The sequence below is a fragment of the Euphorbia lathyris genome, chromosome 1, assembly GCF_963576675.1.
Source record: "Euphorbia lathyris chromosome 1, ddEupLath1.1, whole genome shotgun sequence".
Classification (NCBI taxonomy): domain Eukaryota; kingdom Viridiplantae; phylum Streptophyta; class Magnoliopsida; order Malpighiales; family Euphorbiaceae; genus Euphorbia; species Euphorbia lathyris.
Window position 1 is genome coordinate 120,230,557 of NC_088910.1, and position 72,089 is coordinate 120,302,645.

The 72,089-nt window shown below is 35.0% G+C and overlaps 3 protein-coding genes and 1 pseudogene across 4 annotated transcripts; 2 read left to right on the top strand and 2 right to left on the bottom strand.

Annotated features, from left to right (window-relative positions):
* Window positions 1-13,875: 13,875 nt before the first annotated feature.
* On the bottom strand, window positions 13,876-22,879 carry LOC136214432 (short-chain dehydrogenase TIC 32, chloroplastic-like). Of its 2 annotated transcripts, none has more exons than XM_066002878.1 (8): window positions 22,723-22,879; window positions 22,413-22,644; window positions 21,140-21,219; window positions 16,378-16,483; window positions 15,700-15,778; window positions 15,158-15,242; window positions 14,931-14,977; window positions 13,876-14,131 (listed from the first exon to the last, which is right to left on the bottom strand). In XM_066002878.1, exons 1-8 carry the CDS (start codon window positions 22,814-22,816, stop codon window positions 13,967-13,969), a joined length of 888 nt encoding a protein of 295 aa, XP_065858950.1. In that variant the 5' UTR covers window positions 22,817-22,879; the 3' UTR covers window positions 13,876-13,966. The 2 variants fall into 2 exon arrangements, with proteins under 2 accessions (XP_065858950.1, XP_065858949.1); XM_066002877.1 differs by having other exon boundaries at window positions 16,378-16,513.
* LOC136214458 (carboxylesterase 1-like) lies at window positions 17,019-18,005 on the top strand (annotated as a pseudogene).
* A 25,518-nt stretch (window positions 22,880-48,397) lies between the features above and the next one.
* Window positions 48,398-50,156, top strand: LOC136210803 (transcription termination factor MTERF5, chloroplastic-like). The gene has a single exon (XM_066002216.1). The coding sequence runs from the start codon at window positions 48,658-48,660 to the stop codon at window positions 49,849-49,851; it is 1,194 nt and encodes a 397-aa protein (XP_065858288.1). The 5' UTR covers window positions 48,398-48,657; the 3' UTR covers window positions 49,852-50,156.
* A 1,203-nt stretch (window positions 50,157-51,359) lies between these two features.
* Window positions 51,360-56,297, bottom strand: LOC136210804 (short-chain dehydrogenase TIC 32, chloroplastic-like). The gene is made up of 8 exons (XM_066002217.1): window positions 56,060-56,297; window positions 55,114-55,345; window positions 54,387-54,466; window positions 53,088-53,241; window positions 52,895-52,973; window positions 52,183-52,267; window positions 51,864-51,910; window positions 51,360-51,741 (listed from the first exon to the last, which is right to left on the bottom strand). The coding sequence occupies exons 1-8, from the start codon at window positions 56,163-56,165 to the stop codon at window positions 51,577-51,579; spliced, it is 948 nt and encodes a 315-aa protein (XP_065858289.1). The 5' UTR covers window positions 56,166-56,297; the 3' UTR covers window positions 51,360-51,576.
* Between the last annotated feature and the right edge of the window lie 15,792 nt (window positions 56,298-72,089).

Below are 72,089 nucleotides of genomic sequence, written 5' to 3' on the forward strand. Positions count from 1 at the left end.
AATATAATTAGATACTTAATTAGAATAATAAGTAAATAGGTAATGTTTTTTGTATACCGAACGAATGAGTTAGTTATAATGATCTTACAACTGCTTTGGACTTGCAGCTAGTTACTTTCTTGAAACACAAAGGTTGGGTTTTCCACATTTCTTCACCTTGACCATCCAGAGTTCCACCACCAGTTACAGTGAGTTTATCAACATATTGAATACTAATCCAACCAGGTGTTTCAATTTTAGGTGGTGCTTGTAAGGTTCCTTGAAGGTTGAAAGTCATTGGTCCTTTGCAAGGACCTGCCAATGTAACTGTACCTGCCAGAAATGTTCCTTTCGGAATTATCACTCCACCCGGACCTGCTGCTGCACACGACTCTTTCCAAGCAGTCGTTATAGCCTATAACAAACAAATAAAATTAATTAATTTATCACATATATATGTTTGATTGCAACCTTCTAAATCTTCTTAATTAGATTATAATCATGCATAATCCTATATCCTTACCTGAGTACAATCTGCATTAGGTTTTGCTCCAAATTTTGTTATATCAAGTAATGCTGCTTCAACATTAGATAACAAAACCATAAATGTAAATACGACTGAGAACATCATTAAAGATTTCATATCTTTTTTACCAATACCTTCCTATGATTTTTTTTCTTATTTTATTGCATAATTTAATGTTTCTTTTATATATCTTTATTATCTAATTTTAGGAATTACTTGTTCAAATTTCCATTTTTTTTCACTATTGACTTTCTTATTTTTGTCTAAAGTTTGTTTTGGTGATATAAACATGACCACCAATCCTATCATTACGTTTCAAGTTATTGCATTTCTTCTTTTTTTTTTTTTTTTTTGGAAAATTGAATTTGGCATTGTTTTATGATCCCATATGTACTTTCTGAAGAAGAAAAAAATCCCATATGCTTCTTTTTTTTTATAGGAATTAAGCATATGAAAGAGATCTCAATTTTTTTTAATGCCATCTACAGAATTAAGCTCGTGATTTTAGATAATATATCATGGATATATTAATGGTACGTGTAAATTTAGTTTTAACGTATAAAATGATATAAATTTAATCCTTACATTTTCGAGTAAAGTCAATTTGAGCTATACGTTACTAAATTTTGAAAATGCTAGGTTAACTGTTATTTAAGTTTCAACCGGTCTTTCGAAAAATCAATTATGCCTAAAATATATAATGCCACTACAAAAAAATAGAGTTTTTAGCGATGAAATATTTCTGTTCTAGCGACGATTGTAACCGCCCCTACAGTATCTACAGACGGTTTTCGGAACCAACATGCATTGCTACGTCTAGTGATGGTTTTTGCAAGACGTCGGGTAAGTTTCTATAGGGACGCTAAAGTAGGAGCGGTTTTGGACGATTTTGCGATGGTTTGCGACAGTTTATAATAATTTCCAGCATTAATATATATTACCCCAACTTACTTCTCTAGCTAGGTTGCTGGAAACTTGTGAAGTAATGAGGCATCTATCTCTTCCTCAATCCTCACCTATTGAAGGATCTATAAACAAATTCAATTCTATTTTCAATACCACTAACATAAAATATTGACCATACAACTCAGATGAAGTAATAACATTGAAAAATATAACAAGGACTACATGGTATCAACGGGTTCTACATACGTGATATACAACCTTTGTCATTTTTCATATTTTGGTGTACAACCTTCAATTTTGTACATAAAACTGTACAACATTTTGGTAACCTCTCAATAAAGTGTATAATGGGTAATTATGACAAATCAACATGTCACGTCAGCAATTTGACATCCATAAAAGTGAAAATTGTAAACGTGACATGTTGACCGGTCAACTTTTAATTTTTAAGAAAGTTTATTTGCTTATTTGGCGCGTTGACCGGTCATAAGTACCGGTTGTACACTTAGTGTGAAATCACTTAAAAGTTGTACACTTTTATATGGAAAATTAAAAATTGTACACCAAAATGTGAAATAGGATAAAAGTTATACACCATCAAACAAAACAAGGTTTTGGACTAATCAGTAGTGCTCACATTGACCCTGAATGACCAAATGAATTTAGTCATTCACCGTTAGATCCAAGCTTATTAGGATTCTGTGGTGGAGATGCAAATCATCCTAAGACTTAAATTTAATAAGCTTGGATGTAACGGTGAATGACCAAATTCATTTGATCATTCAGGGTCCAGATGAGCACTATTGTTGGACTCATTCCCATAATTTAAATAAAAGTCATTCATTTGTAGCAAATAATAACTATCTAGATGGCAGAAATTTTCACATGCATCTTAATGAGCAAGTGAATTTGCTCATTCACCGTTAGATATAGGCTTATTAAATCTAAGCCTCGTGATGCTTTGAATCTCCACCTTAGAATTCTAATAAGCCTAGATCTAACGGTGAATGAGCAAATTCTACATACTCATTAAGGTGCATGCGATCAATATTGGACGGATGATATAATCCTTTTACAGAAAAAAAGAAAGAAAGAATATATATAATAAATTAAACTTCACGCTAAACAAATAAATCACATTTTATTTTATTTAGTATAAAACGAAGCCTAACAAATGGAAGTGACACATCATTCTACATATTGCTTCTTACCATGTATTTATATCCATGATTGGTTTATAATGGTGAGATTTGCTGGACATAATTGTTGGTTTTATGTAAACAATTATTTTAAAATATAATGTAGGCTTAATATATCATTAGGCTCCTGAACTTGTCTAAAAAAAATAATTGGCTCCCTGAACTTTCAAAATATTCCGATAGCCTTTTGAACTTGCATAAAATGTTCAATTGGCGTCGTGAACTTGCGTAAAATTTAGTCAATTAATCGCTCGGTTATAAAAAAAATAAGTTAAAATGCAGAAAATATATTGCACGTATGTTAAAAAAGTAAAACGACCAAGATCAAGGTATATGATTTTAATATTAGAGAAGAATTTTTTTTAGTTGGACAATTAATAACCTAAAAGTTTCTATAATAGAAAATGTATAAATGTATTTTGTAAATTATGTAATAATATTCTAAAGCACATGCAACATATTTTTCACATTTAGTTTTTTTTTTTACAACCGAGAGTATCAATTGATTATGTTTTATGCAAATTCAGAAGACTAATTGAACACTTTATATAAATTCAGGGACTATCAGAATACTTTGAAAGTTCAGAGGCCAATCAAATTTTTTGAACAAGTTCATGGGAGCCTATAATACAATGGTAAACCGAATCATTTGATTTATATGATATAGTATGTTTAATTATGTAAAGATATTAATCTTTTATCACAATTGTTGATTAAATAAAAAGAAATCCACAAATTTATAGAAGTAATCATAAAAAAAAACTTGTAAAACCCTGTTAAGTTTGTATTTATATTAATTTAATTTTTAAATTAAGAACTACAATATTAAATTAAAAAATAATAATAGAAACTTGAATATGAATGAAATTAAATATTAGACATCAAATTTCCTTTAAAATGATCTTGTATCGTTAATTAAATATTCTTTTTTATATATTAACCCAACCATAAGGATAGGCTACTAATTTTGCCTATAATCTCATAATTTGTAAGGTTGTCACTAATAATTCCAATATATATATATATATATATATATATATATATAGGAGAGGGCTCTTGTGAGAACCCTTTCTTAAATGAGAACACTTTCTTAGGTGAGAACCACTAAAACTACGTAGTTTTGAGTCTAAAAATTAAAAAAAAACACTGCTGCCATGGGGGTTCAAACCTATAATCTCATAATTTGTAAGGTTGTCACTAATAATTCCAATATATATATATATATATATATATATATATATATATAGGAGAGGGCTCTTGTGAGAACCCTTTCTTAAATGAGAACACTTTCTTAGGTGAGAACCACTAAAACTACGTAGTTTTGAGTCTAAAAATTAAAAAAAAACACTGCTGCCATGGGGGTTCAAACCTTGGACCCTTTGTTTACACTCCATATTACTTACCACTGAGCTAATTACTTTTCTTGTGTGTTATGTCGCGTGCTGATTAATATATCACTGCACTTCTAGCTTCTATTGTTTAATATTTGACGCGTGCACTTATTAATATCGATTAAATGTGCATTATAATGAATTATTAATAGAAAAAAAAGAAACGTGCATAATAATGAATTATTAATAGAAAAAAAATCCAAGAACATGCTCTAATTTCTTATTTATTTAATTCCTCCATATTTTTGTAATTTATGTTTTAAAATGTTAAGGACGATGTTCTAAATATTGTTACATGTGTTCTTAACTTTATAATTTGTGTTCTAAAAATTAAGTATAATGTTTAAAAAAACAGTAAATATATGAACCATTTTTGCATTTGTTCTATAATATAATTTATAACTCATATTCTTAATAACATAACGTATGTTCTAAAAAACATAACGCATGTTCTAAAGTTTATAGTTTGTGCTCCAAAAATTAAGTATAATGTTCTAAAAAAATCAGTAGATATCTGGATTGTTTTTTCATTTGTTGCAAAAATATAATTATAACTCATGTTCGAAAAAACATAACACATGTTCTAAAAAACATAACGTATGTTCTAAAGTTTGTAGTTTGTGTTCCAAAAATTAAGTATAATGTTCTAAAAAAAATCAGGAGATATTTGGATCGTTTTTTCATTTGTTCCAAAAATATAATTTATAACTCATTGTTTGCACCAAAAATAAAGTTTTTTTTATTGCATACCCTGGTTTACTCTTTTTCATGGGATAAACTTTTCTTTTTAGGAAACTTTTTCTTAAAAGAACATTTTAGGAAATTTTTTCTTAAAAGATCTGTTTAGGAAACTTTTCATTTCGGGAAACTTTTCATATTTTCCATTGATTTGGGATTTCCTAGAGAGAACCTCAGTTTCCCTCAGGGGAAACATCCATGTAGTGTACCTCATGGGAAATCATAGTGTACCTCGTGGGAAACCAACTTCCTACAGTGGACATCAGGGGGGACTTAAAGTAAACATATGGGAAATCATGTAGTGTACCTCATGGGAAATCATAGTGTACCTCATGGGAAATCAACTTCCTATAGTGGACATCAGGGGGGACTTAAAGTAAACATATGAGAAATCATGTAGTGTACCTCATGGGAAATCATAGTGTACCTCATGGGAAATCAACTTCCTATAGTGGACATCAGGGGAAACTTAAAGTAAACATAGGGGAACCAAGTGCCAGCTAATATTTTAACGTGTTTTCGTGAGCCAATTAAAAAGCAGGAACAATCAGAAAGTGTACGTATCAATCCATCATGGAAGTTAAAGTGGAGGTTACTCAATATGGTGGAGAACGTGACTTAGTGGAAAGAAGCAGGAAGTTACCTCCAACATCTATAAAAGGGAGGAATCACAATGAAACAAGCCCAATCACCCAAGCAATCAACCAACTCAACAACTCAACACAACTATCCAAAACTCCAGCAATTCACCTTAAACTTCAGCATTTTACAATTCTTAGTTGTTCCCTTAGTTTCAATTTTCAGATCTAAAGTTCAGCACATCATTTCCTTTCAATTTTATTTTACTTGTTGTTTCAATCATTTTCTGTAAGGTCGGTATCGTTTTGATAACTGAACCCTTTAGGAATTTTCGGTCTCTTTAATTCTTACAATCGTTTGATATTTAGAAGTTAGAAAGCGCACCTAATTTCACTCCATAGTATGAGAATACTATAATTGTCTGGCACGCCTGCAATTTCCCACGAAAGAGCCAAACAAAAATTGGCACGCCCAGTGGGACTCAAAAACAATACCTCCAAAGAAAAATGATAAGAACAACAAAGATCCTGTAGCAGCCAGCTCTGAAACAGGCACCCGTCCCTGTGTTATTTGGCTTGAAAGTAGCACCGACATGGAGGAAACGAGTCGATAAGAATGACCTCCACATTGCATATGTCTCATCCAATTTGATTGTAGAAGCTTTCATTATTCGTCCAGATTCTGGCAGTCTAGAGAAACAATAAGTGAACCTCAACGGAGGCTTATCTTTCAAAGAAGAGAAAAAATCGAAGAACTTCTTGGTCTGCGTTATTTTGGTTGCACAGCTCATCAGAGACCGACCAATGGGCATAGATGTGTCTAAAGGAGAACTTCTAAGTTGAGGAAAGTAAGCAAGAAGCCACAATTGAACGATCCAGAGGTTTCCACTAAGGCGGGCGAATGGTTCAGTAGAGACCACGTGGGCAATGTGATGATAAGTGGCACCCAACAACATGGATCCTAAAGCCAACTTTTTTCCATTTGCAAGCTCATATGAAATCTCCTTATATTCCGCAGTTACTTTCCCAGATGCAGTGCAAAAAATATATCGGCAAACAAGAGTCCACAAAAAGAGAACATGATCAACCCGCTTGTTCCTTGGAGGATGATTAGCCATATATTCGATCATCACCACCGAATCCACAGATTTGTGAGTTTTGAAATATTCTGGAAGCTCATATCGAACTAAGGAAGGTATCTCAGGACCAACCACTGGCAGACTTGTCAGCGCAAGCACATCCCTCAAGGTAACAGTCATCGGTACAGTCGGAAATAGAAAAGCATTGTAGTTACGTGACCAGAAACCCAAAGCTGCATACAATAGATTCTTGTTTGCTGGAAGCTCTATCTGGGACATTTTAATCAACTCATTGATTCCAAGATTGCACCATTTTCTCTCATACGTTGGCTTCAATCGATTCACCCAGGTGGACCATGCTTTTGTGGCTTTTTCACTAGCCAGACTGGGCCAACTTTTGCTTTTAACATGTTTGCCAGTGAGAAGATTGGGTTTCATCAAAAGTTCTCCCTCGTGAGCTAATGGAAAAGGCACTGGAGGAGGCTTGTCACGACCAGCCGGTAAAAGAGCATACAGTTCATCATCATTAAAACTTATCTTGATGGCGTTAGGTTGGTGTGCCTTTTCGAGTTCAGCCTTTTCGAGTTCAGCAGCACTTTGTCTAGGAGGCTTTGGCTGTGACTTCTTGACAGTTGGAGTGGTTGATTTTTTGACAAAAGGGGTTTCTGCCAAATTAAAGATAAAAATCAATATGTTTAATAAAATTTCGGCAGCATTTCCCCTTAAATGCTAAATTCCCAAAAATCATGCCAATGCAAAATTGTTCTTTCAAGATTGTTTTCCATTCACCAAATATCAACAATCAAACACATTCCAAGTCCATTTTTTATTCCAAGTCTCACCGAGCGTGCCAATTTTTGTTTGGCTCTTTTGTGGGTCCCACTGGGCGTGCCAATTTTTGTTTGGCTCTTTTATGGGTCCCACTGGGCGTGCCAATTTTTGTTTGGCTCTTTCGTGGGAAATTGCGGGCGTGCCAGATAATTATAGTATTATCAAACTATGGAATGAAATTGAGTGCGCTTTCTAACTTCTAATTATCAAAACAATTGTATGGAATAAAAGAGACCGTAAAATTCCAAAGATTCGATTATCAAAACGATACCGACCTTACAGAAACGATTGAACAACAAATAAAATAAAAATGTACTGGGAAATTAATGAACTTTAGATCTGAAAATTGAAACTAAGAGAACAAACTGAGAAATCTAAAGATGCTAAAGTCTAAGGATAATTTGCTAGAGTTTTTGCTTGGGTTTGTTGAGTTGTTGAGTTGTTGAGTTTGGGGCCTGTTCTCATCGTGATTTCTTCCTTTTATAGACGTTGGAGGTAACTTCCTACTTCTTTCCACTAAGTCACATTCTCCACCATATTGAGTAACCTCCACTTTGACTTCCACGATGGATTGATATGTACACTTTCTGACTTTCCTGCTTTTTAATTGGCTCACAAAGAACACGTTAAAATATTAACTGGCTCTTTGGTTCCTCTAAGTTTATTTTAAGTCCCCCTGATGTCCACTCTAGGAAGTTGGTTTCCCCTAAGGTACACTATGGTTTCCCCTAAGGTGAGCTATAGTTTCCCCCAAGGTACACTATAGTTTCCCACGCGGTACACTATGATTTCCCCTAAGGTACACTACATAAGAAGTTGGTTTCCCTGAGGTACACTATATAGGAAGTTGGTGTCCCACGAGGTACACTATATATGAAGTTGGTTTCCCACGAGGTACACCATGTAGGAAGTTGGTTTCCCACGAGGTACACTTTTTGAGATGTTTCCTCTGAGGGAAACTGAGGTTCACTCTAGGAAATCCTAAGTGAACGATGTACTAGGAAAATATGAAAAGTTTCCCGAAGTGAAAAGTTTCCTAAACAGGCATTTTAAGGAAAAGTTTCCTAAAAAGAAAAGTTTATCTACGAAAAGAGTAAACCAGGGTATACATCAGGAAAATTTTATTTTTGGTGCAAACAATTCAATTTTTGTTTGGCTCTTTCGTGGGAAATTGCAGGCGTGCCAGAGAATTATAGTATTCTCATACTATGGAGTGAAATTGGGTGCGCTTTCTAACTTCTAAATATCAAACGATTGTAAGAATTAAAGAGACCGAAAATTCCTAAAGGGTTCAATTATCAAAACGATACCGACCTTACAGAAAATGATTGAAACAACAAATAAAATAAAATTGAAAGGAAATGATGTGCTGAACTTTAGATCTGAAAATTGAAACTAAGAGAACAACTAAGAATTGTAAAATGCTGAAGTTTAAGGTGAATTGCTGGAGTTTTGGATAGTTGTGTTGAGTTGTTGAGTTGGTTGATTGCTTGGGTGATTGGGCTTGTTTCATTGTGATTCCTCCCTTTTATAGATGTTGGAGGTAACTTCCTGCTTCTTTCCACTAAGTCACGTTCTCCACCATATTGAGTAACCTCCACTTTAACTTCCATGATGGATTGATACGTACACTTTCTGATTGTTCATGCTTTTTAATTGGCTCACGAAAACACGTTAAAATATTAGCTGGCACTTGGTTCCCCTATGTTTACTTTAAGTTCCCCCTGATGTCCACTATAGGAAGTTGATTTCCCATGAGGTACACTATGATTTCCCATGAGGTACACTACATGATTTCTCATATGTTTACTTTAAGTCTCCCCTGATGTCCACTATAGGAAGTTGATTTCCCATGAGGTACACTATGATTTCCCATGAGGTACACTACATGATTTCCCATATGTTTACTTTAAGTCCCCCCTGATGTCCACTATAGGAAGTTGGTTTCCCACGAGGTACACTATGATTTCCCATGAGGTACACTACATGGATGTTTCCCCTGAGGGAAACTGAGGTTCTCTCTAGGAAATCCTAAATCAATGGAAAATATGAAAAGTTTCCCGAAATGAAAAGTTTCCTAAACAGACCTTTTAAGAAAAAATTTCCTAAAATGTTCTTTTAAGAAAAAGTTTCCTAAAAAGAAAAGTTTATCCCATGAAAAAGAGTAAACCAGGGTATGCAATAAAAAAACTTTATTTTTGGTGCAAACAATTGCCCCCCTCAAGCATGAATTTGAGGAACGTAAATTTCATGCTTGATTCTTCAAAAGCCGTGGTGTCAGCTTTTAAAAGTGTTGCATGATAACTCTTTGGGTGACACAAAATATATAGGCCGTGGAGTCGGCATTTGTATCACCTTCATACTAATATCTCATTTCCTCAATCAAAGGAATTCTCACCAGCCTCAACTTCACCTCCTACTTCTCCCTCGACTTAGCATCTCATCGTTGCTTCATTTTTTTCTTGGCTTATGAAACTCAAAGTGGCCAACTTGACGGAGTGCATAAGCATATAATTTCAATACAACTTCTCGGATGACCTCCATAGTAACTGGGGGAATCTGTTGAGGGATGTCAATCTGCTGGTGAGCATAAGGCACATGAGGAAATCTAATGTTTCTCTCATTTCCTCTATAGTTTCCCCTTATCCCTCCAAGGATATGGTGGTCTCCTGCCTGCTCGTGATATGAAGTTGTATAGGAGGTAGGATTAGTGTTCTCAAAATATTGAGGAGCAGGTGACTTACAAGAATCTTCTTGGCCTGCAAAAGTAGCGGCCTTCTTTGAGACGACTTCCTCCCTTAAAGGTGGAATCTGATACTTCTCAGCGATGGACACACCACATCCTTCATTAGACTCTAAGGAGCCTTGAGGAACATGGTTTCCTCCACTCTTGATGACCCCTGGCTGTGATAGCTTCTGGAGTATATTGTCCATCTTCTGATTCATATCGCTCCTTAGAGCTTCCAGATTCTTTTCAATGGAATTGAAATGTCTCTGCAAGAATTGTGAATTTTGGATCTATGTGGAGATCCATGATTGTCCTCTGGGGTTAACAACATTTTTAGCTTCAATTCGTTCCACCATATGTGGAACATTGCCTGTTGCCATGACCTCCTCTTCTTCAGAGCTGGCTGCTACAGGATCTTTGTTGTTCTTATCATTTTTCTTTGGAGGTATTGTGATCGGGTCCCACCGAGCGTGCCAATTTTTGTTTGGCTCTTTTGTGGGAAATTGCGGGCGTGCCAGAGAATTATAGTATTCTCGTACTATGGAGTGAAATTGGGTGCGTTTTTCTAACTTCTAAATATCAAACAATTGTAAGAATTAAAGAGACCGAAAATTCCTAAAGGGTTCAATTATCAAAACGATACCGACCTTACAGAAAATGATTGAAACAACAAATAAAATAAAATTGAAAGGAAATGATGTGTTGAACTTTAGATCTGGAAATTGAAACTAAGAGAACAAACTGAGAAATAAAAAGATGCTGAAGTCTAAGGTGAATTTGCTAGAGTTTTGGGTACTTGTTGTTGAGTTGATTGATCTGTTCGGGCTTTTTCCATCGTGATTTCTTCCTTTTATAGATGTTGGAGGTAACTTCCTGCTTGCTTCCACAAGTCACGTTCTCTACATTCAGCCCACGTATTGAATAACTGCTCCACTTTGACTTTCACGGTGAAATGGATTATGACGGTTTCTAACTTCCCTGCATTCTAATTGGCTCACAAAATATACGTTAAAATATTAAATGGCCTTATGATTTCCCTTAAGTTTCCTTTGAGGTTCACCTTAGGAAATTGGTTTACCCCAATGTTTACTCTTGAAAAAATCTACTTAGACATAAGTTAGGCCAATTAATAAATTAAAAATAATTAAAAGCCAAAAAATTAATTATGGTGCAAACACTCATGTTCGAAAAAACATAACACATGTTCTAAAAAACATAACGTATGTTCTAAAAAATATGTCATACGTTCTAAACTTCATAGTTCGTGTTTTAAAAGTTAAAATATATGTTGTTTCAAAAAAAAAAGTTAAATTATATGTTATAACGTATGTTTAAAAAAATATATTTTCTTATATAACATAAATTACAAAATATAAAGGAATTAAATAAATAAGAAATTGGAGCATGTTCGAATTTTTTCTATTAATAATTCATTATTATGCACATTTCTTTTTTTTTTTCTATTAATAATTCATTATTATGCACATTTCTTTTTTTTCTATTAATGATTCATTATTATGCATATTTAATCAATATTAATAAGTGCATGCGTCAAATATTAAACAATGAAAGCTACAGTGCGATGGTATATTAATCGGCGCGGCACATATCACATAAGGAAAGTAATTGGTTCAGTGGTAAGTAATTTGGAGTATAAATAAAGGGTCTAAGGTTCAAACCCCCATGGCAGTAGCGTTTTTTTTTAATTTTTAGACTCAAAACTACGTAGTTTTAGTGGTTCTCACCTAAGAAAGTGTCCTCACCTAAGGGAGGGTTCTCACTTGATCCCTCTCCTATATATATATATATATATGATACCAATATATAAGGGTGATAACAAGATAGGGTGGGATCGGACAAGTCAACTTTAACTTGACGTGCCAAGTAAAAAATAAGGGATAATTTGAGTAGTTGGTTTATTGTGCTGCACAATCAGCTTGTCGTGTTGGGCACTGTTACTTGGCTCGCAACTCGAGCTGTGAGGGAGAAGGGCGCTCAAGTTGTTGCTAGGGACGCATGTATATCTCGACGAGTTGTCCCTTTTTCAAAATTGATCTTGATGTAGTTTTTCCTTGATTTCCTCGATTCTATTTGACGGGTCCAATTTTATTAATCAAGTATCTGTTTTTGACACTTAAAATTGCTTTAGTCACTCAGAATCAATCAAGTGCTCAATTTTCAAATTACAAATCACCTTTATACCAACTAAATACCCACAACTTCAAGCTTCAAATTTATTTTGTCAAAGAAAATCCAACTAAAAATATAAATGAATGATTAAAACATTAAAAAAAGTTCTTTTTATTTTATTTAATATCCAAAAATAAATGCTAAATTAAACATAAAAATAAAACAAACTTAACTAATACTTTATATTTCCTTATTTTATATTACATAAAAACTTTATAATAAAATTAAAACATGACATTTAACTCAAAATTAATTCTAAATACTTCAAAAATATGTCAAACAAATATGACCTAAAATATATAATCATTATATTGATACCAAAATATGGATATCTAATAATGAGTCATTTTCTCCAACCTAAAATATCCATATTTTTCAACCTCAAACACCATAATGTCCAACAAAAAACAACTAACTAAATATTTGGAACCTAAAATGGCCAAAATTTTCCAACCCAAAACAACAAACCTAAAAACTTTTTGCAACCTTTAATTAACATCCAAAATTTGTACACATGCAAAATATAGACATATACTAGCAAATTTTTGTCACAAAACACACTTGTTATGCTCGATGAATAGACTATGAATCTAGAATATTCAAGAAGGTTTTTTCGAAATCAACTTACTTCTTATTCAATTTTAATCTAATTCAAGTACGATAAGGATTAGTTCATGTTTTGATTGTAATTATGAGTCTTTTGTACTCCTATAAGTAGATCTTTAGTTTGAGTTTTCATTAGTGAGTTCATAGGAGTTTTATCGCTTTCACAATAGTTAAATTCTTTGTTTTTAATTCAATAAGAGGGTCGAATTTCTCTATAAAGTTCAAATCTTGTTAGGTCATTTTATGTTTGAACTTCATCAAGATTAATTGTTCAACTCGTAATTTATTTAATTCAAGTTCGAAGTTTCTCTTCATCACTTCGTTTTTCATCATCCTTCCTCTCACTTCTACTTGTTTATTTATTAGTCAATATCATTATGCTTACTCGTTTTAGTTCAGTCGTGAACTAAATCTTCATAACTAGGATGTAGGTGAACTTAGTTAACGAGTATGAATTTATGAATTGAGTATTTGTTATAGTGTTTCATAAGAATTAACAAGAGAATTAGTTAAATTATGCTTAATTCCCATGAGACGGACCAAGAAATCAAGTAGATAGTTAAATTATGAGATCGACTTGTATTTGTGTACTTTATTACTTGTTGCAATATAGTGCACTTTTATTTTTGTTATATATCATACATCAATCTTCATAATGGAAGACAAAAGGGGAAAGGGGACATCTTTTTCGATCCTAGTCTAAACAGAAACTCAATTCGCTTTCTAAGGTCCTTCTAACTCTAAGAAGCTCATTGATAAATGAGAAATCCACAAGATCCAACATGGAAGAAACAGTCCCACCCAGTCTAGAAGCAGTCGATACTTCACACTCATAGAAGCCTATAAAATAGGTAATATCTATTTTTATGTCTCTTCACCATGTGAAATTCTACTGTTTTTATTCTTATTGGTTACTAACTTTGGCATTAGAATGTAACTAGTGGGACACCTCAATACAGTTCAACGACCAATAGAAGAAGTCAACTTAATTGATCAAAACACATGTTAGTTCCTCTATTTTAAACAACAACAACAAAGCCTTGGTCCCGAAATGATTCGAATCGACTAACATGACCCATCATATTAGTTCCTCTATTTTAAACAACGGAAACAATTAATAAATTGGAAAGAAGTTTATGCATATATAGCAAATTAGCAATTAATTTGATGTATTTCTTAACATATATAACAACAATATCTTTTATGAGGCACAATTTAATTACTATGGATGAGGCTAAAACTATAATCCCATAATTTTTGAGCTAATTCATAATTAGAAGCACAAAGACTTGCTTTGCCTATATTGCAATCCTCAAAATATTGGCCGCTAATACCCTTTACTTGTTCATTTATTGCCACGTAACAAGTTGTTGCTGCACCCTGCGACCATTCATTTTCTCATTGATTAGTATTAATTAATTATTACTTGTATATAGTATATAACGAAAAGGGTAATTAAGATCTAATTAATATTACTTGCTAATAAAATTTCAAATTTATGTGCAGTCATACTTAAATAAATAAAAATTGAATAATACTCATTCTGTTTCATATTACATGTCTTTTTAGAGAATTGTATAGAAATTAAGGGTATTGCAAAAAAGACATCGTTGCCTCTTATTTATTGATTTCAATATTTATTTATTCTATAATAAGTCCATTATTCTAATTAATTTCTGTAAACTCGCGTTTTATAGCAGAAAAAAAGATGACTTAACGTGTACTGATCATATAAAATGACATGTAATATGAAACAAAAAGAATATCTAAAAAGACATGTAATATAAAACGGATGTAGTATATATTTTATTTTAGAATCAGTATATTTATGCAAAAAAACAAAATTATAAGCTCGGAAATATATTTTGTTTTTTTTACAAAAGAGAGCAATGTTGTTTACATAGTTAGCAAAACAGAAATTTGACAAATCATGTTAGTTTTTAATGACATGTTGCATACTTCAATAATATAATATTGGCATGTTGATCTGATGATATGGTACGTTGATTTGATGACATGACAAATAATATTAGTTTAATCTTTTTTACTAATCATGTAAAACACATGCTTTCTTGTAAACAACAATACAATATTTCTCTACTTACAAATTGATAATATATATATATATATAAAACGTTTAATTATAATTTACAAGCTAATTAAAATATTAGAAGCATACCTGGTGTGCATTTTTAAGAAAAGGTTTAGAAAGAATGGCCAAAATACCTAGAAGAAAAGGAAAATACTATATTAATGATAATAATATTGAGAAGAGCCTAAATAATCATAGGATCTAAGGTTTGATCTCTAATTAATTATTTAAGTTTGAGATTTTATGTTTACTTACCCAATAATTTAATTTTAAGCTTTGGATTAGCTATACAGAATTCGAAATCAAAAGATTACCTTGAACAAAACTTTTTTTTAATAATATATTAGTCTGAACTAATCCAGGATGAACTGAATTTGCAGTTATCTTAATTCCATCTTCCTGAAAAATGTATGTATAAAATGATTACACAATCAAAATTAGTATAAGAGACAAAATTTCTATATCATTGCAAGCCAAAAGTAATTTTATATTAATGTCATAAATGATATAATTATGGGTATTAATAGTAAGCTAAACCAATTTCAAACATTATAAGCTCTTTCATTAATTAGGAATCTCGTTATTTAACCACTTGTATTGTGTGTCATGTATAATCGTTTATTAAATATACACCACATGTACTATAAACGTACTATGTTCAATGTACCTATTCTGAAATCACAAAAAACATAAAACTCTTACTTCTAAATCAACTAATATGCAACCAGTACAAAACACATAAATGTAATATTTGAGGTTTTTTTTTAATGTTACCTAAATTAGTTGAACTCATCAATATTAGACTCTCAATTATACTATTTATGTTTGTGTTTGAGCTGATGAATTTGAAGTATACCTTTAAGCGTTTAGCAAGTCCATTGGCATGCAAGATATTTGCCAATTTGGATCCTTGATAACTCATCCAAATTTTGTTGCTGAAAATTGAATTTTAAGCAGTTAATTTATCTAATTAAGAACTAAATGAAAAAAAGGTTAATTACAAATAGATGTCTTGTGATTTTACGGATTTGCAGATGGATATCTGTAGTATTTTTCTTTATAAACGTAATCCCGTTGTTTGCAAAAATTTTAATTTTTTATTGACCTTGCCAAATTTGCCCAATAACGACCTCAACAATGAAAATTTTCAAGAACTAAAATTGTTTATAATCATATTTACTATGGGACCACATTTTTTATTCTTCAAAATCATCATTTTTATCTTTCTAAACATTAACTTTCTGTCTCATAGAAAATAATACATAAATGACCTCAAACCTAAAAGATTGAAGAATTAAAGTTGCTTAAAATATCATTTAACTCTTGAAAAGTTTCATTTTGAGAGCTTTATCGGTCAAATTTAACAAAGTCAACAAAAAAATGATATTCTTACAAACCACAGGATCGTTTTTGTAACGAAAAATATCATAGGCATCCATCTGCAAATCCGTGAAACCACATAACATCTATTTGTAATAAATCCAAAAAGAAATGTATAGTTTGATGAAATTTAAAATGAAATAATTAATATCACCTGTTATTTTGAAAATCTTTTTCTTTAAATAAGTGGTGAACTGATGATGTAACGTTAATAATTCTTCCTTCTCTTTTGCTTTCTTCAACTGTCTTTTTCATGGTTTCTAACAAAAGGCTCGTTAGAAGAAAATGGCCTGCCAATTTTATAAAAAAAAAAAAATAGTACTCATCTAAAAGTGTCAAACTAATAATTTATATAAATATATTGGGAAAAGTACAAAAATAAACCTTGTGGTTATACTCATTTTCGAACAGCACCCATGTAGTTTAAAAGTTTGCAAAGTGGTACCATGTACTTCATTCCGTTAGCAAACACATACCAAATTGACTAACGGTGTTAAAAGTGAAAAGAAAAAGAGTTAATTTGGTCCTTATATTTATTTATTTTTATTAATTGACCTCTTTATTATCTAATTATCACAAACAAATTCCAAAATAAAAAATAAAAATCAAATATACCATTTCTTTTTAATTTTTTTCTTATTTCACTCTCTTCCCTCTCTCTTCTTTATTAATTTCTCTCTAAAATTAATTGAATTTCCATGTTTTCAATTTAATGACATGTATACGCTGTCTTCTTCTCTCTCTATAAAGTCTGGCTTCATCAACAAACCCATCAAACAGAACTAGTTTCTTAATTTCCAATATCTATGGCAGACAACCAAACAATTCCCATTAATTCTTCTTTTCCTGATCTCAGAAAATTGATAGTTTCAAATCCAGATGGAAGCTACACTCGTCTTCTTCAACTTTCTACTGTACCTCCAAATTCATCTTCCTCTCATGTCCTAACTAAAGACATTCAAATTAACTCTCTTAACAAAACATGGCTCCGAATTTATCTTTCTCGCCACTTACCCCTCCATTCTTCACCCAACCGCCTCCCTCTCTTAGTCTATTATCACGGCGGCGGCTTTATTTTCACCACTGCAGATTCAACCATTAACCATGACTTTTGCATCATCATGTCTCAACGGATTGATGCTGTTATAGTCTCCGTTGAGTATCGTTGTGCGTCGGAACACCGCCTTCCGGCTGCATACGACTGCAGTTTATCAAGTCTTCTCAAGAGGATTGGTTGACTCAATTTACTGATATATCCAGATGTTTTCTTATGGGCACTAGTACTGGTGGAAACATTGCATATCTCACGGGGCTCCGAGTTTGTAGATCGGGTCGAGAGTTAGAGCCATTGAAGATTCAAGGATTAGTACTTCATCATCCGTATTTTGGCGGGTTGGAAAGAATTGGGTCGGAGCTGAAAATGGATAATGACTGTAGTTTTCCGCTGGATGGGAATGATTTTTTGTGGGAATTTTCTTTGCCGGTTGGGTCGGATGGATTCTTGTTCATCTTCAAAATGGTGGTTGATCGTATATTTCATTATAGTTCTATGATTCAGAGTATCATTTCCTATTTGATCCCTTTGAATTCCATATTCGAAGTTGCGATCGGATCTATTCATTAAAAAGAATTGAGTCAATATATTTCTTATGTACCCATAGGTACTATATTGGATTTGAATCACATTTAGGATCAATCCATATTGATTGACTGCCTCCATTATGTTGTTGCTAGCAAATACCACTGTTTTTTGTTTTGGATCTTCCAAATCATTCCCGCAGGAGATCCGGACCCATTTTTTGTTGATCCTTCGATAAAAAGATTCATTCTCTTCATAAAAAAAAGGAGGTAAAACCAATAAAGATTTCTTTTTCGATTCATCCCTGGAGTTGAATACCTCATTCAATAATTGTTTTTGATCCAATCCGTAGGAATCAATAAAATGGGTAAATCCCTTATGATACACCAGATCTGGCTCAGTTATTGATAGAGTGAATAGATCTGCCATTTCTTGAAATCTCTCTTCTGATTCAAAATCGTGGTGTAACGTGTACCCCCCCCCCCCCCCGTTCCGATCATGGAATAGATGAAATAAATCAAAAAATGGATTTTTGTTCAAGAAAGAAATCTTATTGGAACTGTCCATATCCAGTTCATCCTTCAGAACCATATCACATCCCGGATCGGATGGATGAATTGAGACGGTATTTTGTAAATACGTGATTATCTTGAATATATTAACTATTTCTTTATTTTCCGATCACCTGGAAGGGACAAAAGAAACATCTTGTTCTTTCTTCAACAATTTCTGATCTCTAGTGGATCTCTCAGTAGGACTCGAACCCAGATGAAGTTTTGACGATCTATCAGAAAAAAAAGAACGAATGGATCTTGTAGGATTCCCAAGAAATTCTTCGATTTCTTCCGGAAGCATATGATTATTCATCTCCTTCTCACCTTCCCTGAATAACCGGGACATTGAGGAATATCCAGAAAGACATTTAGGGAATCGGTCTGATTCTATATCTGTTCGTTCCGTTTGAAGAAAGGAAGGATCCCAAAGAATCGATCTTTCTTTTAGTTGTTGAATCTTTCTTTGATTGATCAATGTGTGATATTCCGAATCCTCATTACTAATGGAATCGAAATGATCTCTGGATTGATCAGAACATCCCTTCAATTGGCTAGAATTCCTTCCTTGAACGAAACTAGATCTTGTGGAATCATATTGAATATTTGACGATATATTCTGTGCCTTGCTAAAAAAACCGATCCTTGTTTACCAACCACACATTGTCTAACCAAATCCAATTCTCTCTCGATATGTTCCTCAAAAAATCTGATTCGTGCGGATTATTCCCCCAACTAACGAAGAGATCTTGGCGGAATTGCCACATATGAAATTGAGCACAATTTTGCAAAGAAATAGCCCACTTCTTTCTCGAGAAGAGATGAGAAACATGCTCAATATCATTTGATTGAATAGTTGACCCAGCTCCTTGTTGTTTGAAGAAACCCTCCACTTCAATTGGTATTTTTTCACGAAAAGTAAACATGAGATAACAAATCCAGTCTTTCACTAAGATTTCCAATAGCTATCCCGAATTCAAGTTGATTATGTTTCGCCCCTTCCTCGGAGAAAGACGATCAAACAATTCCCAATCCTGGTCCTTGCCGGTTGGGTCGGATGGATTCTTGTTCATATTCAAAATGGTTAGGTTGGACAGAGAAAAAGAGAGAGTATAAATGTCATTAAATTGAAAACATGGAAATTCAATTGATTTTAGAGAGAGAAATTAACAAAGAGGAGGAAAGAAGAGAGAGAAATAAGGAAAAAAAAATTAAAGAGAGATGGAGAAAATGGTATGTTTGATTTTTATTTTTTATTTTGGTATTTTTTTATGATAATTAGATAATAAATGGGTCAATTTATAAAAATAAATAAATATAAAGACCAAATTAACTCTTTTCCTTTTGACTTTTAACACCGTTAGTCAATTTGGTATGTGTTTGCTAACGGAATGAAGTACATGGTACCACTTTGCAAACTTTTAAACCACATAGGTGCTGTTCGAAAATGGGTGTAACCACAAGGTTTATTTTTGTACTTTTCCCAAATATATTTGATAAAATTTAATTAATCGCTAATAATGATAATTATTCGATTTTGTAAAATAATAAATAATGCTATTTTTTTAATAATTTATAATTAAATGTGGTGAAGCTCTTAGCCAAATGGTTGAGAGCATACCTATGACTAGGGAGGTTATGGGTTCGAATCATATCCGGGTGGGGTGAGGATTTTTCTTTCTTCTTTAATGTAAGCGTATTGTGCGCAAATTTTAAGTAAAAAATAATTTATAATAATAAGTTATTAATTGAAAACTATAATTTTGTGCATATTGATAAATATTCTATTGGATTACAAATAAATTTTATAAAATAAAAATGACTAAAATATAACTTCAGTCGTTAAATTTTGACAAAAATAATATAAAACAAATGGATTTTTTTATCATGAAATTTTTTAAAGAAAAGTTATATACATTAATTGTAAATTTAACTAAATATGTGAATATTTTTTCAAATTGTTTCTATTAGTTATTCAAATTTATAAAAAATGGGTTGAAATTTTAATTTTAATAAGATACTCTTTTAACTTTTTTTTGTGAGAAGGATAAATAATTGAAGATAAAAAGATTAATTTTATACCAAAACTCTTTCCACTAAACGGATCAAAATGGGCTACACTTTTAGCAGGGGTTGGATGTTCATCCTAATTAACTAGGGGCTTAATATATGTGGTTATAATTAGGGTTATAATCCAATCGAGTCGAGCTGAGTTTTCACTTGTTCAAACTCAGTTTGTCAAAAAAATTAACGAGCTTGAACTCAACATTTTATTCATGAGTTGCTTGCGAGCAGCTCATTAATTTTGTTTATGAATTTCGCGAACATCTCACTAATTATGTTCATTAATTATATAGTTTTGAAATTTACAAAATTAAAATTTAAGAAAAAAACTACATTGTTTTGTATTTCTCCTTCATAGAAATACTATTATTAAAAAGTTAATCGAACTAAGTTTGCTTATGGACGTATTCATGAATATTAGAATCGAGTTTGTTCATGGATAAGCTCGTGAACCTATAGTCGAACTTGTTCGTGAGCTTTCGAACCGAGTTTCGTCGTACTCAATCCCGATTTGTTTATAAACCAAACTAGACACGATTGAACTTTTATCAAATAGAATACTAAACTGCTCATAAAGGGCTCGGCTCATTTACGGTCCCACTTATAATCAATTTATTGCTCAATATGGGATGAAGAGTTTTATCAACTATGATGAAAAAGGTAAGGCCTCATGATATTTTTTTTTAATAAAAGAAATAACTCTGGGATAAATATATAAATACCTAGATGGTTGGTTGCAAAGTGGAGTTCAATATTATCCTTTGAAACCATGGATGTAAGTGTCAAAACTCCTGCATTATTACTTCCAACATAACAAAAAAAAAACATTAGTACAAAAGTATGATTCATTTCTAGAAATTTAGGAATTTGTATTAAAATTTATATATTACAAATATTAATTAGGAATTGTGAAGCATAACATGAAAGATAGTTTCACGATCCGTTCGATTTATCTACTGTTTGTTGTTGTGTTTTGTTATTTGTTTGTAAAAAATTATTTTTTAAAAAAGCAGAAATTCTATGCTTTTATAAATAAAAAAAACTATTTTTCATATATAAAAATAAAAGGTAAATATCAGTTTCCAAACTAAAGTTTTCTTCTAGAAGTGAAAAGACAAACAGCTCCCAAAGCAAATGACAAAAAAACATTTTAAAAAAACAAGTTTTTTATCTTTTAATTTTTGATTAATTAAACACTGATCTTTTATTTCAAGACAATAAATATTTGATCATTTAACTGTCGAGAACCATTTTTGAGAGGGGTGGTTTCATCCCGTCTCAGTTATATATATTTTGAGAATGCAATTTGCGCGTCCAACAGATGAAGAAGGAGATGTCTTCTCAACCCAGACCAAAATGGCAGTTTTTTTAATTTAGATAGAGAATATTTTTTTATACCTTAGCTTTTATACTCTAATATTTATAAGGGTAAAGTATAAAAATAAATCTCGCAGTTTTAAACATTTGCAAAATTTTCCCCATGATTTAAGGTTAGCAAACATGGATCGGAAGTTTCCTCCATTTGCAAAAACAAACATTTTCGTTAAACGATTCAAATTTGAGCACGTGGCGAACTTTCAAAACTAAAATCTAACCGTGTTTTCATCCCATTACACTACTCTTAACATAAAACAATATTTTAAAACAGTAAAAAGTAATAAAATAACTTAAATTCCTCTTATTACTAACTATTTTAGTAAAAAAAACTGGAGGAAATCTTAGACCTATGTTTACAAAAAAAAATAAAATAAAATAAAAAATAATAATAATAATAAACTTGGAACGCTTTGCAAATACACAAGAATCATAAGCTTTGTTTTTATAGTTATTCCAATAATTGATATATGTTGTATGGATACGGATATCTAAAACGTTATTTCTAAAACATAATCTTTATAAAAAAGCCTTTAAACGAAATTGGACATGGACACAGACCCGAAACATAAAAATACTACTAAAGAGAAGTATGGGTGCAATAGAAATATTCATACTTACATGAGAATATTCAAGGGAAGTCCCAAGGAGATGTATTCTGATGCAAATTTTCTAACCGAAGCCAATGAGCTAAGGTCTATCTCCATTACATCAATCTTGGCTGTTGGAATTTTCTTAACAATTTTCTCTTTGACAGCCCTGCCTGCATCCATATTTCTTACAGCCATAATGACATGGACTCCACGTAATGCAAGAACTCTTGCTGTTTGTTCTCCAATCCCATTTGATGCTCCTAATCACAATAATATATTAATCCGATTAATCGATTTGAGATTAATTAATTAATTAATTAGACGAACGGATAACAAACCTGTAACGATGGCGGTTAGACCCGTAGCATCAACCCCTTGTGTTACTTGTTCTGCGGTGGATCGAGCCGAGAATCCAGATGGGCGAGTAGTCATTTTGGTGAAAAGAAAAGGCTAAAAATTGAAGTAAGTTTGTGTAAAGCAGGTGCAGATATATGAATAGACAGACAGTGGTGATTGTTTGACTCAGGAAAGATAGGTAGGGGGCATTAAATCAAGGCAAGTCATAAGAATTAAGTAGAGACAACAAGTTAGTTGTAATTGTTATCTAATTTAATGCTCAACACAACATTTACTTGTAGAATTTGGTCATCCTTTTATATTTATTGCTACCACAAAACTCATATTTATTCCGGCAATAGATGCTAGTACTATTTAATACAAACACCATCCCTGCTTTTCTAATGGCACGAACTTTTTGTTTGTTGTTGCATTAGTTGTTGTTGCGATTAATTGTTTATTATTACTTCATTCATTTTATTTTATAAGTCACTTTGGCAAATTAGTTTTTTTCCCAAATATAAATCGTTCTAGTATTTTAAAAAAATTTAGTTTAGTTTTTCGCTCCAAACATTTAATTTTTTGTATTGGTTCATGTGTTTTTTAACATTAGAATGCTTATTTCCTAAGAGAATTTTTTTTAGTTAACCAATATAAATTCATTAGTTTGCTCTATATTAATTGTATTTTTAATTTGTGTAAAATACCCTAGAATGACTTATATAATTGATAACGTGCTATCTGATCCTGCTTATGTGTCAAAGTTGCTACGATGATTTGACATTGTAATGAAACTACAAAACAGTATGTAGGTCAGACGGGACTGGAGTCCGGCAACCCCGCTCCAATGTCTAAGTTAGTTTATGATTTAGGACCAATAAGAGGGTAAGAATAGGTTTTGAGATAGTAGTTAACGTACTGAACCTTATGCCAATACCCGTCTATTTATAGTGTTTATTTAGGTTTAGGGTTTGCCACCTTTTTAGGAATTCTTATGGAGCTAGGATTCATTGTCCCTCAAAGAATCTGGATCCTGGTAGAAATCCTTTGTCTTAAAGGATTCTGGAAGAGCCCGTCTTTGGAGGTTTAGATCACATTCATTGTTACTCTAAGAGCGACTAGGGAGGGGTGTCTGATAATAAAAAGATCAACAGGTGCATTTTGTGTCTACCTTAGCTCTAGTATTGTATCCTGGCAGACTCGTAAACAACCAACAATTGCTCGATCCTCAACTGGAAGTGAGTATAAAGCTGCTACCAATGCCGCATCTGAGCTTCTATGGTTTAAATCCCTGGTTTCAGACTTGGGCTTCCCTCTACCTACACATGTTCAGCTTTAGTGTGATTACGTTGGGGCAATATATCTCACTTCAAATCCAGTCTTTCATGCTCGTACAAAGCATACTGAGCTTGATTATCATTTTGTTCGTGAACAACTGCAAAGTGGATTTTTCAACGTTTGATTTATTCCAACTGATGATCAAGTTGCAAATATTTTCACCAAACCGTTAGTACTGCTCGCTTCACTATGCTCTGCTCTTGCCTTTGTCCGCCATCGGCTTGAGAGGGGTGTTAGAGATAACGTTCCACATTATCTATTAAATAGATTCTTATCTAGTTAGTGTTTAAATCTGTCCATAACACGTATTATGTATTCCTATTTCTACATTATATTTATCACTATAAATAGAAGATTTCAAGCCTAATCACAATCGAGTGAATTCAGTATGTTTTTATACATTATATTTTTATACTTCTTTTTTTTATCTCCATTATATATTTTTATAATATATTCATAGTATACCTGGTATACACTCAACACTACATTTATATATAAATTAATTATATATAAATATATATTAAAATTATAGACTATAATATTAATATAACGAAAAAATTAGATTGAGGAAATAATAAAAGTATAAAATGTTTTAATTTGAAAATTACAGATGAAAATATAAAGTCTATAATTATTGTCCCGAATCTCAGAAAAAAATGACATTATTAGAGGGGGACAGGGGATTCGAAACAACATTTTTTTTCTTATAGGCTCACAAAATAAATAATTCAAATTGCAGTCATCTTTATGTATAATTATTACATATTTAATTTCGAATAGACATCCATTAAATGGCTTGAAATCTAGTAACATGTCTCCATATTTTTATAATTATTACATATTTAATTTCGAATAGACATCCATTTAAGCTAAATGCAGAAAATATGTTGCACGTTCGTTATAACGTTATTATATGATTCACAAAATAGATTTTTTTTTTATAAAATGCCACATATCATTACATTAACTTAAAAATACAAGTACAACACAAAACAAAGATGAATAAAACCTCCATCCCATACAGATAAAGATCCACAAATGGAAGAAATAGATTACAAAGAGCAATACATAGACTACCAAGAGCAATAAAACCAAAAAAAATACAAATACAATAAACATAGAAACCATATCTTTCTTGTAAGTCGAATCCCGTTGAAAAACCGTTGTAATCCATACTTTATCATTTAAGCCCTTCCGGACGTTCGAATCTGAGTCACTTCTGTTTGTGCATCCACGCAGATCTATAGATTTATGGACAAGATAAACCTTTTCCGCTATTGCTAAGACTGGAAAAAGAATAAAAGAAAAAAGTATAGCTCACAAGTGTAGATTTGACGGAAAAAGTGTAGATTTGACGGAAAAAGAAGTTCAAAAAGAAATATAGACTTCAAACTAATAAGAAAATATAAATATAAAGCTAAAAACGGAAACTAAAATATAAATGGAAGGAGGAAGAAGGAAGACACCCTGGAGTAGATCTGATTAGAAGGGAGTCAATGGAAGATACGAAAAAACAAAGAAAAAGGAAAAGAAGACTAGAAAATGGAAGAAGGAGTTACCAGGAAATAATAAAATGAGGAGAGAGGTGAGACCTTCTCACTCTAGAAAAAGGAAGAGAGAGGTCTCCTTGATTCACAAAATAGATTGAAACATATTTAAAAAATAAAGTTTTTACTGTTCAACTATAAAAAAAATTTCTCTAATATTAGAATCACATGCTCTGATTGTGGAAACCTTGTGCCATGCTTTGAGGGATTGCCCGAATAGTAGAAAGGTTTGGGAAGGGGTCCTTCCTCACCACATCCTTCCTTCCTTTATGGGGTTCTCTGATATTGACTGGTTCTCTGAAGGCGTTAATGGGAATTTGTTGGCCAGTATGGAGCACGGGGCTATTCTCTTCGCTATTATTTGTCACCAAATGTGGAAATGGAGGAATGAAGAGTTATTTGCTGAGAAGACTGTCTTTATTCCTGACCTCCGGTTTTACTTCTCGAAAAAACTCTCTGTTATTACAAAGAGTTTTGAAGGAGAGCCCCTGGTTCACCCCTCCCCGGTTAAAGAGGTCCAGTTAGTTGGTTGGAGGAAGCCCAGGGAAGGGGTTGTCAAGTTGAGTACGGATGGCTCCTGCTTTAGTAATGGCAGAATTGCTGCTGGTGGAGTTCTTCGGGATTCTGGTGGCGCCTGGCTGGCTGGGTTTACCCATAACTTAGGTACGGGCTCCTCCTTTACTGCAGAGCTCTGGGGGATCTTGTCTGGCATTAAACTCGCCATTCGCATGGGTGTTAAAAGACTTTCGGTGGAGTCTGAAAATTTGGAGGCTATCAACAGGATTTCGGATAGACATGCTGTTTGTCTTAAGAGTCAGAATCTCATTAAAGCCATCTTGAGGCTTCGTCCTGCCTTCGATTCTCTTACCTTCTCCCATATTTATAGGGAGCAAAACCGCGTGGCGGATCGCTTGGCAGCTGCTGGGCATGGGGGGATGTTAGGTGTTTCTACCCTTTCCGTTCCTCCTTCTTTTCTGTTACCTTCTCTTCTTGAGGATAGGATTGGGGTCAGTCTTCCTAGACTGATCCCGGGTTAGGTTTTTGTTTGTTTGTTTTTTTTTCTTCCCTTCTTACCAAAAAAAAAAAAGAATCACATGCTCTGACCTTGATCGTTTTACATTTTTAAGATGCGAGCAATACATCTTCTTTATTTACAATCGAGTGATTAATTGATTACATTTTACACAAGTTCAAGAGGCTAACTGGACATTTTATGCAATTTTAAAGGACTATCGGGACACTTTAAAAATTTAGGGGATCAACCAAGGTTTTTGGACAAGTTTAGGGAGCAAATGATATATTAAGCCTTGAAAAAATGTTATTTTTTTAAAGGGACAATTACAAAACTGGCCATATTTTAAAACTCATTTACGTTTTTAACCTAGTTCTCCAACTTTTTACAAATCTAGGCAGTTTCATTGTATTTGGATAAAAATATCATTGTCTTCCTTATTCTCCATTCTTCCACATGAAACACATTCACCATTACTCATTCATCACACTTGCTTCACACTTTCCTTCTTCTCTTCTTTTTTTTCTTTCCATTTTTTACAACACTTCATACAACAATCAAGTGAACAATCCAAGAGCTAAAGCTTTGTTTATTCATGTAAGTATGGTGTAGGGTTTGACCTAGATTTCAATTTTTAATCTCAATACAATATCATATGTGTTTAATATGATGTATATAAGATGTATATGTCAAATTCAAACGAAAATAGTCCAGAGTTATGCATTTCGGACCCATTCAACCCATTGAAACTCTGTATTTTTTCAGATTTGTCGTGAACGTTTTTCTGGAATTTCCGACTTTGTCGTATCTGTCGCACCACGAAATAGTGCGACAATGGCCTGGTGGTTTAATGTTGTCGCATTTTTTGTATTTTTTCACGGTGCGACAGAATCCAGAAATATGAGCCTGTCGTACTTGTCGCATTTTTTAGGATGCGACACTCTCTCTTAATATAAGTTTGTCGCTTTTGTCGCATTTTTTCAGGGTGCGACAGACTCTCTTAGTATAAGCTTATCGATTTTGTCGCATTTTTTAAAGGTGCGAAAGACTATCTGAGTATAAGTTTGTCGCTTTTGTTTATTAATATGTGTTTTTTTCTCAAATGTAGAAATATGTCGTTTGGAACTGTTCCCTGTATGTTATTGTGGCACGGCCATTGGAAAACCGTTCGAGAAGATATGACATACGAAGGTCGGATAACCATTAAAATATCATCAATAATAACACCCAATCAATTAGGTAATTGTTGAGCCCCTTGAAACAATAAAATTGCAGATGCTGAATCAGATGTTACCAAAATAGAATGAAACCACAATTATCGATAATTCGAATCGAATTCAAAATATCTATTAATTCTGCATGAAGTACCGACATAATTGATTCGATTGGTTCTGCTCCAGATAGGTAAACTACTCCATTACAATCACGAATCACAAGTCCAAAAGATCCTCGAAAAGAACGAACTAAGAAAGACATATCACAAATTAACTTAAAGTAGTGTGTAACTCGAGGTATCCAAAAAAACTGATTCAGAGACTCTTCCCCCGCCACTCGATACATCAGTCTCTCCCATCATTAAACCCAATCTTGTCAAACCAGAAGATATCGAAGCATTCCCTGTATCAGCTACAAGATGTGACACTGCCTTACTAGTAGCACATCGCCCTGTCCATGCCATTACTGGCCGACCAGCAGCTACATGACCTACTGAAGCACCAACTCTATCCACCAACACACCTAAACCAGCAGCAATGATATTATTCTTTCTTATATAAATATGGATTGAACTTCTATCATACTCGTGGACAGAAACAGCAGCAGCTGCAACACGACCTGCGGTAAACTCTTAAACGGAAACCGTAGCAGGGTCTACACGATCTCCAACAGCATTGTCATCACCGATAATATTCACTTGAACAGAACCATCAACATTGTTGACAAAATCAGCAAAACCTCTAACACAAGCAAAACTCGATAGAACATCAGCACCCGTACAATGATTTGGACCTGCAGCAAATCCATAAATCATTTCCAATATCGCAGCAACTAACAGACATATCCCAACCTCTTCTTCCTGTGATTTAACTGGTTCCTTTCATACCAAATGGATGAAATTAAGCCACAAAAAAATAGCAACTTTTTCCCTTGATAACAAATTGAAAATAGCAGCAAACCATTCAAAACAGTCAGTTCCTGAAATTTTGTACACTAGACACAACATATTTGAATGCTTCGAATACAATCTAGTGCCTTTGCAATCCTTGAATTGGTGGTACTATTCCAAGAACTTTGTATGGACCGTATGTCGATTGCATGGAGATATGTAGTTTAAAATCGGTTGCATCAATACTTACTGAAGTGTACACTTTCGCTTTTAACATTTGCAAATCGATGTTAGTTGCAAAACGGAACAACTTCGATTGACCGCCCACGTATGTCATATCTTCTCGAACGGTTTTCCAATGGTCGTGCCACAATAACATACAAGGAACAGTTCCAAACGACATACTTCTACATTTGAGAAAAAAACACATATTAACAAACAAAAGCGACAAACTTATACTCAGATAGTCTTTCGCACCTTTAAAAAATGCGACAAAATCGACAAGCTTATACTAAGAGAGTCTGTCGCACCCTGAAAAAATACGATAAAAGCGACAAACTTATACTAAGAGAGAGTGTCGCACCCTAAAAAATGCGACAAGTACGACAGGCTCATATTTCTGGATTCTGTCGCACCGTGAAAAAATACGACAAATGCGACAACATTAAACCACCAGGCCATTGTCGCACTATTTCGTGGTGCGACAGATACGACAAAGTCGGAAATCCCAGAAAAACGTTCACGACAAATCTGAAAAAATACAGAGTTTCAATAGGTTGAATGGGTCCGAAATGCATAACCGTAGACTATTTTCGTTTGAATTTGATATATACATCTTATATACATCATATTAAACACATATGATATTGTATTGAGATTAAAATTGAAATCTAGGTCAAACCCAACACCATACTTACATGAATAAACAAAGCTTTAGCTCTTAGATTGTTCACTTGATTGTTGTTCACTTGATTGTTGTATGAAGTGTTGTAAAAAATGGAAAGAAAAAAAGAAGAGAAGAAGAAAAGAATTGGAGTAAGTGTGATGAATGAGTAATGGTGAATGTGTTTTATGGGGAAGAAAGGGGAATAAGGAAGACAATGGTATTTTTGTCCAAATACAATGAAACTGCCTAGATTTGTAAAAAGTTAGAGAACTAGGTTAAAAACGTAAATGGGTTTTAAAATAGGGCTATTTTTATAATTGTCCCTTTTTTTAAACTTAATTTCCTTTTAAATCACAATTTACATTAGATAAAGAAAAACCCCAAATGCAAACCCTAGAATACAGATGAAACAAATTAATTTGAAACAATGACTGAGCAGAGAAGTTCGCCGTAGACAATATAAGGAGTATCATTCAAAAACCTTTAGTTATAAAGAGTTTCATACAAAAATCTTTACTAGTAAGAGTCTTGTATAAAATCTCTATTTTAAAGTGGTGTAATCACTAAAAACCAAATAATGTACACTTTACAACGACAATATTATAATAGACAAGTTTTCTTCAATTATAAAATGAGATCAAAGCTTCATTTACAATTTGGGAAGACTTACAATACTTTTCTATATTAAATTCATCTAAAGGTTTTTCCAACATTTGTCAGGAGATAAAAAAAAAATTGAGTATTCATATACTTCTTTGTAATTCAAATCAATTCAATCAACTTTTAAAGTTTCTTATTTAATCTTTAAAAGTAAGGTTGTAAACACATCAGTTTATGAGTAGGATAGTTTAATCACTTAAACTATGAAAGTGATCAGCGGTTTGATTCTCACCGGAGAAAAAAAATTGTAACAGTCTATCAAGCACTCGCAAGTCTTGATAAGTTTGGTACTTGAACTTGTACAAAGTAATATCATGTTTGTTAAGGACCCATAAGATTAACTCAGGTTTGTTAAGCACCCGTAAGCTTAGCATAGGTTTCTTAAACACCCATAATATTAAGGAAGGTTTGATCCGGTGTCTATGTAAGGATTGTAATCATTGTATTATAAACCTCAAGACATAGTCTTGGGAGTGGAGTAGGTCAAGTTTTGTCGAACCACGATAAATCTTTTTGTATCACAATTTCTTTATCCCTACTCCTTTTACTATATGTAAGTTAACCATTTATAACCTTATCACCTTGAGAAATTTCAATATCCAGTCACGATTATTTTCAAAATTCTTTCAACATTTTATAGAAACATAATTCCGCATCTTTTATAAAATTAGTTTTAAGGGTATAATATATTTGAACTAAAAAGATTTTTTTAATAGTAGTTTTAAGGGTTCTGTAGTTTGGCTCTGTTTTCAAAATTTAAGCCAATCTATCTATTATATATATAAAGTGTGGAACAAAAGTAACACATAGCATGATATTAAAGATTTGGCTGATGTGTAATTTTTATAATTTTTTACTGATTATGTGCAATTGTTAGAGATTATCAGTGATATTCCATTGTTCTAAACAGTCTTCCTAAAAAAGAGGGGATAAACAACAATTTGAACTTTACTAATTACCTTCAAAAAAGAACTCTCTGCTAATTAAACCAAAACCACCATAAATAACCATTGAAAACTCAAATTGCCTAAAACCACTCTTCAATTTTTACCATGGTTCCGCTATCTTCACAGACTTTCGTGAAGCTTCAATGAACCAGCTCAGGAGCTAGGACGGAATCAGCAGCGGAGTAACCAGAGTATTGACATGGAGCTAAAAATGAGGGAAAGAGAGACATGTCAGCCCGAGTGATATGGGTCTTTGCAGGAACACAGGAAACAAACAAGAAGATTCTTCTAGTGATAATAAATATATATGGCTAAAATTGTGAATTTCGCCGTAAGTTAGACCCAATCTTAAGTTAATTCAGATTGATACTCATTCTGAGTTTTGTTAAAGTTGCAAAGAGGAACTGATGCCTCCCAAGAGGGTTATGAGGGTCGCCAAATCAAGCGAAGAGAGCCAAGAAAGAGAGTCAGGGTTTGGGTTTGGATTTATAGATTTCATTTTTTTAATTAATCAACATTCAAAATTGCAGAGGGATCGCCAAGTCAGATACGTAGTTTTAAACTCTGCTAGAGGGCTTATTTACTCAAATAACATTTTACAGATGTGAAGGGTTCTAAACTCTGCCAGAAGGCTTATTTACTCAAAACATAGCTCATCTATAATGCCTTTTTTTTTACGGATTGTTTACCAAACATACATAAAAGAACAAGGAGTCTTCCTTACTGGTAAGTGGCTATATCATCTGTAATGGTAATCTCAGTGATGCAATTTTCTTTTTTTTTTATCAGTAAAAATGAATTGAATAGAAGCAAACAACTGAAAATCCTTTACAATACTCTATTACAGCATCCTATACAAACAGACTACTCAGAAAACAAGAATAGTGCTAGAAACCCTCCAAACACACAACTAATTCCAAATAGAACAATCAAAATTACAGGCATGTTTAATACTCCCTAACTTTAATTTAACCAAGAAACAGATGGAACGGATAACAGCTTCACCATCAAAATCTGTCTCCTGAAAACAGAGTTTATTCCTTGCTATCCAAATTTGATAAATCGTAACAGCAAAGGCAGTTCTTCGAGAGCAAGCAAGGAAAGATTTCCCATGAGCTCTCCTACATAACCAACTGATAATATGCCTCCATTCCATATTAACAGTTTCCTTCATGCAACGATTAGCAATAGTCCGCCAAATCTCTTTAGTGATAGGACACTGGAAGAAGAGATGCTCAATATTTTCATTACCATTATTACACAGCATACAGGTTGCCGTGGGAATAATACCCATTTTAACTAACCGTTCCTTGACTCCAAGTTTTTTGTGCAAAGCAAGCCAAAGGATAAAGCTACACCGCGGTATAGAGCCCCTACCCCAAACCAAGTTATACCAAGATACAATCTCCTTCTTTTCTCTCAACACATTCCATGCCGAAGCAATAGAATACCTTCCAGATTTTGTATGTGGCCAAGTGACACTATCCTGAGTCTCATGAAGAATTTGAATACTGCATATTTTAGCCCAAGCCCTTTCAGTAGACCTGTCTGCAGGGTCTTGTAGATGTCATACCCCATTCCTGCACACATCAGTAACCTTACACTTCTTAGGAATATCAGTATCAGCAAAAGTTAAATCAGGAGAAGAATCTCTCACTGATTTCCCGTCAAGCCAGGGATCAAACCAAAACGAGAATTCATGCCCATTCCCCAGCTTGTACCTGAACTGCTCCTTGAAAACTTCTCTTAATTGGATAAGTTTCCTCCAACTCCAACTTGCATCAGCAGGTTTATAAAACCCCCAAAAACTTAAGTTCCTTAATTTATTTAATTTGATCCATTGTGCCCAAAGGGAATCCTGATTACACACAATATTCCAAATGGATTTACCCACAGCTGCCACATTCCAGGATTCCAAATCAATTATGCCCAAGCCCCATTCTTTCTTTGGTTTACAAACTTGTTTCCATGCTACCATAGCACCCTTACCAGAACTATTCCCCTTCCAAAGATAGCTACGACATCTCTGATCCACAGCTTTAATAATAGTTTTAGGTAAAATGAATATCGAGGCCCAATAAACATGCATACTACGGAGAACAGAAATAATCAGCTGTAAACGCCCAGCATATGACAAGTGTTTCGCCCCCCAGGACTCAATCCTCTTGGTGATTCTATCCACCAGACTAAAGCAGTTTGTCTTACTCAATTTTGTGGAAATCAAAGGTACGCCCAAATATCGTACAGGAAAAGTACCTTCTTGGAAGCGAGAAATAGTCAGAATAGAAGCTCTGTGAGCACTAAAGACACTTTTACTGAGAAACACATTGCTTTTACTACAGTTAACCTGCAAGCCAGATACACAGGAAAAATGGTGCAAACCACTCATCAATTCTTGTACTGAATCTGGATCCCCTTTACAAAACAAAAATAGATCATCAGCAAAACAGAGATGATTGAGCCGCATAGTCTTGCACCCTTTATGATACCGAAAAAGTGGCGACAAATTAAAAGTCAACAAACGAGAGAAATACTCCATGCAAAGTACAAAAAGAATAGGAGACATAGGATCTCCTTGCCGTAAACCCCTAGCTCCAGGGAAGAAGCCCTCTAGGCTTCCATTGATAACCAGGGAGAAAGAAGGACTCCTTATGCAAGTCATCACCCACTGAATGAATTGCTGAGGAAACTTCAATCCAATTAGAACTTCCTCAATAAAGTCCCAGTCAATTGAGTCATATGCCTTCCTTAGATCAATCTTCATTGCGCAATTAGAACTTCTATTATCCCTGTGATAATTCCTGATAAGCTCGTGAGCCAATAACACATTATCAGCAATCCTCCGGCCCGGAACAAATGCTGACTGATTAGGTCTAACTAACTTGTTGATTACTAGATTGAAGCGCCAAGTTAAGATCTTAGTAATGATTTTATAAATCACAGAACAACAAGCAATAGGCATGTAATTGGGAAAACTCCTTTACTGCACGACAAATTTCAGGGCCTACAATAGACCAGCTATGTCTGAAAAAGAAGCTATTAAAACCATCGACACCATGCGCTTTTGAAGTATTGATGCTCCATAGCGCAGCTTTAACTTCATTATCAGTGACAGGACTACACAAAATAGTAGAATCGGTATCCTGTAAAATAACTCCTTTAGCCAACACACTCGACTCAATATGCTCTCTATTATCTCTAGCAGTGCCAATCAGGTCAACATAGAACTGAACCATAGCTTTATTAATCTCCTCCTGACTATTAATCACAGAACCATCTGCCAAGGTTAATTGAGACACTTTATTGAAGGCCCTCCTAACTTTGAATTGCTTGTGGAAAAAAGATGTATTGCAGTCCCCAAGATTGAGCCAGTTAATTCTGGATTTCTGCTTATAGAAACTTTCCTCCAATCTCAGTAAATGAAACAAATGTTGACTCATAGCCCTCTCTTCCTCCTGTAGGACTTCATTGAAAGGATCAGCCTGTAGGTCAATTTGCAGTTGCACAACCATTTCCCTTTGTATCTGAACCTTATTTGAAATATCACAGAATTCCACCCTATTAAGGTTCTTGAGTTCATACTTAAGCAATTGCAGCTTCTTCCAAACTCTAAACATACAGCAACCACTCACAGATGTAAGCCAAACATTTTTCACAATGTCATGATACAGAGGATGGGATACCCACATATTAAAGAACCGAAACATAGATTTCCTCCTCGCAGTATCAATCTTCAAATTAACAATTATAGGAGAATGATCAGAAACTCCACTAGGCAAAATTTTAGCACTACTGTGCTGAAAAAAATCCATCCACTCCTCATTAACGAAAACCTTATCCAATTTACTCCAAATTCGACCCCCACCCAATTGATTGTTAGTCCAAGTATACGGTCCACCAATACAGTTGAACTGAACCAGATTTGTTGCCTCCACCATTGCAGCAAAATCAGATAAAGCTAAATCAAAAGGAGCACCTCCAAGTTTATCCTCTTGGCAAAGCAGATCATTGAAATCACCTTGAACAATCCAAGGCCTAAAAATATTCAAACTCTCCAAAGTAGTCCACAATAACTTCCTCTCATCTCTGCTGTTTTTCCCATAAACAATTGACCATTCAAAATTGAATTGTCCCAAAGTGACTTCACAATGAACAATCTGATCAGTTTCAAATAACAACTTCATACTCACAACATCAGGGTTATACAAAATCCAAATCCTGCTAGTTGGAACACAGGAATTACAAAACCAGTTCCAATTAGGTAGTCAAAATCCTGACCACACCTTAGGTTTATTACTATCCCTGACCCGAGCTTCAAGAATACCTAACGCACATAACCTATGTTTAGCAACAAGAAGAGAAGCTTCATGTTGCTTTAAAGGGTCATTAAGGCCCCTTATATTCCAACAACCAAACATTTATCAGGGGGATCAACACGCTTTTTCCCCACACTAGACTCACCAATTATCCCAAAGCTTCCAGAAGATATGTTGTAGTTACGTTCCAATTGCTTGTCCTTCCGGCCAGATGCCATTTTCATCCCTTGTTGCACCATTACCCATTCATTAATCTTCTCCTTCCCAGGCCGACTCTCATTTCCAACTAAAACCTTCTCACTACCAGGTTGAGGGTTAGTAAGATTAGGAACCTCCTCACTCTCAACTGCCTTATCAGCTTTAGGTTTCCATACCTTCTTAGTATTATACACACAGTGTTTGACATCATACCCAACCTGCTTACAATGAGAGCACACAGAGGGAATCCACTCATAAACCACAGGTTGACTCATTCTCTCATCAGATTCATCAACAAGAGTGATTTCAGAAGGAAATGGACCAGAGACTGACATTTCAATTAGAACCCTCGCAAATGTCAACGTAGTTTTATTCATGGTAAACTGGTCACAAAACAAAGGTTTCCCCAATATACTAGCAATTCTACTTAAAATCTCAATAGACCAAAACTCTCATGGTAACCGAGGAAATTGCACCCAAACAGGAACCTCATGGACAACATCAAACTCTAATTTCATACGAGGTTTCCAAGGTTTCAGCATAAATGGCCTGCCATTGAATGACAAAGGCCCACCCCCTAACATACAATTCTGGCCATCCAATGAATTGAAATTGAATAAGAAGATGTTATCACGTACCTGATGAACAGAAGTTAAACCATGCCTCTTCCAATGATGAACAACAAAGTTTTCAATCTGGTGAAATTGTGGACTCAGCCCTAAAACACACCCAACAACAGCAAACTTCCACTTAGCAGCCTCATCCGCCAGTTCCGATGAATGAAATTGGACAATGCGTTCACCGTTTGAAACCACTGGAGGAATAAAACTCAAGGAATGCTCAGATTGCAAGACCCGATTAGAGGCAACCACATCACTCCATGATTGGTGCAAGTTAGTGAAGGCTCCAATGTCCTCCTTATGCGTCCCATCTTTCTCCTCCAAATTCAGGTGATGATCCTCAGGCCGACTTCCAGATCCAGCGCAATCCACAGGAGAAACCTCTTCATTACTACGATCCTTGGGGGTGGAAGGTTCAGAAACATCTAATCCCTCAGCCACAACCCCCGAGTCAACATCAGCAAGTATCCGCTCACCATCATTCGCACCATAGATCCTTTCCGAACGACGTCGTGTAGGCAGAGAGCGCACTTTCTTCCTTTTTGGCATGTCGGCGTAAGATAGCAAGCTATCCAAACGAGCATCGAGAGAAATTTCCTCCTTGAACTCCAGACATTCAGTTGAGAATCAGTGGAGAAACACCGAAGTTGAAAAGAGAGCGGCCGATCCTCAATCTTCCAGCGGCGTTAAATTGTGCGGCGAAGTTGAAGTGATCTGCAATCAAATCGACTTAAATCGCATGTCGCAGTTGAAGAATAGGTAAGGATCGCGGATCGCAGATCGCAGCACCAAGATTCCTCCGGAAATTCAACGCAGTCAATCGCCGATCAAACTTAAACTTATGATTGTCACGATGCAATTTTTATTTATTGTATTTTATCTTTTTAATTATTTCAGTATCTGATATTTGGTAAAGGGAGAGAAAGTTAATGTTTAGAGAGAGAAAGTTCTAAAAAAATATGATTTTCGAAAATCATGAATGTAGTTCCATAGCAAATATGATATTGAACAACTTTAGTTCTTGAAAATTTTCATTTTCAGGTCGTTAAAGATGGTTTTAATAGCATTAATCCAAAAAGTTTTTGTTTTATTAAAAATGTGAAACTTCAATCCTCGTTTTGACAAAAAGTAAACCACGGTCATTTATCTGAAAATTAGTGAAACCACAGAGGTTTTATTTGAAATTTATCCAATTTTAAATTAACTTTGTTTGGTAGTTTTTTTTAGGGAAAATTACAAAACTAGGTCAAATGGGAAGGCCATTTACATATTTAACCCATTTACTCAACCTATTACATATCTAGACTCATTTTGTGTGACTTTCCAAAAATACCCCTGACCTTCCCACTTCCCCCCTATCTCCTTAGTTATGCGAAAAGTTGCTCCTGCATTAATGATTTCAAGACTTTTGATCTTCCTTTCTTCCTTTAAATTGCACGAAATCTGCACCATTTCGTCAAAATCACAATGAATTTCTCATTTTCCTCTTTTCATCTCTTGATTCTGCAACTTCCGAACCCTAGAAAATGAAGCCATGGTTTTTCATCTTCATGTTCGTTGCTTGGTTTCTTTCTTCTTGTTACCATCAAAGAAATGGTTTTTCTACGTTATTTCCTTCGTTCTTCCCATGTTATCATATTGTTATTGTCGCTTTTGGGGGTGAAAGGGGCGAAAAATGTAAGTATCTGTTTTTTTTCTGCGTTTTATCATGAATTCACTTCGCAATCGATGGTTTCGCTAAGCTTTGCGAAAAAAACGAGCCTGGAAAGTGATGATCTACTTCGTGTATTGATGATTTCGCGACGTTCTGCGAAGAGAAAGAGTCTGAAACGTATGGATCTACCTCGCGAATCTATTAGTTCGCGAAGTCTGCGAATAGATCCTTACGTTTCAGACCTCGCAGACTTCGCGAAAAAATCGTTATGCGACGTAGATAGTCACATTTCAGACTTCGCGAAAAAATCGTTATGCGAAGTAAAATCACCTCTTCCCCTGCACATTTACATTCACATGCTTCGCTAATTTTCATTTCGCGAATCCAAAATCGTCCTTTTTCATAACTAACACGGTTAATTTTTTCTGTAGATGGTTGAATACGTAACATCCCTTTCTGGAAGGCGGCGTACTGAGCTGCAGGGAAGATGATTTTCCTTCCTGTATAGGGATGAACTTCCCCAAGATTGACACATTCACTCCTGAAATGATTCGTTAGGAGAGGTTGTGTCAATCTCGGGGTGCACCATGGGACACGTCCATCCCATGGTGCCAATCTTATTAGTAGATTTTGATAATGTTATGATTTGAATGTCGTTATTGTGGCAATCTTGTTGTAAATTTTGATAATGTTAATAGAGTTCATTGTGGCAATCTTGTTGTAAATTTTGATAATGTTATGATTTGAATGTCGTTATTGTGGCAATCTTGTTGTAAATTTTGATAATGTTATGATTTTAATGTTAGAATCTGTTGTTGTTTGCCCTTTTTTGTTATATACCACTTCGCGAATTAGCTTCAAAACACATCCAGGCTTCGCATGTGCGAACTAAATTCATCAAGCAAACCCAAACATTTACTTCGCAGACTTCGCATAGTAAATGGGTTAAATATGTAAATGGGCCTCCCATTTGACCTAGTTTTGTAATTTTCCCTTTTTTTTATTACGAGTAAATTAAGATTGACAAGAGTTAACAATTTAGTTTCATTAACTCCATGTCTTTAACCTCTTAGTGGGTGTTTGTTTTAGCTTTTCGGAGGAGCGTTTAGCGTTTCATTCCATACCGCAGGAAATATAGCGTTTGGTTAGGTTTATATAACCGCAGCATTTAACGTTTTCTCTGGAAACTGCAGCGTTTTGGAGCATTTCACGAAAAGCTCCTATTTGTAGCTTTTCATAAACAGTTGTTTGTAGTTATTTGTTATTGACAAAATTATCCTTCTTTTTTCCACAAAATATGTTTATTCTTTAACATTATTTATATTTCTACAACATAATTACCGGAAGAATAAAATTTTGTTGCGTTAAATAAATTTTTTATTTTTTATATAGATTAATTTTATTAATTTGTGTAACACAATTTTTATTTTATAATAGAATAATGTGCAAAAAATACCCATAACATTTATAACTAGGCGTAATTTTACCCTTAACGTTTAAAATGATGCATTTATACCCCTAATATTGGCGGCCAAAAGCAATTTTACCCCTAACATTGACAAGTTTGGTCAATTTGAGAAATAATTTATTAAACTGTTTTTTTTTGTCATTAATATTGTCATCTACACTTCACACGTGCACCATTTTATCATCGTTAGTAACAGATCACAAACATATGATTAGACATGATTTTTTTTAAGAAAAAAAAAATATATATATATATATACATATATATTGTCTTTTGTACGAGTTGAACAAAAAAAATTCAAATATTTTACCAAATTTATAATATTAATTTTCAATTTTATTATTAAATCACAAAAATCGACCCAACTTGCTAATATTAGGGGTAAAATTGCACATTTTTAGATGTTAAGAGTAAAATTATTCCTAATTGTAAACGTTACGAGCATTTTTTCACATTTTCCCTTTTATAATTTAATCGTTGATTAATTTAAAACATGTCCATTTTAGATATTTTAAATCCGAACAACAACAGTTAAATCCAATTTTACCAAACACTAGTAATTAAACGACTAATAACAAACAGCTAACAGCAACTGCTAATAGCTTACTGCAATTACAAAACAGCTAACAGTAACCGCAACAGCTATTAGCTAACAGCTGAACCAAACAGTCCCTTAATATAAATTAGATTTTTAACTTTCATTGGACTCCCAAATAAATTAAATTTGAACATTCATTATTAGGCTATTACCATGTCAAAAAAAGCATTGAAGCTAAAAAATTGTACGACAGATTTTCCTCCGATCAAACCCTAAATGTAAACCCTAGAATACAGATCAAAGAAATTGATTTAAAGCAATGACTGAGCGGAGAAGTTCGCCGTAGACAATATAACACAAATCTACTCTGCCGTTTACTCAAACCTGTCCAACAGAGTAGCTTAACTATTTACGATGTGGGTTTCGACAATTTCAAGAGGATTTGAAATCAATGTGCCAGGTTAGTCTTTCTCTTCATTATGTCTTTCAATTTCTGCAGAGCTTTCCGAATTATAGTTTCCAATGGAGTAATCAACTCATCAACCCATCTAGGGTTTCCTTCAATTCACTTACCTTTCACTGTTAGACTACTTTCTACATACCCTAAACACAAGGAACGTCCTTTTGTGGTTTCTTATCTCATTGATTCATGCGCTCTTTCCCCTGAATCTGCCATTTCTGTTTCTAAGAAAATTGATTTTAAGACATCAGATCGACCCGATTCAGTCATTAGCCTTCTCAAAGGCTATGGCTTTACCAGTTCTCACATTTCTAAGCTTGTTCAGCAAAATCCTCACTTTCTCTTGGCCGATCCTGCAAAAACCCTTCTGTCCAAACTGGAGTTTCTATGCTCCAATGGCGTGTCAAGTTCTGACCTTGTCCAGATTGTATGCTCTAACCCATTTTTATTGAATCGGAGCTTACAGAGAGATCTCATTCCCACTCATAATATGCTGAAAAGTATACTTGGATCTGACAAGCAAGTTATTCAGAGTTTAAAAAATATTGTTTTCAAAATGAATGATTGGCACTCAAATTTACCCATCAACATTGCATTATTAAGAGAGCTCAAAGTCCCTCAGGAAAATATATCCCTTCTGCTGACTAGATACCCTAATAAAATGTACCATGATCCCTGCAAATTTAGTGACACTGTTAACAAGGTAATTAAACTTGGATTAGATCCTTCAAGGTATGGGTTTGTGAGAGCGTTTGAAGTGGGTTCAGGTTTATCCGACAAAACATGGGAGCAGAAGATGGAGGTTTTTAGGAGTTTGGGTTTCACACAAGAACAAATTTTGGATGCTTTCACAAAATCTCCCTGCATTATGTCTCTGTCAGTGAAGAAGATCATGAGCGTCATGGACTTTATTGTGAACAAGATGGGTTACCGTCTTGTTGACGTTATCTGCAATCCGTCGATTTTTTGTTATAGTTTGGAAAAAAGGATTATCCCAAGGTTCTCAGTTATAAGGGTTTTGCAATCAAAAGCTTTGGTGAAGGCAGATATATGTATATCATCTGTAATGCCAATAACTGAGAAGAGTTTTCTGAATACATTTGTGATCAAATATGAGGGAGAAATACCTGAGCTTTCGAGGATTTACCTGGGGAAGACGAGTATTCTGGAATTAGGGTGCAGTTTTGAGGCAGAGAAGCATATTGCAGGTTGAATTAACACTCAACTTTTTGTTTCTTTGTGATCCGGAACTAATTTATTGCTGCTCTGTGCATATGATTGACATGCATTTCTGCTAAATCTGATTCTCATGAGTCCTAACATGCACGTATTTCATTGTTTATTAGTGCTCTCTTATGTGATGCTTTACTCGTAGATATAGAGTATTTCATTACGATTGAGAAACAACTAAAGATACCTATTTTAGAAAGAAAATCAGCTAATATATACCAGCGATAGCAAATAGTAATAGATTGTATTGGTAGAGTACTAATATGTCATTGTTCTTACTTAATACAACAACACATCATTCTGATTTCAATTTTTTGATTTGGGGTTGATTTGACAATTATTTCTTGTGCGCTATGAAGTTGGATCAGATTGTTATGGGTAACTCTACTACATATTATGCTATGATAAACAATTAAGTAGCCATGAATGTGTTTTGGTTTCCTTAAAACAAAGAAATTCTAAAGGAGTTTTATAGATTCTAAGTTGTGTTGCTTGGAACCTGAATTGTTTTGCTCTGTTGTTAATCCATTGAGTTAGATCAAGTCAAGAAAAGGTGTAACCTCGATCCTATTGTTTTCATAAAAAAGGGATGCTTTTCGGCTGCACTATTGACATGATGACCCCATAGTGTCTGTAAGGCTCCCTCCCTATAGAGACATCTCATCTCGCCTCTCTTTCCTAGTCTTTAAGGAATTAGGGTGGATCACTTAAGCCAAGTGCTTGTTTAATGGCCTATGAGTGACGTTGAAGAGCCTTTGTCCCTTACAATAGTCCTTATACCAATTTATGATCCGAGAAGAATAGTCGTTGATATGTTTCATTTACCATTACTTGTTCTAATCTTTGTATCCATCTTCTTCTATGTATATTTGTTCATTTATGGTCAAGAACAGAGACATTACAAGCTATTAAGCTTTACATCCTTCACTACTTATTCTTGTCCAAAATATGAGGGATAGATGTAGTTGAGGGATAGAGGATTGGTGGAAGATAGAAGAAGGAAGGGAAGGATGAATATTAAAATGAGCAATGAAGGGAGCAGGAGGGATGAATGAAATATATAAAGGCAAAACGCATCCTGAGGCTCCTGATCTTTCATTGTTTGGTGCATTAAGCCCTCGATCTTTCATTTAGACACATTGAGCTCTTAATTTTTCATATATGGGTGTACTAGGTCCTTCCATAAATCAATTCATATATGGGTGTATTAAGTGCCTGTTTGATTCAACATTTAGCTAATAAATGTTGCTGTTGATGTTAGTTGTTTGCGGTTGTAGTAAACTGTATGTTTTTGTTGTTGAATGTTTGTTATTACATGTTTAATTATTAGTGTTTGCTAAAATTATACTGAATTGTTGCTCTTAGTATTTAAAATTATACTGAAATGTTGCTTTTAGTATCTAATATGGACATGTTTTAAATTAATCAACAAATAAATTATAAAATGAAAAATGAAAAATGTATTATACAAATCAGTAAAAATAATTTAAATAAAAAATAAAAAATTTAATAAACGCAATAAAACCTTGTTTTTTGATAATTATGTTCTAAAAATAGAAATAATGTTAAAAGGAAACACATTTTGTGGAAATAAGAATGATAATTTTGTCAATAACAAGTAACTACAAACAAATGCTTATGGAAAGCTCTAAAAAAGAGCTTTTCGTGAAAAGTTCCAAAATGTTGTCATGTCTAGAGAAAATGCTAAATGCTGCGGTTATATAAACTTAACCAAACAGGTCCTTAATACACCTATATATGAATTGATTTACGGAAGGGTCTAATACACCCATATATGAAAGATCAAAGGCTCAATGTGTCTAAATGAAAGATCGAGGGTTTAATGCATCAAATAATAAAATATCAGGAACTTAATGTGTCTTAATGAAAAATCAAGGACTTAATGCATCAAATAATGAAAGATCAGGAATCTTATGATGCTTTTTGCCATATAAAAATAGCTTTTTGCCATATAAAAATAATGAAATGTTTAAAAAAATCAATTTAAAAAAATTTATAGGCCCTAATGATTTTGTTCAAATGACTGAAATCATTAGAGCATTCATGGGAAACCGGATAAAAGTTGGACTTAGAGGGTTTGATTTCTTATTTCGAGATTATTTGGGTCAGATAAAGGTTGGCACAAAATAGACACCGGCCCATTTAAGATTGATTTCTATTTTTTAAAAAATAATAAATAGGTTATCGGTTATAGAAGAACCGGTTCTCCGTCCTTACTGAAGTGGTTGCACTTGTTTTCTATGTTCCTTTTTTTTTTTTTTGAAACTTTCAAGATTTATCTTATAACTTATGAAATGTTTTGATGACATCATTATTCATAACAGTTGAACAAGTCACTACAGTTTTACGGATATTAAGCAAATGAATGAGATAAATATTTATTAAATTAGTGTAAAAATAATATTTGTAGTATTAAGTATGAAAAATATGAAATACAAAACTATTTAAAAATATATACATTAATATTACATGAATGTGCATTTATAAATAAAGAATAAGAATGAAGATGAAGAATTCTCTTACATTCTACTGTGAAAAAATCACATGCAAAGGGAAGAGATAAAGGGCATTACATTCATTTAGGTTCTCAAACTAAGGCTTTAAATTCAATTAGAGCCCTAAACTATCAAAATTATCAATCAAGTCTTCATCTTATCCTAAAATCAGAAATTGTGATTATTTGATATAAACTGTAATAACTTTTGTGTTGGTTCAAAATGAGTTTGCAGAAGAGAATTTGAAACTGATCAACCGAATGATTTTCGATGAGGGCTTAATTGATGATTTTTAGTTAGTTCAGTGATCTGATTAATGATTTTGATAGTTTAAGGTCCTAACTGATTTGAGACCTTAGTTTAGGGAGCAAGATGGGTATTTTACCGAGATAAAGAGATAAGACTCAAACTAAAAGATTGCATTATAAGAGTATAAAAAAAAGACATTTATTAAAATCAACATCATATCAAGAGGATCTCTAAAGAACCTATTATAAAAGTGTTTTTGTGTAGGGTAAAGTTTTTTATAAAAAAAACTTAGTGCTTTCATTTTTTATCAAATTGGAATCTGTAAGTAAAATTTTGTCAAAATGGGGACTAAGCTTTTCATTTTACTAAAAACGAGTATTGTTTACTTTGCCACAATAAAAATAATCGTTAACAACCTCAAAATGGAAAATTTCAAGAATTAAACTTGTCTAGTATCATATTTACTATGAAACTAAATTTTTTTAGTTTTCAAAATCATTGTTTTTAGAGTTTTCTCTCTCTAAACATTCACTGTATCTCTCATCACCAAACAACACCTAAATAACCTTAAAATCAAAAAGTTGAAGAATTAAAATTGCTTCGAATATCATCAAGTTTTTGAATTTTTCAATTTTGAAGTCATGGACGCTTATTTGAATTTTGAGATCCTTGCTTTTATTAAAGTAAAAAACCTTTGTCATCTTCTAGTCGTAAACGAAAACCACAGTTTCCATTTAGGCAAAAAAAAATTGCAGATACCAGTTTAATAAAAAGTGAAAGCACATAGTTTTTTTTTTTTACTTTACCTTTTTTATTATAAGGAGTGTCATTTAAAAACCTTTAGTATGAAGAGTTTCATAAAAAAAAATCTTTACTAGTAAGAGTCTTATATAAGATCTCTATTTTAAAGTGATGTAATCACGAAAGACCAAATAATGTACACTTTACAACGGCAATATTATAATAAACAAATTTTCTTCAATTATAAAATGAGATCAACGCTTCATTTACAATTTTGGAAGACTTACAATAATTTTCTATATTAAGTTCATCTAAAGTTTTTTCCAACATTCTTCAAGAGATAAAAAAAAATTAAGTATTCATATATTTCTTTGTAATTCAAATCAATTCACTCATTTTTAAAGTTTCTTATTTAATCTTTAAAAGTAAGGTTGTAAACACACCAGTTTATGAGTAAGATAGTTTAATCACTTAAACTATGAAAGTGATAAGCGGTTTGATTCTTACCGGAGAAAAAAATTGTAACAGTCTATCAAGCATCCACAAGTCTTGATAAATTTGGTACTTGAACTTGTATAAAGTAATATCATGTTTGTTAAGGACCCATAAGATTAACTCAGGTTTGTTAAGCACCTATAAGCTTAACATAGGTTTCTTAAACACCCGTAATATTAAGGGAGGTTTGATCCGGTGTCTATGTAAGGATTGTAATCATTGTATTATAAATCTCAAGACATAGTCTTGGGAGTGGAGTAGGTCAAGTTTTGTCGAACCACGATAAAAAATTTTATATCACAATTTCTTTATCCCTACTCCTTTTATTATATGTAAGTTAATCATTTATAACCTCATCACCTAGAGAAATTTCAATATCTAGTCACGATCAGTGTTCTAAAAATCGTCCAAGGCAGCCGCCTAAGTGGCGCCTAAGCGGTGATTTTTAGAACACCGTCCCGATTTCCACTAATCGGGCGGTATAAATCGGTTGACCGATTTTTGACCTCCTAGGCGGTCCCAGGCGGCTCCTAGACGATTCCAGGCGGCTCCCAAGCGGTCCCAAGCGGCTTTTTTGAAAAAATTAGCCCTTAAATTTTATGTCAATTTTTTAAATTTAAAAAATATTAAATAACAAAAAAAACTCAAAAAAAAAAAAAACTTAAACTATCAAATGTATTTTTAAAAATATTAATTTTATTTTACTTTGACACATTTTGTTATAAATGTTATTTTATTGATCTATTTGTTTTTTTAAAGACATTAATAAAAATAATATTAAAATATGTATATTTTTCTATCTTAAATATTTTATATTGTTATTTTTACATAGTATAATTCATATATTAATTATATTTATATAATACTTTATTTAATAAAAAAATAAACAAATACAAAAAATACAAATCAGATTAATCCCGATTAATCTCCGATTAATCAATAAGAGCTCTGTTCGCCCGACTAGCGTCTAACGTCTTTTACAACTTTGGTCACAATTATTTTCAAAATTCTTTCAACATTTTATAGAAACATAATTTCGCATCTTTTGTAAAATTAGTTTTAAGGGTATAATATATTTGAACTAAAAAGATTTTTTATTAATAGTTTAAAGGGTTTAGTAGTTTGGCTCTGTTTTCAAAATTTAAGCCAATACTCCTATATTTGTGTTAAGATGATACGAAGTTTTTGTATTTTCAATTACTTAAATTTATTGTTAATGTAACTACAATATATTTAATTAAAGTAAAAAGTAAGTAATTGATTGTGGCATTTTCTCAAATACTAAGCCAATGTTTGGGAGGAAGTTAATGAAAATTAATAGAAGTAATGAAATGTAAAATTTTAAATTAACTTTGTTTGTGAGTTTTTTGTTACGAGTAAATGAAGGTTGACGAGAATTAACAATTTAGTTTCATTAACTCTATGTCTTTAATCTCTGGGAAAATTACAAAACTAGGTCAAATGGGAAGTCCATTTATATATTTAACCCATTTACTCAACTTACTACATATCTAGACTGATTTTGTATGACTTTCCCATAATACCCTCAATATTTACGCGCGGTTGTCTTCCTCCCGTCTGACTTCGCAGAGGTTAGCATATTCGAACCTTGCGAAGCTAAATATGCGAAGCCTGCGAAGCTAATGTTTGGTTTAGTTGATGATTTTAGTTAGCATATGCGAACCCTGCGAAGCTAAATATATGCGAAGCCTGCGAAGTCTGCAAAGCTAATGTTTGGTTTAGTTGATGATTTTAGTTAGCATATGCGAACCCTGCGAAGCTAAATATATGCGAAGCCTGCGAAGTCTGCAAAGCTAATGTTTGGTTTAGTTTATGATTTTAGTTAGCATATGCGAAGCCTGCGAAGCGATTGTTTGGTTTAGTTGATGATTTTAGTTAGCATATGCGAAGCCTGAAAAACGAATGTTTGGTTTAGTTGATGATTTTAGTTAGCATATGCGAAGTCTGGATGTGTTTTTAACAAAATTCGCTAAGTGGTATATAACAAAAAATGGCAAATAACAACGGATTCTAACATTATTTAACAAAACAATCAGAACATAGATGAATACACCAACAATAATTCAGTGAGATTTATATAATTAGGCATTTTATCTGCGTTTTCCAATCTCCCGTCTCACGGAACGAGGTTGTCGTTCGCTCTAAAATCGCCCTTTTTCTTCCATTTTCTCTGTTGTTCGCCTTCTTCCTCGTCTTTTCTCTCACTGTTCACCTTCTTCTACCGTCTGTTCGCATTCTTCCTCTTCTTTGCTCTCACTGTTCACCTTCTTCTACCGTCGTTCACCTTCTCTCACCGTCGTTCGCCCTAAAATCGCCCTCTCGTTTTTCCTCTACCGCCGTTTGCTTCCCTTTTCTCTCACCGGAGTAGAAGTTGCTGGAGAACACCGTCAAACAACAACGGATTTTGCAGGTTAGATCTCTGTGGAAGGAGGATGAGCCATTTTGGGTGAAGAGGAAACCGTAAGGAAGAGGAAGAGGAAAGATTGGGGGTATTATGAGAAAGTTACACAAAACAATCTAGATATGTAGTAGATTGAGTAAATTGATTTAATAGGTAAATAGACTCCCATTTCACCGTAATTTTGCCTTAATCTCTTGATGTAAATTAGATTTTTAACTTTTATTTATATTACCATGTCAAACAAAAAGCATTATTAGGCTATTACCATGTCAAACAAAAAGCATTGAAGCTAAAAAATTGAGTTTTAGGGAATTTGTACGACAGATTTTCCTCCAATCAAACCCCAAATGCAAACCCTAGAATACAGATCAAACAAATTAATTTGAAGCAACGACTGAGCGGAGAAGTTCGCCGTAAATCTACTCTGCCGTTTACTCGAACCTGTCCAACAGAGTAGCTGAACTATTTATGATGTGGAATTCGACAATTTCAAGAGGATTTGAAATCAATGTGCGAGGTTAGTCTTTCTCTTCGTTATGTCTTTCAATTTCTGTAGAGGTTCCCGAATTATAGTTTCCAATGGAGTAATCAACTCATCAACCCATCTAGGGTTTCCTTCAATTCACTTACCTTTCAATGTTAGACTACTTTCTAGATACCCTAAACACAAGGAACGTCCTTTTGTGGTTTCTTATCTCATTGATTCATGCGGTCTTTCCCCTGAATCTGCCATTTCTGTTTCTAAGAAAATTGATTTTAAAACATCAGATCGACCCGATTCAGCCATTACCCTTCTCAAACACTATGGCTTTACCACTTCCCACATTTCTAAGCTTGTTAATAAATATGCTCGGTTTCTCTTGGCCGATCCTGCCAAAATCCTTCTGCCCAAACTAGAGTTCCTATGCTCCATTGGCATTTCAAGCTCCGATATTCCCGAGGTTGTATGCTCTAATCCAGTTTTATTGAATCGGAGCTTACAGAAAGATCTCATTCCCACTCATAATATACTGAAAAGTATACTTGGATCTGACAAGCAAGTTATTCAGAGTTTAAAAAAGACTGTTTTCAAAATGAATGATTGGCACTCAAATTTACCGATCAACATTGCATTATTAAGAGAGCTCAAAGTCCCTCAGAAAAATATACACATTATGCTGACTAGATATCCTAATAAAATGTACAATGATCCCTGCAAATTTAGTGACACTGTTAACAAGGTAATTGAACTTGGATTAGATCCTTCAAGGTATGGGTTTGTGAGAGCGTTTGAAGTGGGTTCAGGTTTATCCGACAAAACATGGGAGCAGAAGATGGAGGTTTTTAGGAGTTTGGGTTTCACACAAGAACAAATTTTGGATGCTTTCACAAAATTTCCCTGCATTATGTCTCTGTCAGTGAAGAAGATGATGAGCGTCATGGACTTTATTGTGAACAAGATGGGTTACCGTCTTACTGATGTTATCTGCAATCCGTCCATTTTTACTTATAGTTTGGAAAAAAGGATTGTCCCAAGGTTCTCAGTTATAAGGGTTTTGCAATCAAAAGCTTTGGTGAAGGCAGATATATGTATATCATATGTAATGCCAATAACTGAGAAGAGTTTTCTGAATACATTTGTGATCAAATATGAGGGAGAAATACCTGAGCTTTCGAGGATTTACCTGGGGAAGACGAGTATTCTGGAATTAGGGTGCAGTTTTGAGGCAGAGAAGCATATTGCAGGTTGAATTAACACTCAACTTTTTGTTTCTTTGTGATGCGGAACTAATTTATTGCTGCTCTGTGCATATGATTGACATGCGTTTCTGCTAAATCTGATTCTCATGAGTCCTAACATGCCCGTTTTTCATTGTTTTGTGATATTTTACTAGTAGATATAGAGTATTTTATTACGATTGAGAAACAACTAAAGATACCTATTTTAGAAAGAAAATCAGCTAATATATACCAGCTATAGCAAATAGTAATAGATTGTATTGGTAGAGTACTATGTCACTGTTCTTAATACAACAACTCATCATTCTGATTTCAATTTTTTGTCTTGGGGTTCATTTTACAACTACTTCTTTTGTGCTACCAAGTTGGATCAGATTGTTGTGGATAACTCTACAATATATTATGATTTTTGGTGACATGGATAAAAATAACTTGGTCTGTATCCTTCAAAGTGTTCATTTAGGATGGGCTTTATGTTGCATGAAGTTTTTGATTTTAGAATATTTGATATTGTAATTCTTGAAAACTTTTATGAAACATTTCCGGTCACGTTTAAGTAATATATAAAAAAAAAAACTGAAAACTCGTTTCTTAGGATGTAATGTGTTCTTAGAAGTATCAATGTTAATCACATGTATAGTAAATCCTTAATATTTTCTTGTAGATCATTTTGTGGATCATTTTCTCCAAGTTCTCATAGCATCCTTAAAATTTTCTAGATTAGACCCTTTTCTACAAGTTCTCAAAATGGTATTTTCCCCCTCAATTATGTGAATTGTATATAGTTTTTTTATTTTATATATATAAGTCAAACATTATTGTATATTTTTTCAAAATTTGTATATTCATATATTTATAAATAATAATAAAAATTCCCCTAACAGATCAATTTTGCTCCTACCTGGTTAGAAAATTTAAACGGACTAGATTGATCAACACATCAGATTTTCAAAACAAGTTTGTTGATGCATATCTCAACCCTTGTGCTTTTCAAGTGATAAATATTTGTAATGTCCATTGCTTTAAAGTTGGTTGTCATTATATTCACGGTCGAGGTGTTTTATAAAGGTTCAATCGAAGGCTCAATCTAACAAGCAAGAAGCACCATAGCATAACAATGGATTCAAGATTCACTAACACTAAATGTTTGATGTGCTCTTTGATGATCTATAAATGTTCAATTGATATTGTTTGGATGCTTGTGCAGAAGGAAAAAAATATACCTTCGCACATAGCTTCCATAGAGTTTTCCACTATTTTTAGACAACCAGTGAGCGCCCACTTGGACCGTCACTGAGCATAATCAGCAAACTATTCTACAAAGATAGGCAAAAAAATCTGAACTTCCAATCTAAGTTGGAAAGAATTCTAATCTAACTACGAAGAGTTCAGTTGAAATTTTATGAAAAGTAACAGCAGCTTCCAGTTATTTAGTACCACAAATAACAAACTTGCGTCGCTATACATATACAGTGTATGGCCTCTTTAAGAAACAGAATGACCAGCTAGACAGCTAACAAGCTTATTTAACTAACTAACAATAAAACTGACTTTTATTCAGGTAAACAGAGGCTATTAAAATACAAACATAAAGTTTCTGCAATAGTTTGGATGTTGCTTGATCACTTGACAAATCAAGTGAAAAGCAACAGGGTACCCCTGAGATGCATACATGACTGAACAATCCATAACACAGAAATACCCTCAAATAAGGAGGCCTTGATTCAATTACTTAGCTAGTTCGGATTGGTCAATTTGAAGCTGAAATCCCACAGTTTTTTTGCCAATTCTGTATCTACAGCCAGAGAACTTGGTTTCGCTATGTTACTGTCCATAAAATACTTGCCAGTTACCCCCTTAACCTGTGGATGCAATGCTACATAGCATGTAGTTGCTGCTCCCTGCACCATGTATACGAAATTAACGAACTTACAAAATTAGTGAACTTACAGCATTGCGAAAAGAGATGATTTAGAGGATATCAACTGCTTAAACTTGTTGAAGTTAATGCCACAAGACGTACCTGTGGGACGTTCTTTAGCACATATTTACCAACTAGAGATACCATGCCTGCATCAAGCCAGAGATATGTCAATTTTTGTTTCTTCTACATTACATGTTATAATTTTGTATTTAGATGTGTCAATGTTTTTATATCGAAAAATTGATCATTTATCCAACCAAATGGGATGCATCAATCTCTATACAAATCAAGCTATGCAAAGTTCTTTGCATCATGATACTATTCATATGATAAAAACAGAAAAACACAACTTTTGTAAGATCCGAACAAGGGAAAACCCAGTAAAAGGAACCAAGAGAGTTGAACCTCGGAAAATTACCATCAATTATACTGTGGTGGCGTACAAGATTTGTGGCAATTGCTCCAGGGTGAAGTGAATTAGCAGTTATATCCACTCCATCAGCCTGTTCACGAAGACAAATAAAGAGAACAAAAAGGCTAGCAAGGTCACAGAGATAATAATGTAATTACATTTTCACAGTCCCAACCAAAAGAAATGAAGCAGAGATTAATTGAAAAACCATGAATTGATCACACAGCTTAAATACACAAACTATAGACACACATGGTAACAATGTAACAACAGAGGCAACACTTTCTGGGAAATATATACAAAGTTACTTGTTTCTTCTGCTTTGTAATTTTGTTTTGCAGATATCAAATATTTAAGGTTAATAACATCCAGTCAACGATTTAAGTCATGTCGAAATGCGTATAGACGACACGTTTCTGTATTTTCCGTTACTTCTTATAAGGTTTCCAAACAACATATCTAATGTGCCTATTTGCAGCTTTTCTGAATTTCAAATCCCCACTAGCATGAAAGAACACTTTGTTGTCTAGATATCAACCAGCCAATAAAGAATCATGATTTGGTAAGGTAGATAGGCAAACTCACCTATGAGAACACTATTGCCTATCTATGTTGAGAAATTCAAACATCAAACATCAAATTTGTGAAACTGGGGTTGATAGATTTCTGCAAATCTGAATGGAACCTATAATTGTTTAATATTTGAAATATTGAGTACCTTTAGGCGTCTTGCAAGCTCATTAGCATGCAAAATGTTAGCCAGCTTCGATTGTCCATAAGCATAAACACTGTTATATCTGTTAATCAGTACAAAGCCAACGTTAAGAAGAGCAGAGCATTGCTAACCAAAATGCAATTAAGATTATACAAAAACATAGATATGATTCACAATAAGTTCAGCAGAACTTTACTCTGATTTGTCATTGATTTTATCAAAACGAATTCCTTCACGATATGCAAAGTTGTGTCCTCCTGACGATAAGTTAACAATTCTTCCCTCACGATTGCTTTCACGTGCTGTATTTTTCATGGTCTCGAGCAAAAGGTCCGTCAGAAGAAAATGTCCTGCCAGATGATTATGAAATTTATGATGAGTTCCCCTCCATATGTATGAATGTGCTTACACGTTCACGTCAACAACACTAGCAGCAATCGGTCAGTTGCAGCCTCAAGATTTGGGGACAATTAATCATACATCACAAGAATAATTATACGTGTTTGTGTGTGTTGATCTGAAGGCATCATTTCAAATCACATATATAATCACACTAAGGAAGTTTAAGAATTAATTTGAAGGTTAACAAGTTACTAAGAATTAAAACATAAAGGGTGAAACTTATTTCGTTGTTTTAGGGGTTTCCCCAAAGCAAACTAATGTAGCTTATATTTTGGGTAAATTACACTCTAGGCCCCTAACTTTGCTCTTACTTTCATTATGGACCCTAAACTTCAAAATCAAACATTATAGCCCCTGAAGTTTGCACTTCATTAACATAATGACCCATTTTAGTGCTGACCAAGTCAAAATATGACTATGCTGATCTCAATATGAAAAAGTCAAATAATTGAAGTTGTTTAGAACCATCAAATCACCACTTTTCAAATTTTGTTCCTCTAAACAACCACTCTATTTCTTAATCAAACGACAGCTAAATGACATTAAAACCAAAAAGTAAGTTCAGGAATTAAAGTTTATCAGAATATCAATTTCATCATCTCTACAATGAAAGGTTATCTTCTATTGGAGTGGTCATTTTGATCAATGTTAAAAGGGGTTATTATGCTAGTAAAGTGCAAAGTTTAAGGGCTACAATGTTCGATTTTGAAATCCAGGGGCTATAGCAAAAGCAAAAGCGAAGTTTAGGGGGGCATCGGTGTAATTTACCCTTACATTCATTTTGAAGCCATTTAATTTTATAAGGGCCATAATGTTAGTAAGGGCAAAGTTGAATTGTCATGGGTGTAATTTACCCTCTGCATTAGCGATTTCCAGTTTAATCCTAAAAATAAAAAAGAAAGAATTGAATCCTATGTGCTAGATTATCCTTATTAATCTGCATTTTCCTTTTGATTTTATGGATGTCTTCCATAAATTAAAATCACATTATGATGCATTCCAACTTTGGAGGACCATAACAGGATATATAATCAAATTCTCAGAAATTCTCAACCACTGTGATTATTGCGCCTTAATTAAGGTAACTTGTTACCTATATGGTTTGTTGCAAATTGTATTTCTATGTTGTCCTCCGAAAGCATGAAAGGAGGTGCCATGACACCTGCATTGTTACTTCAAACAGAGAAAAACAAATTTGTTCTCACTATTCAATTCCACCAGTTACAAAGAAAATTAGTATCCATTTCACAACATGAAAACAATTACAAAAAGCATTCGTATTTGTTAGGAATTGGATCGGGTGTTGATTTGATTATACTAAGCTTTATATGTGAAACAGAAAATTAGCCATACAATCACAAGAACAAGAGATTTACATGGTTCAACTATTTTTGCCTACATTCATGGGCGAGGAGGAGCACATAATTCATTAGTAATCGGCAAGCCGGTACAACAAGAAATGAAAATTGATCCTTTACCCAAATCCCTAACTCTTAAATCTCATGAGACGATTCACCCAAACATTCGCACAATGCATATCCCAAGAGCACAAGCTCCAAAATCCTTAACATAAATAAATAAGCAAATAAGTCTTGCTTGTAAAAGCCTAAATTATAATCCTTTTTCTAATAGGGTTCATCCAAAGAGAAAGTTTTCAATTCCTATTTTAATTAGGAAATTAAACCTAAATAAGATTCTAAACATGCATTAACATATTCATTAAACAACAAAATCAACGAGCAGGCACCAATATGATCACATGCAAAATGAACATATAATAGAATTCCAGTTAACTCGTATACTTGAAGTTAGTTTCTTACATAAGGAGATTCAATGGAAGACCAGACGAAATGTATTCAGATGCAAATTTCCTGACAGATGCCATTGAGTTGAGATCTAAATGCATAACTTCAACTTTAGCAGAGGGGATTTCTTTAAGTATTGCTTCTTTCACTTCTCTACCAGTTTCTACATTCCTTACTGCCATAACCACATGAACACCTCTCAGTGCAAGAACTCTTGTTGTCTCCACTCCAATACCACTTGATGCTCCTGAAATAAGACCGAAAACGAATTCAGTTCTACTGAAGTTTAAATAAGAGATAAACACTCTAACTTAAACAATCACTGAAGTTTAAGACAAAAAGCATCATAAGGCCCTTATCATAGGCCCTTATCATTCGGATTTTGCAGATTTTGGTGGATTGAGTCCGACAAAGTGTTATTCATTTCATTTGCGTTTGAAATTTGCAATTTTAACGGTTTGAATAGCCATGGAGAAACTAATAAACAATTGACAGTGACTTTAAACCGAAGGGCATTCAATATGAAACATTAATTTACTAGATAACATTTACAAATTCTATGTCATGCACAATTTGTAAGGGGAAGGGGAATTGAAAGAGATCCAAGACTAAAGATAAGTTCATTACTTCATATTGTTTAATTAATCAACTAATTTTGCTAATACTAGTACGATCGAAAAAAATTAGAGTGCTCCAGGATTAAAATGGTCTTGAATCATTCAGATCCCTAGTTTGTTTGCCATTAATGCAACTAGAACCGATTCAATTCGAGTAATAAAGAACTGACTTCGGCATTTATTCAAACACTAAATGTACAATAATAGTTAATGAAAGATCGCAAGGAATAAAATCGAAGACAACAACCATTTTTACTCTGCTCTACTGCAAATTTTCCACTAACCAAACAAAAATTCAAACAAGAAAAGAAGTGAAAAAAAGGGAATCGAAGAAAAAACGAGACCTGTGACAATAGCAGTGAGACCAGTTCCATCAATCCCTTGAGTGACTTGCTCAGCAGTGGAGCGTGCTGAAAACCCAGACGGCCCGTTCCATCCAAAAATCCACATCTTCAAGATTATTCTGAATTTACACAACTAAAAATTGCTAATGATACCTCAATCAAATATGGAATGGAATCAAGAATTTTATAGCCCAAAATATCTCTGTTGTTATTGTTTGACTTTGGAGTTGATCCCTATTGGTAATATTAAATTATTATTTGATTATTACATTGTTTTAAACCCTTTATTTGCTGACTCCTCGAATGATTTTTTATTTTCTTTGTCTTTTCTCTGAAATCACTTTGAAAAATTATCTATGAAAACAAAATTTTGAATATGAAGTCAATAAAGGCAATTTCCAGGCAAATCTAGAAGATCTTGACAAGAATTATATTGGGTTTGAATTCAAGGCTAAAATTCCCTCTAAAATATTCTAACAAACTGATTATTACATCATAGCTACACCTGAACCAATGCCATAATTTCCCATGAAGAACTAGTGTGTCACGTCACGTGGATCAATTAGGAAGGACAGTTGAGTCGCGCATATTCAATCTGAATCTTTTACCTTGAATTGCGACCCCTCCATTATTAATTGTTTGCCAGGTGAAATTCAGTTTATTGGAGGTTTACAATCTTGTTCTCTGTTATCCTATAAATGGTAAGGTATTTAACTCACAAAAATGTAATATTCTTCTGTCGCACCTCAGCTACATATTTTACAGTATCTTTCTCCATTATCTTTATTGACTTAAGTAACTGAGTGGGATCGTTGATCCTTGTTCCCTCCTTCATCCCTTTTCTATTTCATCTCAGGCATTGGAATGACCATCGAAAGTTCACCTCGTATAGTCTTACATCAAATTGGTGCGGTGAGTATGGATCGAACACGCAAAGCTCAACTAAACAGTTTGGTGATTTCTTGTGGACGCAAATGATAATACACTCATACTTCTATAGGTCACCTTAAAATTTGATTGACGTAAGGAAGCATGCTTAAGTTTACTAGATCCCGAACAAAGAGAATTTATGGATGAAATTACCAAACATCATCTATAATGTAGGGTCTGTACAATAATACAATAATATCCTCAAGGCTGAGCACGCGATAGAGATGCCAAATGTCAAGGAATAGCTCAAAAAAGTTAGGGAGGCCAACAAACGTCTAAACATGAAAGATTACATTGCTTGTTTTATATGACATCATATTGTCCGAAGTTGCCCCCGTAAGAGTGACTCGTCTCTAAATTCTCGACGATAAAATTTGAGAGCCCGATCTCGAGGAAAGAGCTCAACCACCATCATTATTGATATCATCATAGTATAACAAAGGAGGATTTGAGAAATCATACTCTCCTCCCCTCTCCCCTCAAAAGGTCATCTCAGAGATGAAGAATAGATTACTCCAATGAATCAAAGTCCCCTAAACGAAGGAAGACCATCAAAGAGAACTTCGGGGGAAGATCTAAATGTTGGTCCCTTATAACGTAACAAGTTAGTTCCAATGGGGGGGGATAGGAACTATTTAAAATTTAAGTACGTTAAGGCTGACTTCTTTTCTTTGAGAAAAGGATTACACAGCGCGCTGAGTAGATAAGACACTAGCTTAGTCAACTGGTGACTAAGTCAGCTTTTTTCGTTGAGTCAGGAGATAGCACTTTGAGTCTATTCCTGAAATCAGACACTCAATACGCACAACTCAGCTTGACCTCTTTACTTGGTCAGTTTTGTTTAAGCAAGCAATATATATATTAAGGAGTTTAAGGTTAGAAAGATGTTACTCAGCAGATTTATCCAGGTTCGGCCTCTGAGCCTACGTCCTGTCCCCGGAACACGTTCTGAGCTTTCGAATTCTCTACTGAGCTCTTTAACGATAGAGCATCAAACCTTTTACAACTTAGAAGCTGAGTATAACAAGAGTACCTTCCTCTATACCTCTACTCACTCCTAAACTCACGCTGAGCACTATAACCGAGTACTCAGCCTCTCCTTTCTAATCTCTAGAAATGATAAAGATTTGTCCTAAACAACAATTGCTAAGACACTTTAGATGATTGAATAATCACTCTAGACTTTTACATAAAAGATATAGAATTTGGTGTAAGAATTTGCTTTGCTTTTTCTTGCAGAACTTTGTGTAGAATTTTGGTCAGCGTAATGGCTTGATGAAAGTTCTGTGTCGAATGAAGCAACTGAAGGGATCTATTTATAGAGACGTCTGAGACATCGGTCATTTCGAATTTCGAAATAATCGTTGGAGGGAAACGGCTTCCTGTCGTTGTCACTTAGTCTTGCTCAGAGCTCTCGACCAATCAGAATTGAGTATCTTCTATCCTCGGTCAGTGTTGAGCAGCTTTTAGTCAGCTTGGCAGAATGTCTCTCTATTTATGGTAAGGTCAACTAGACAGCGTCCTGTGTCTTCTGAACTTTACCCAAAGTGGAAACACTTTGTCTGGAAGTTGTTCTTGCTCAGCTGCTATCTTGTACTCTTTGTCGATACAACTTATCAGCTTCGTTCCGAAGTTGTTCAACGAAGGTCTTCTCGATCCTTCTATCACTGAGCTGCGTTTTGTACATAACGACAACGTTTTGCACACGCGGGCCGAGTAGTCTTGATCTGTTTGACTTGGGCTTTGACTTCCGTATTGGGCTTTAAGCCTTTTAGTCTTTATGTCTTATAAACAATTTAACTCAACATTGAACAAACACATTAGTGTAATAAATCAAAGCATTTAAACTTAGTGTGTTTAGAATATATTTAATTTTACTTAGATAATTTTGTCAAATCAAAATCATGTGGAAAGGTGTTTCAACAAATTCCCCCATTTTGATGTTGGCAAAACTATTCAGCGAAGAACGAGCTCCCCTATGATAGTTGACCTAATATTACTTAGCAGACTCCCCCGTTAGGGATGAGCTACTGACTTAGTTTTACTCTAAACATTTTAAGGTTTAATTGAGTAAGTCTAAAGTCAGTTTTCAGATATAGGTCAGCTCAAGGAATATATTCTATTTTACTCAGTGTTAAGCGGAAGATTTAACATTCAGAGAGCGCTGAGTATTTTATTGTTCAATGGGTCTTATGAGACAGTGTTTTATAAACATACAAGACATTGTCAAACATTTTATCAGCATAGGATACAATCAACAAGTATTATAAGTAGTAAACACAGTTGATGTATTTGAAGATACATAATAACATAATACTCAGCATCGTATAAAATAACTCAAGTTTGGATAAAAGATGCAAGTATTGTATTGAAATAAAGTAGTCAGCATATACAGCAAAAAAAGATAAGCAAAAAGAAACATAGAAGAGAGCACTGAGTAATCATTTTGTTCAATGGGTTTTTATGAGACAGTGTTTTATAAACATACAAGACAATGTCAAACATATTATCAGCATTGGATACAGTCAACAAGTATTATAAGCATTAAGCATGGTTGATGTAAATGAAGATACATAATAACATAATACTCAGCATCGTATGAAATAACTCAAGTTTGGATAAAAGATGCAAGTATTGTATTAAAGTAAAGTAGTCAGCATACATAGCAAAAGATGAGCATAAAAGAACATAGAGACTACAGACTAAGTTAAACAAAACCGAGCTAGCCTATTTCTACTTCTTTTTCTTTTGCTTAGACTGAATGCTTCTAGGAGCCTCCTACTGAGTTCTAGTTTGTTCTTTCTCCCCCGTTTTGTCAGCATCGGGAGGAGCAGGAATTCTAAAGGAGTCGGTTAAGACTGCGGCAGTCAGCACGGCGGACAACTCCTTAAGTTTGTCGGCACTTTCATTAATATCGTCAAAGACAATAACGCCTTCATTCAAGACCTCTTTTGGTATGCCGAGTTCAGCGGCGCTGAGCAGGCTCAGTATGTAAGCTTGAGACTTACCTACCCAAGTAATTGAATATGTCAGTGCAGCAAAAACTTGATGAAAGGTCTTCAGCAAGGCTGAGTCATAATATTGATGCTGGATATTGTTATGACGCACATGGGTGAAGATCCTTTGGGAGTTGACCAAGATCTCATTTTGCTTCATTTGGTCAGTGTCCATCTCTTGCTTATTCAAGTTCAGCAGACGAACTGCTTCGCTAATTTGCTCCACCGAGCATTGAGAGTAGGAAGCCAGTTGATGGTTGGTCTTGATTTGCTCAGTGTGAAGCTGGGCAAAATGCATCTTAACTTCGTCAGAAGTTGCATACTGAGTGTTCGCATCTGACAAGGTCTGGAATTGGCCTTAAAGGGTGTTAAGATGTTGAACCGTTGTCAGTTGGAGCTCTGCCAGCTTCGATAATGAGTCCTTCTTGGGCTGATGGGATTGAATTGTAATCATATCACTTAGCAGATCCTTCAGTCCTTTAACTTCATTTAAGAGATGGGTGACTTGGGACAGCTGAGTGGATGTATTGAGGGAAGACCCAGCAGTAGGTTCAGCACTTTGATGAAAATCATTGATTAATGACTGCACCGAGTTGATCAGTTTTCTACCAGACTCGGTGGCATGCAGATAGTTGAGTTGATCTTCATCATGTTGCCTAGTTTCCTCAGTTTGACCAATTGGTGGAGGAGGCGGAGTTATGACATGGTCAGTGACTGGAAGAGGGTTATCAATCTGTACTTGATGTTCTGGAAGAGATGATTGATCGGCAGTAGTGATGGTCGGTGAAGTAGTAATCCTAATGCTATCAGTGATGACTGGGGCAGGAATGTTCTGAGTCAGCACAGTGCTTGGAGCAACAGCATTAACGAGAACTTGCTTGATTTGGCTTGTTAAGTTGGCGGAGGCATTCAAGTCGGCTTGTTCCTTTTGTGAAGAAACAGAGGCTTGCTTTTCAAGAGAAGCTTGTTGAGAAGAAGGGTTTTGCTTACTGAAAAACTTAAACTTAAGAGAAGAAGGATCTTTAGTTGGCTTTTGAATCGGTAGGTCAATGACAGTTTTCTGACTTGCCTTTATTAATCTTCTTCTGCGAGGAGGAGTGTCATCTTGGATAGATTCTCCTGAGTGAGAAGGAGAAGTTTCTTCTTGATCAGCATTGAGCTGGTCAGCTTGTTCGTGTTCTTTATTTGCACCCAACTCAGTATTAGATGGGTCAGCAGCTTCCTCTTCACTAGCTGTCTCCTCAGCGTCATCCTGACCGTTTTCTTCTTCTTCTGCTTCCTCATCATCCTGATCTTCGTGATCTAGTTCTTCTTCCATTTGAGTGATGAAGTGATCATCCAGTTCCACATCATCTTCTTGATGCTCAGCTTCAGTTCCCAGACACTGTGTGAAGTGAGAATCACCAGGAACAATGATGTCAGTAGGGATAGCATCAATAGGGGTCAGCTCAAAGACTTCTGCTTCTTTTGAGGTTGCTCATCAGCATCTGTTCTTTCCTTTATTTCAGGCTCATCTTGCCTGCTTCTCTTCTCGGCTGACTTAGGTCTCTCCTGACCTTTTTGAGAAGCTGACTTTAGCTTCTTGGTCTGAGGCTCAGCCTTCTTTGAAGGAGTCCCAACAGCTTTCCTTTTTCGGGCAGCTGGAGCCTTTGTCCTTTTGCCCTTCTTTGGGACAGTTGTTTCTTCATCAGCCTCATCAGCATTTTTGCCTTTCTTAATCGGTTGGTCATACTTCAAGGCACGCAGCGCAGCAGCTGTGATCTCAGATCCTTGGGCCTCAGTTTCCTCGAACAGGTCAACCTGATGGTCTTTGAGGATTTTGGTTATGAGTGAGCCCAACCTTAAAGTTACAGTGCTCCTCTGGAAGCCAGCAATTAAGAAAACTGGCATGTTGATGGGTTTGAAGGTCAGCATATGCCATATGAAGCATTGCTCGAAATTTGTCGTTGAGCTGGTGCAGTTAATCTTGGGGTAGATGTAATTGGTCAACAGATAGTGTGCCATCTTTTGGTGCTGGCCCATGGATGAACTTGAGATTTCTCCAGAATGGCCAGGGGGTTTGCAGAAGGTGGCTACATACCCAGTTCCTTCATGATCACCAGTTCTCCTCATCTTTGTTCCCTCATTCTTCAATTTCAGCAAATTTGTAAGGTAGGTAGGGTTGATGAAGATTGTTTTCTCCTTTACCACGGTTACTAGGTAGTCCTAGTTATCGTTAGCAACTCGTAAGTTGTGGTAGAATTCCCTTACTAGGTCAGGGTAAGTGGGATCTCTAATGGAGAATAGCTCGGTCCAGCCATTCTTCGATATCCATTCACAGAATGGTTGCTCGGTTGTTACAAAGGCCTCAGAGAACCATCGTGAGAAGTCTATTTTGCACTCTCGAACGTCTTGAAAAACCTTAGTGTAGGTTCTGACTTTGGTCGGCTTCTCTTTAGAAGAGGTGGCTTGTACAGCTTTTCCTTTGCTCGGTGTGGTGACCTTGGTCGTTTTAGATGGAGTAGTTTGTTTGGAAGGTTCATCGAAACTAGTCTTAGGGTGACCGGCACCGGAGATGTTAACGGAAACCTTAGTCATAGTTTCAGAGAAAGACTTGGAAGTTTGAGAATTTTAGAGAGAGAATGCTTTGCCAGAGAATTTGGTAAGTGTAAAGAGATAACAATGGGGATTTGCCCATTATTTATAGCGGTGAAAAGTGGATCTTATCGAATCCATGTGTCAGTTTTGCCTTGGGATTGTGAACCGATAATGATCCTGGCTTTTATGACACATTCGGCGCATACGTCATCCTAGGTGGCTATTCGCGTGCTCTAGCATTAAATGCAACAGATCTTATACTCAGCGTTTAGAATACTAAGCGTTTTATATTCTGAGTGGTCAGTTTTATACGGATGATTTCTCAGTTTGAGATAACTACTCGGTGCCAATGTTTGCTCAGTATGTGATATTCATTCATTTAGCAATTAACACTCAGCATACATTTATTTACTCAGCAAACAATAGATCATTCAGCATGTTAATTCACTCAGCATGAGTCTATATTAAAAGCTGGAATTTACTGAAGAGGATTAAACATACCAATGGCTTCTCTCAGTATGCTGAACTGTTCACGAGCCAGTGGCTTTGTGAAGATATCCGCAAGCTGCTCATCCGTTGGGACGCAGGTCAGCTTTATCTCACCCTTGAGTACATGGTCTCTAATGAAGTGATGTCTTATGCTGACATGCTTCATCCTGCTGTGTTGAATTGGGTTCTTGGATAGATCAATTGCACTTTTGTTGTCACATTTGACCTCAATTGTCTTTGTTTGAACACCATAGTCTTCAAGCTGTTGCTTAATCCATAGGACTTGAGCAACACAGTGTCCAGCAGCAATGTACTCAGCTTCAGTGGTAGACAAGGCTACTGACGCCTGCTTCTTGCTGAACCAGGATACAAGACAGCTTCCTGAGAAATGACATCCTCCAGAGGTGCTTTTCCATTCTAGCTTGTCTCGTCCATAGTCAGCGTCAGTGTATCCAACGAGTGTAAAGCCATGAGTGTTGGGATACCATAAACCTGCGTTCACTGAGCTTTGCAAATATCTAAGGATTCTTTTTACAGCTATGTAATGAGATTCCTTAGGGTTAGATTGATATCTAGTACAGTAGCATACTGAGAACTGAATGTCCGGTCTACTTGCTGTTAAGTAAAGTAGAGAGCCTATCATACCTCGATACAATTTGCTGTCTACCGACTTACCATTCTCGTCAGCGCAGAGGACAGTGTCAGTGCCCATAGGAGTGGATATTGGCTTGCAATTTTCAAGATCATATTTCTTCAATATCTCCTTAGCATATTTAGCTTGACTGATGAAGATGCCATTTTTTCCTTGTTTGATTTGAAGTCCAAGGAAGAAGTTGAGTTCTCCCATCATCGACATTTCAAACTCAGTCTGCATTTGCTTGCTAAATTCCTTGCACATTGACTCATTAGTAGCACCGAAAATAATATCATCAACATATATTTGAGCCAGCAGGGTATCTTTTGTTAGGGATTATTGCCAGTTAATCAACTGTAGCGCAGCGGAATTGCGGTTCAAAATTTATTTCTAATCCCTTTAGTTTGATCTTTGTCCGTTAACCATTAATTGAATAAAACCTTTTTGGATCCGTTTAGGGATAAAAACTTACCCGGACTGTCTCTTCTAGAGACGGCTGAAGAATCCACAAAGTAGTAAGATCTCCGTAGTCAGGTGCACGAACAGCTATCGAGCTAGAACCGGTGCTAGCCGAAGAACGGAGGAAGAACTGGAGAGATTTTGATATTTTCCAAAAAACCAAAACCCACTTTCAATGAATGGTGGCAACCCAAACAATTTGATTTTCTGCCTCTATCTCTATAGTGGCCGAATTAGCATTAGGTTAGATTAGGGTTTTAATGTTTTAATTTATATATATAGTGTATTCCTAAACCTAATTGGTTTAGGGTTAATTGGTTAATTACAAAACTAATCCAATCCTAATCTAATTACATAAATAAATACCAATAATATTTATTCTATGCAATTAATTATGATTAGATTAAACTTAATTACCCCGATTAAACAAACAACACTAATTAATAAATTAACGTATTAGTTTAATTAATTATTCACCGAATGCAATTTCATTAATTTACAAATCAATTAATTACATCCCGTAAACTAATTAATCAATTAAATACTCAACACTTAAGACCATTAATCAATTACTTTGATACAAAATATCAATTAATTAATTAATTAACCACCAATTAATTACCTTGATATTTTACTATCAATCAATTAATTAATTTTATCTCTCCAATGTACCGTTCTATAAGTTATAACTCAGATGTTCGATGTGCACGATCCTATGGGACTGTCCTTAGCTAGCAGTGGGCTCACGACCCACAGACAGTAAGTGGGTTCTAGCAAACCATTACTGCCCCTAACCAAGACAGAGTTTCAGCAGTCTAAAGATGCAGAGACCCTGTAGTTATCTCTTAACTTCTTTTACCATTTGATATCGATATTATAAACTAGAGGCATGGCGGCTGTCATCCTCTCTGACGTTTATGATATTTCTTGATCTTAAGTAGATTGATGAAACAGATAAGTAAACTACTTATCAGGGTGTGGCCACACACTTATCAACCTCACTTATCAAGTGGCCTGTGATATCATCTCACTATTACATGAGTGGTAATTCCATCACTTCAATATCAATACCAACATGTTCACATGTTCACCCAATCATACCCGTATTTGGCATCCTGTTACAGACCTGTTAGGCATATGTCAAAGTGAACCGGCTCCCACATTGATATTATAATGAAATCTAGTCTAAAGACAGTTAGAGACCTACTTAAGAAAACTAATGACACAACCACCATGTAGTTTTCTCGGGCGGATCGATCCAGTCACATGTATACAACATGTACCCATATTCACAACTGACTTATCAAGTACTATGACTAGTATCAATTACTACCATACAGTCGTCGAATATACAAGTCTGTGGTCCTAATCATTCCCATGATAGAATAGACTTGGGATATGGTTTTACGATTATCAATCAATGGATTCTCTATTCATATTATAGCACAAGATATAAATGAACTAGATTAATGCCTTTATTAATGTAACACAAATAGTGTATCTATGCAAGAATAATCAAAAGCATAATACAATATACATAAACCAATGCCTAAGAACTAGGGCACACCAACATCTTTACCCTTTCTCTTAATGAATAAGGTTGTATCAGCTTTGCCCCTGACATAGTTTCTAGTCAGCAGGAAACTGGTCAGCCTCTCATACCAAGCATGTGGTGCTTGCTTGAGGCCGTACAGAGCCTTTTTGAGTTTATAAACGTGGTTTGGGAATTTAGGATCCTCAAACCCTGGAGGTTGATTAACATAAACTTCCTCATTTATAACTCCATTAAGGAATGCACTCTTAACATCCATTTGAAACAGTTTAAAGTTCATATAGCTTGCATAAGCACATAAAATTCTAATAGCCTCTACCCTTGCCACTGGGGAAAAGGTCTCACCGTAGTCAATACCTTCTTGCTGGCTGTACCCCTGAGCTACAAGCCTTGCTTTGTTCCTGACTACGTTTCCTTGCTCATCCAGCTTGTTGCGGAAGACCCATCTTGTTCCAATGGTCTTCTGCCTCCTTGGATGTGGCACTAACTCCCATACATCGTTTCTTCTGAATTGGTCAAGTTCCTCTTGCATTGCGCTCATCCGGAATTCATCTTCCTCAGCATCAGCGAAGTTCTTAGGTTCCTGAACTGAGACGAAGGCTACGTTGCTGAGGTATCTCCTGAGTTGGTTTCTTGTCATCAGGGTATTCTCAGCGGCATCAAGAATAGCACTCTCTGAGTGTCCTCTTGGAATCCTTATCTCCTTTGGTAGATTTATGTCTTGTGCTGTCTGTGTTTCAACAATCTCTGCAGGTGAAGACTGTTCAGTGAAAATAATATTTGGTTCACTTTTACCTTTGGTCAGCCCTTGAGGGAATGACTCAGCGGCTGTATCTTGATCAGCGGGTACTGAGTGTGGATCATCCTCGGTCAGCGGCAGATATCTTCCTGCAGGGTTAGTTTCATCGAACTCAACATGTACTGACTCTTCTAAAACTTGAGTTCGTTTATTGAAAACTCTATATGCTTTGCTGTTTGTTGAGTAGCCTAAAAAGATAGCTTCATCAGCTTTTGAGTCAAACTTAGCTAGGCTATCTTTGGTGTTTAAAATAAAACATTTACAGCCAATGGCACGAAAGTATCCAATGTTGGGCTTTCGTCCTTTCCAAAGTTCGTAGGGGGTTTTCTTTAGTATAGGTCTAACAAGAGCCCTATTAAGAATATAGCACATTGTGTTAACAGCTTCTCCCCAAAAGTACTTTGGAAGCCTATGCTCACTCAGCATTGTCCTGGCTATTTCAACCAAGGTTCTGTTCTTCCTTTCAACAACCCCATTTTGTTGAGGCGTCCTAGGAGCAGAAAAATTATGGTCAATGCCGCTGGCTTCACAGAATTCAACAAACTGTTGGTTTTTGAATTCTCCATCATTATCACTTCGGATGTGAGCCAATTTTAGGTCTTTATCATTTTCAAGTTTTCTAACCAAATTTGAAAATGTCTTAAAGGTCTCATCCTTGCTACTCAGCAAGATGACCCAAGTGTACCGAGAAAAGTCATCTACAATGACCAAGGAAAATCTTCTTTCACCCAGACTCAGCGGCTGGACTGGACCGAAGAGATCCAAGTGTAGTAACTCTAACGGACGCTTAGTTGAGACAACATTTTTACTATGAAAAGATTGTTTGGTTTGTTTTCCAGCTTGGCAAGCGTGGCATAGTTGATCTTTTTCAAATTTAAGTTCTGGCAGTCCCTCAACCAATTGCTTTCTTGCTAATTTGGCCAGGAGGTCCATGCTTACATGACCAAGTCTCCTGTGCCATAGCCAGGAATTTTCTTCCTTTGAAACTAAGCATACAGTTTTTGAAAACTTTTTCTCCAAGCTCAGCATGAAGACATTATCAATGCGAGGGGCAGTTAAAATTAACTCATTAGTTTTACCCTCGAATATTTTACATCCAGTGTCATCAAATATAACTTTTCTCCCATTGTCACATAGCTGAGCTACGCTGAGTAAGTTATATTTGAGTCCGCTGACTAGGGAGACTGACTCAATAGTAGGATTACCTCCAATGGTTCCTGACCCTACTATCTTACCCTTTTTGTTGTCTCCAAAACTTACACTTCCTCCTCGTTTACGCTCGAATGTGATGAACTGAGTTTCATCACCAGTCATATGCCTTGAGCATGCGCTGTCAATATACCACATCTTTGACTTCTCGGCACATCTCAGGCTTACCTGCAATGTAACTAGTTACTTTTAGGTACCCAATTCTTTTTGGGTCCTTGATTGTTAGGTTCAACAGGTAAAGCATTATATTTTATTTTATGGCGGCATACTTGGAAAGTATAGCCATTCTTTCCACAGAAGTCACAGCTGACCTTCCGTTTAGGATTTTTCACTGACTGGTCAGCACCCTAGTGCTGAGCGTGCCAGCACACCTTTGTGGTGTGTCCTTTCTTCCCACGGAAGTCACACTGGACATTCCGCTGGGGATTCCATCTCTGATGACCAGTACTTCGGTACTGAGCATTCAGAGGAATATTTCTTTTGTTTGGAACCTTTAGTTGGTTCTGAATGGATGTGACGTCCTTTCTCAGTTTCTTGGAATCTGATTGGACCTCAGAGACAAACTTTTGCATAATTCCAATGTTACTATGCAAATCTGAGTTGTCCTGAAGAAGATATCGAAGGTCACTCAGTTTGACCTCCTCAACCTCGTCACATCGCCTGCTGAGTGCTCTAATTTTCTTATTACACTTTTTGACAAGTGTGTAGAGGTCACTCAGGGCATTAACCATTTCATTTCTGAGCTGGGGAAGTGATATTACCTCATTTGATTGCTCCTCATCGTCAGATGCAATGGAGGGGTCAGCATGCTCAGAGACGCACGGCTCAGCAAGTTCGTCAGCCATAAAACAGATCTTTGCTGACTCAGTGGCATCAGCTTCTGATGATGAAGACTCATCACTGTCGCTCCATGTTGCCACCATTGCCTTTTTTCCGTTCTTCCTTTCTTTCCTCAGCGTGGGGCAGCTTGACTTAATATGGCCAGTTTGATGACATTCAAAACATGTAATGGGCTTTGAGTTGTCCTTCTTGTATTTGCTGTCGCTGGACTCAGCTTTATACTTATCAAACTTTCTGTAGGGCTTCTTAGAATATTTGTCATTCTTTTTGAACAACCTTTTCATCTTCCTGGTGAACATAGCCATCTCCTCATCATCTGTTGAGCTCCCATCAGTGGAGTCAGCTTTCATGACAAGAGACTTTTGCTTCTTGTCTTCAGACTTTTCCTTCACCTCGAAATTCTTCATCGAGATCTCATGGGTCAGCAGTGAGCCGATGAGTTCATCATATTTATAGGTGGTTAAGTCTTGAGCTTCCTCAACAGCAGTCTTCTTTGCTTGCCAGTTTTTAGGAAGACTCCTAAGAATCTTCTTGACTTGTTCTTCCTCGGTGAAGATCTTCTCAAGTCTTTTAAGCTCGTTGATGATGTTTGTAAACCTTGCATTCATGTCAGATATTCCTTCATCATCGTTCATTTCGAACAGCTCGTATAGTCTCATCTGCTGGTTCACCTTGGACTCCTTCACTTTGTTGGTTCCTTCGTAGGTGACTTCCAGCTTCTTCCAGATCTCTTGCGCCGACTCACAACCTGATATCTTATTATATTCTGCAGCATCAAGCGCACAGTGAAGCATATTTATAGCCGAAGCGTGATTTTATAGCTTCTTGAGTTCATCCTCTATCCATTTGGCCTCAGCTTTGACAACTGTTTGGCCAGCCACAACTTCAACAGGAACAAATGGGCCTTGGACTATTGAAAGCCATGTACTCATGTTTGTTGCCTGGATAAATTTTTTCATCCTATTCTTCCAGAAGGTATAGTTAGACCCGGAGAGTAGGGGAGGCCGAGTAATGGACAGCCCCTCAGGTAAGATCTGAGTTGTTTGGTTTCCTGGGAGAAACCGAGTGCTGTTTTCAGCCATAGTGGGGATCAGCTCAAAGTAGTTAAACCTTTTACAGCGAGCTTTTAAGCTCTGATACCACTTGTTGGTCCCTTATAACGTAACAAGTTAGTTCCAAGGGGGGGGATAGGAACTATTTAAAATTTAAGTACGTTAAGGTGACTTCTTTTCTTTGAGAAAAGGATTACACAACACGCTGAGTAGATAAGACACTAGCTTAGTCAACTGGTGACTAAGTCAGCTTCTTTCGTTGAGTCAGGAGATAGCACTTTGAGTCTATTCGTGAACTCAGACACTCAATACGCATAACTCAGCTTGACCTCTTTACTTGGTCAGTTTTGTTTAAGCAAGCAATATATATATTAAGGAGTTTAAGGTTAGAAAGATGTTACTCAGCAGATTTATCCAGGTTCGGTCTCTGAGCCTACGTCCTGTCCCAGGAACACGTTCCGAGCTTTCGAATTCTCTACTGAGCTCTTTAACGATAGAGCATCAAACCTTTTACAACTTAGAAGCTGAGTATAACAAGAGTACCTTCATCTATACCTCTACTCACTCCTAAACTCACGCTGAGTACTATAACCGAGTACTCAGCCTCTCCTTTCTAATCTCTAGAAATGATAAAGATTTGTCCTAAACAACAATTGCTAATACACTTTAGATGATTGAATAATCACTCTAGACTTTTACACAAAAGATATAGAATTTGGTGTAAGAATTTGCTTTGCTTTTTCTTGCAGAACTTTGTGTAGAATTTTGGTCAGCGTAATGGCTTGATGAAAGTTCTGTGTCGAATGAAGCAACTGAAGGGCTCTATTTATAGAGACGTCTGAGACATCGGTCATTTCGAATTTTGAAATAACCGTTGGAGGGAAACGGCTTCTTGTCGTTGTCACTCAGTCTTGCTCAGAGCTCTCGGCCAATCAGATTTGAGTATCTTCTGTCCTCGGTCAGTGTTGAGCAGCTTTTAGTCAGCTTGGCAGAATGTCTCTCCATTTATGGTAAAGTCAACTAGACAGCGTCCTGTGTCTTCTGAACTTTACCCAAAGTGGAAACACTTTGTCTGGAAGTTGTTCTTTCTCAACTGCTGTCTTGTACTCTTTGTCGATTCAACTCAGCAGCTTCGTTCTGAAGTTATTAAACGAAGGTCTTCTCGATCCTTCTTTCGATGAGCTGCGTTTTGCACACACGGGCCGAGTTGTCTTGATCTGTTTGACTTGGGCCTTGACTTCCGTATGGGCCTTGGGCTTTTTATTCTTTATGTCTTATAAACAATTTTAACTCAACATTGAACAAACACATTAGTATAATAAATCAAAGCATTTAAACTTAGTGTGTTTAGAATATATTTAATTTTACTTAAATAATTTTGTCAAATCAAAATCACGTGGAAAGGTGTTTCAACACTAAAGATCGACGACATCTTAGAGATCGACGGTCTAGTGAGAGGCATGGAGAATCCAAAGTTCCTCTTGACAAGGAAGAAATATACAACCTCATCCACGAGGACCTTCAGAATGTCATAAAATTAGGCAATTTCCAGGCCGATCTAAGAGATCTTGACAAAAATGGTATTGGGTTTGAATTCAAAACTAAATTTCCCTCTAAAATATTCTAACAGACTGATTATTACATGACAACTACATGTGAACCAATGACATAATTTTCCATAAAGAAGTAATCGTCAGTGTATCATGTGGATCAATTAGGAAGGACAGTTGAGTCACGCATATTCAATCCAATTTTTTTGCCTGGAACTGCGACCAATTATAACAGGTGCAACCATATTTAATCTGAATCTTTTGCCTTTAATTGCAACCTCAATTAAAGTCAACCTCTATTATTAATTGTTTGCAACGTGGAATTCAACTTATTGGAGGCTTACAATCATGTTCTCTATTATCCAATAAAGGGTAAGGTGCTCAGCTCACGAAAAGTTAATATTCTTTTGGCACTTCAGCTATATATTTTTTAATATCTTTCTCTTTTATCTTTACTGTCCCGGTGTCACCCTTGAGGAACTACCATATCTTCACGTTTTCTTCTTGGAGGCTCGTCTGCTAGTCAATGATTTTCATTTGGATTGGCGTTTGGACCGCTTGGGCTGCCTGGAAGCTCCAAATGACATTGATGAGCTGCGTCGTGTTATAGGCTTTCTCTTCTGATGACTCCACTTCTTCAAGGAGGGGAGCCAGGTTTATCGGCTCTACGAAGGGGTTCGATGATGGCCCCCGGAAGTCGCAACTGGCTGAATCATCATTTCTTTCAATGGGGTGAATTGAGCAGAGTCTTCCGTCGTCCGTCGTGTAAAGGGGCTTAGTCTGATCTGAAGGTCTATTGTTCTTCACGTTCACCGCACCAAATAATGAGGAGTTTCGGTAGCCTTCTGGTTCGGATCACGTCTCTGTGTCGGGATCGGTTCCTGGGAACACTCCAACACCCAAGTTAGTTCGACATAGAGAGATAAAGTATGGTGATAAGAGA

Excerpts from the sequence above, each read along its gene's own strand:
- LOC136214432 (XM_066002877.1), bottom strand. The coding sequence starts at position 22,816 with ATGACTACTCGCCCATCTGGATTCTCGGCTCGATCCACCGCAGAACAA. Across the intron at positions 15,243-15,699 it reads GACTTGCTAAACGCTTAAAG|GAAGATGGAATTAAGATAAC; the intron begins GTATACTTCAAA and ends TACATTTTTCAG. Across the intron at positions 14,132-14,930 it reads TTCTTAAAAATGCACACCAG|GGTGCAGCAACAACTTGTTA; the intron begins GTATGCTTCTAA and ends GAATGGTCGCAG.
- LOC136210803 (XM_066002216.1), top strand. The coding sequence starts at position 48,658 with ATGTCTTTCAATTTCTGTAGAGGTTCCCGAATTATAGTTTCCAATGGA.
- LOC136210804 (XM_066002217.1), bottom strand. The coding sequence starts at position 56,165 with ATGTGGATTTTTGGATGGAACGGGCCGTCTGGGTTTTCAGCACGCTCC. Across the intron at positions 53,242-54,386 it reads ATTTGCAACAAACCATATAG|GACATTTTCTTCTGACGGAC; the intron begins GTAACAAGTTAC and ends ATCATCTGGCAG. Across the intron at positions 52,268-52,894 it reads AGCTTGCAAGACGCCTAAAG|GCTGATGGAGTGGATATAAC; the intron begins GTACTCAATATT and ends CTTCGTGAACAG.